General features: G+C 54.1%; 3 protein-coding genes across 6 annotated transcripts; 2 read left to right on the forward strand and 1 right to left on the reverse strand.

The window, feature by feature from the left end:
- Window positions 1–15,602: 15,602 nt before the first annotated feature.
- On the forward strand, window positions 15,603–21,807 carry LOC117653336 (splicing factor 1-like). Of its 2 annotated transcripts, XM_034398963.1 has the most exons (10): window positions 15,603–15,702; window positions 15,828–15,903; window positions 16,250–16,387; window positions 17,134–17,209; window positions 18,983–19,135; window positions 19,217–19,323; window positions 19,422–19,588; window positions 19,681–19,839; window positions 19,931–20,074; window positions 20,158–21,807. In XM_034398963.1, exons 2-10 carry the CDS (start codon window positions 15,885–15,887, stop codon window positions 20,989–20,991), a joined length of 1,797 nt encoding a protein of 598 aa, XP_034254854.1. In that variant the 5' UTR covers window positions 15,603–15,702; window positions 15,828–15,884; the 3' UTR covers window positions 20,992–21,807. The 2 variants fall into 2 exon arrangements, with proteins under 2 accessions (XP_034254854.1, XP_034254863.1); XM_034398972.1 differs by lacking the exons at window positions 15,603–15,702; window positions 15,828–15,903; window positions 17,134–17,209.
- Window positions 21,808–22,189: 382 nt separating this feature from the next.
- LOC117638969 (histone acetyltransferase KAT6A) lies at window positions 22,190–38,229 on the forward strand. The gene is made up of 19 exons (XM_034374224.1): window positions 22,190–22,402; window positions 23,498–24,304; window positions 24,420–24,650; window positions 24,764–24,981; window positions 25,061–25,359; window positions 29,268–29,362; window positions 29,456–29,613; window positions 29,715–29,856; window positions 29,938–31,110; window positions 31,200–31,290; window positions 31,422–31,602; window positions 31,681–33,568; window positions 33,682–34,234; window positions 34,319–35,694; window positions 35,777–36,016; window positions 36,102–36,206; window positions 36,289–36,529; window positions 36,648–36,994; window positions 37,076–38,229. Exons 2-19 carry the CDS (start codon window positions 23,723–23,725, stop codon window positions 37,241–37,243), a joined length of 8,088 nt encoding a protein of 2,695 aa, XP_034230115.1. The 5' UTR covers window positions 22,190–22,402; window positions 23,498–23,722; the 3' UTR covers window positions 37,244–38,229.
- Window positions 38,230–38,749: 520 nt separating this feature from the next.
- LOC117650538 (protein jim lovell) lies at window positions 38,750–48,316 on the reverse strand. Of its 3 annotated transcripts, none has more exons than XM_034394051.1 (8): window positions 48,130–48,316; window positions 47,033–47,552; window positions 46,574–46,912; window positions 46,361–46,495; window positions 46,200–46,275; window positions 45,845–45,868; window positions 45,404–45,568; window positions 38,750–45,304 (listed from the first exon to the last, which is right to left on the reverse strand). In XM_034394051.1, exons 1-8 carry the CDS (start codon window positions 48,291–48,293, stop codon window positions 44,232–44,234), a joined length of 2,496 nt encoding a protein of 831 aa, XP_034249942.1. In that variant the 5' UTR covers window positions 48,294–48,316; the 3' UTR covers window positions 38,750–44,231. The 3 variants fall into 3 exon arrangements, with proteins under 3 accessions (XP_034249942.1, XP_034249935.1, XP_034249950.1); XM_034394044.1 differs by having other exon boundaries at window positions 45,395–45,568; XM_034394059.1 differs by lacking the exon at window positions 45,845–45,868 and having other exon boundaries at window positions 45,395–45,568.
- Window positions 48,317–69,700: the final 21,384 nt, after the last annotated feature.

The raw sequence follows: 69,700 nt of genomic DNA on the forward strand, positions 1-69,700 counted from the left end.
ACTTTATCAGTCGCCTCCCCCCCCCCCCCTCTCTCTCTCTGCTTTGGGGCCCTTGGCCACGAATTTATTTCCGTGCGGAGCACCTTCCGCCCTATTTACATTTCCTCTCCTTTTTTCTACGTCTTTCTTCTCTCTCTCCTCTCTCTTTCCCACGGCGTGTTCCGGGATCGCCATGTCAATGGGTCGGCATCACGGAACTACCCCGCGATAGCCCGCCCGGCAGAGAGAGACAGAAAACAAGTTGGCGCGAGTTATTGCGGGCGAGAAAGAGAGGGAAAGAAAAAGAGCGGAAAGAAAATGATCGCATTTTAAGTTGTGGATGCGAAAGCGTTTTGTAGTTTGGTTGCAACTCGAAACAGGCGGGCGTCCATCCTCCCCCTCCCCCCCCCCTTCCCCCTCACCACCACCCCGTGGCCCGCATTTGATATTTCAAAACTTTGGCCATGTATAGTCCGTTCCCCTGCCCCTGGCGTGTCCGCGGCCTCCCCGCCGCGCATACTATACCGGAACGACGGGGATCTGTGGGGACGGCATGGCCGTGGCCATGCTGGAGGTGGCAACGCCATCAGGGAAGTTTTCCTCGGTGATAAGGCACAGCCAGAACTCCCGCATCTTCATGACTGCATGCGAAAGGGCCGATATGAACGAATTTGGGAACCGGTTCCTTCTGGTTCGCTCCAACAACTGCCGCCGCCGTTCGAGGTTCGAGGCCGAAGGGGAGGGGAGGGGAGGGGAGTCCCATTACCGTGACGGGTAGCCCGGGAAACACGTCGTGTCTTTCTATCTGTGTGTACTTTCCTCCCCCCGAGCCTCCCCCTCCCCCTCCCTCCCGCCCTCCGCGTCGTCTCTCTACAAAACATTCAATTTAGTCGTAGAGTTAAAGCGAAATGGATTTCCCTGTGAAGCGAAAGAGAAGGGTGCGCGGGGGTGGGCGGAAGGGGGAGGGGGAAGACCTTGGTCGGGGGCGGAGGGGTGGGTTGCGGATGGAACGCGGGAAGTGCGAGCAAATAAGGTTTGAAATAATTTTAGTTGGGAATCCTCTGTGTAGTTTTCGGGGCCGCGAACGCATGGCAATGTGAATGGCTTTTACGTGCGGGAAGCCGCAAGGCGGGGAGGGCGAGGGGAGAGCGAGGGGAGAGCGGACGCTGTGCCCAATCGGGAGAGCGATTTCAGATGAAAGAGCCCCTCTGTGTGGGTTTGCGCGCTCGTGTGTCTATGTGAGAGAGAGAGAGAGAGAGAGAGAGAGAGAGAGAGAGAGAGCGTGTGTATGCGTAAGAGGGGAGATACTGGTTCAGATGCTAATGACATGTAATTTTACCGGGAATGGGTAATGGGCTGGTCGATCCGTCCGTCGTGTTAATAGCCTAGAACTAGAACGAGCAGGCCACAACACTGTAACGACACGAAGCTGCTTTCGGTAAGGGCGAAGCGCGAAGCGAGCGCCATCTCTCGGAGGAAGAGGGCGGGAAGGGCGGCTGGAGAGCAAGAAAGACAGAAAGAAATGGTCGAAAGCAAGGCGGCGCTGGCGCCGTGCTCCGCGTGGCTCCGCGTGGCTCCGCGGCTCAGGCACCGCATGACAGTGAAAAATGGAGTATCAGAGCTTTAGTGCGGCATGCCCCGGAATGGCATAGATTTCCAGCTATAAATTCAGCCGGCGTCAGGCACACATGTTCGCCGGGCGCGTACCTGCTGGTATGGCTCGGCATGGCGCGGGCCAACGGCGCCAAGCTGAACTTTATTTATAATCCAGTTAGTCCCTGTGGCATGTGTCGTTCTGTAATTGAAAGTCACTGCTTTTCATAAAGCTACATTCCGGGTGGCTTTACCTGTCCTTCCTTGCGCGGAGAGCGCGAGCCGCGCCAGCAAGACCGACGCCCCCCCCCCCCCCTCCCCCTGGCCTGGAGAAGTGCAGGCCGTCCAGGCCGGTGCACACAGGACGCATTCAGGGCACCTCTTTCGTCAAATTACAGAGCGAAATTCCCCGCCTGCGAGTGCAGTCGCTGTGAAGGATTAAGCTCATCGCGTAAACACGGGCAAACAGACAGACAGGCGGACAGACAGCGAGGTGCACGGACGGACTTACAGACTGACACACTCTCGGACTCGTATTGACGTTTGGGTGCTTGATAAATTTATTTAAAAAAAGTAACATTAATTATTTTTGTTATTTCAAATGAAATACTATTTATGCCCCCAAATATCACTGTTTAACTACCAAAATGTATGCAGATGATGAGAGTACAGACAGGTAGACGGAACGACAAACAGACAGACAGACGGACGGACAGGCAGACGGACTGACATCCGGACGGACAGTGATGGAAGAGGGGCTTAAGTGGGAGTCGCTGCGACGCCAGGAAAGTTCAAAGTCTCTCCTCTGCTCGACCTGCCGCAGCCACGCTGCCACGCAGCCTCGCTCGTATTGACATGCGAATTCATACCCCGGCAATGGATCGGCCCGCGCGGACTGGGAGTGGGGCCCGTCGCACTACGCAGTTATCTGGCAAAGCCCTTCCCAGCGTTTTCTTGCAACTTTGCGCGCGGGGGTGGGGGAGGGGGTGTAATATCCAATGATGTTTCAGGGAAATTATGGCAAGTCAATAAAGCAAACTACTGTGCCAAGCCAAACTTTGATGGAGGTAGCCCCGAGCCCCCCTGGCCATCATGCTCACTGCCGCGAAGCCGCGCGGGGCACAGCTTCCCCCTCCCCGTACCACGCGCCGTCTTTTTCGACAGGGAATCGAGTTTCGAAGTAACTGTACTTGCCAAGTTCTCGAGTTTCGTGTCAATAGAGGCAAACTCGCGCGAGTCGTAAAAGTGTTTTAAACCTAAGGAAAATCAGATGCGTGCACAGGACGGCGTGGAATGGAGTAGAGCCGAGGATAAAGAGAGAGGGGGGGGGGGAGGGGAGGCGAGTAAACAAGAATGACTCCGAGACACGGCGACACGAGGAGGGGCACCCCGAAAAGGCTTTCCCGTCCCCAGATGATACTCTCCGTGTCACAAAGAAAATGCTCGAGTCTCAATCTAGACCCAATGTTCTAGACTGAGGAACACAATTTTGTGGATGGGCATGGGCAGATCCGCGGCTCTGGGCTTTCATGACAACCGGCACAACAAAGAAAAAAGATTGAAGGCCGAACCGCCTTTTGTCCGGTATCGAACCCGCGGCTGTACATGTCGACGGCGCGTGCTTCAAAATTACCGCGTCGTGCCTCGACGACGAAAAATGGCGCCCCGCGTGGACTCAGTTCACTGACAAAACACGAAAGCCTTTCCTCGCAGCCCGGCAACTCGATTGCTCGAAGCTCGAATTGCTCCGAGAATCGAATTGAAAGGCGCGCCATTCGACTCGTTGCCAGGACGACGGGCCGCCCGAGACAAAAAGATAGAGTGACCTCTCTCTGTATCCTGTTGCGGTTTGCTGAACACCCCCCGAGTCAAGGCACACCCCCCCCCCTTCTTCTTTCCCCCTCCCCCTTCCCCCCTTTCTTGCGGTCCCTTCCTTTTCAGTGAGAGGTGGGTTCCCATCTTTCGCCAGTCCCTCCCCATTTGCGGAAGAGCTATTTTCTTTCTGCTGAAGAGAAGGGAAATCGGATGAGCGAGAGAGGGAGAGGGACGGTGAATAGGGGTAGGGGAGGGGGTAGGGTGGAGGGGAGGGGTTACTGAGAGCGCCAAAAAGGACGGTGGGGTGGGGGGGAATCGCTTGTTCGAACACACTGTATTGCGGGAGCAAAGAACAATCATCAGAAGACTCGGAGGGATTGGGGTGATGGTGGCAGGTTGCTTCAACTGTACTCTCTACACTGAGAGTACAGTAATTGGCATCCTTGCCGTGCCCCACTGAACATTGTTAGTGCGGCGTCGCCGGCAGAGAGGCAACTTTGTGACAGAATCGGTCTGCATGTGGGCGAAAGGCATGACCTTTCCCTTCGTCCCTTTTTCGCAACTTCTCCGCGAAAGCTTGTCACTGCCACATTTGGCGTAGTAAATAAGAAAAGACGAAAACGCGTTGAGTGTGGCCGGGCGTGCCATGAGGGCAGGGGGCTCGCTCGCGTCGCCTGCGTCGCCTGCGTCGCTTGCTCGTCGGATGGATGGGTGAGGGTGCCGCCCGCCTGGTTATTTTCGAACGTATTGCCCTGATACGCCCTGACCTGCCACTGCTGTGCCATGCTGTGCCATGCTGTGCACTTGACAGGCGTATAATGACCAACTTTTTTGCGACGCACGAATAAACGATATGGAAATCCCAAAGTGGCGCAACGCAACGCCCTCCGCCGCTTGCCAACCCCAACCCGACGGGGAGCGGGCTGCGGCCATGTGTTTTAAAAGGCGTTCGGATATGCGGGTGCACGCAGTGGATGCGTGAGTCCTGCGTGGCCCTGCGTGCGGTCCTGCGTACACTGCTGAACCAGAAGTGGAGAACTCCACACTTCCTGGCTTCTCCCTCCACACTTCAGTGACTGAAAAGTCCACTTTTCTTCCGAATTTCAACTGTGGCACCACTTGTGGTACACTTTGGTTTCACACTGATCGTCCTCCATGGGACGCACAGCGACGAGCCGCATAGCCTGCACGCCCTTGTCGGTGAACGGCAGAGGATACCTAGGACGAGTTTGAGGAAACGAGTGTGTGTGTGTGCGCTCGCGTTGGTGTGTTTATGCGCGTGTGTGTGCTCATGTGTGCGCGTGTGCAGTGCCACACAGAGGGACTATGTGGGGGTGGTCGTGGGGAGGGGGGGGGGTGTAGGGAAGCAGACAGTGTGTTGAGATATGGATCCATAACGTAAGCACACAAACAAAGGCCCACGCGCAAACAATAACCCAACGATGGGCCGCGGGGGTGGAAAGAGGGTAGCGTCAGGAGTAGCAACACACACACACACACACACACACACACACACACACACACACGAAGGAATGGCCACACATTGAACTTGGAGGGGGCGGTGCCGGTCCGTGCTCAGAAAGGTGGAAAGCTTGTCAAAAGAGAAGGGGGAATCATGACAGCGACATCGAAAGATTCACGCGCCGATGCCCGTAGGAGGAGGACGGCCTTAGTGTATATTTTATAGAGGTAAAATTGCCGTAGAGGTATATTTACGCCCATTCGGATTTAGAAGGTTTCTTCTCGCCACTGGAACTGCCAAGCCACCCCCCACAGTCGTCCATAGGTCCAGCCAGAGGGAGACGGTGCTGGGCTCTCTTTTAAAAAAAAAAAAAAAAAAAAAAAAAAAAAAAGCAGTACTGTTTGAATGAGCCTGCATAGCGTTCAGTCTGACCGCGCATCGGTATGTATCGCCCGTGCCGCGACTTGGTCGGACTACACGTACATCTGGGCGAACAAAAAGGAAGAAAAAGGGGGCACCGCCGAAGGAAGAGAGAGAGAAGGGGAAGGAAGACATTCTTTCATGTGAACGTGCAGCCTCAATAATGTTCGGAACTGTTCTCTGAAAACTTAGCATGTCGGCTTTACTGCTGTTGCCAGCAGTTGCCCCGACCCGACCCGCGGACGCGCTGCTCGCACGGCAGAAGTTGCTGCGCTTCGCGCTTGCTGTGTGGCTGGAGCGAGGTCGAGTCGCATCGCGTGCAGGCCAACTAAATCAATCCTTATTGCCAATTCGCTAATGGAAAAACGGTGCCTCTGCTATTTGCGTGTCACACACACACACACACACACACACACACACACACACACACACACACACACACACACACGCACACACACGCGCGCGCGCGCGTGCGCTTCCCCACCCCTTCCTGCCACCCCCACTCCCTCCAAACCCTGTCTCTTTGTCGTGCTTTCAGATCATCTCTGTGGTCGAGGATTTGTCGAAGAGGTGAGAAGCTCAACCATACCAGAACACATGAAGTGGTCAGAATGTTTTTCAAAGGAGTGGTAGAATTTCCCTCTCTCAACTCTCATCATTCAGTTCTCAGTGACGGGGCAGTGACTCAATGGCACATGGTCGGTGCCGAGTGACCTCGCCACTGCGACGATGAAACGGGCCCGTTGCAACGCGTTGCGGATGAGGGGATTAGACTATAGCCTGCTATAGCTCGCGCGCGCTGCTAATGACTTTCTTACCAACTCGGAAGCAGGCCGTATAATCCGACTTTGTAGCCGGAAGCCCTTTGCCCAAATCCTTTTCCTTCTCCGTCTCCTTCTTCTTTCCCCCTTGTTCTTGGTTGCTGTTGTTGTTGTTGCTGTTGTTGCTGTTGTTGCTGTTGTTGTTCCCCTTCTCGCGGTGCTTCCGGTGGAAATGTGGCGCGGTCGTTCAAGTTTTAGAAACAGGCGCACGTTTTGGGAAAACGGCCACTCCACCCTGTCCTCCTGCCCTGTCCTCGGTGGATGGCACTTATAAAGTACAGAGGGACTTCTGGCCCCCTTGTTACAGTGCGACGTAGTGTATGGCCTGACATGCCATATGACACACACACAACACACACACACACACACACACACACACACACTGAGGCGCGGCCTTGCCCGGCCGTGCACACACAAGCTTCACCTGTGTGAGCCCCAGAATTGCCCTCACCTACCCATCCCTCACCTTCTCTTCCTTCCCCTTCCCTTCCCTCCCGACATGAAAAGATGGATCCATTATGCACACAGAGGGCGGGTGGCTGTGAAATATGTAAAGGACGGAATGGGTTTTCTTTATTTAAAAGACTGGCGGGATGGATAAGAAAGCGCGGGCCGTGGCGGTGGGGGGAGGGGGAGAGGGGGGGATAGTCACGAGGAGACAGTGTGGGCAACTTGACTCTCACATACTGAAAGTCTGTTCCATCCGTCAGAAACACGCAATGAATACAAGCTGAACTTCCGAGAAGTCTGCAGCCCCTTTGAGCTAAAGCTTTCCGCCCTTCTGCACGGGGATGGGAACGCAACGAGGGAAACGAAATCCGGCGGTACGAACGTCCGAAAGCACCGTCTTGCACACTCGTACCCGTTTCTGGGAATCTCCACGGCGGTGCCGCGTCTGCGTACAGTGGCGCCCTCTTCGGCGAGAGCCTCGAAACACGTTTCGATTCCCTTCCCTTTTCGACCCTTTTCACCCTCGCACGCGCGACTACACCCACTAACGCGGGCATAACGAAGAAAAGGCGCGGAGTTTGTTCGCGCGACTGTACGCAAAAGGCACCGCCCCCTTCGAGTGCGTTTCAAGTGGCGCCTGAAATGGATTCGGCACACTTGGCGCTGCCTTTGCCGGCCTTGCCTTGGCGCTCATTCGATCAGACGGCAGAACTTGGCCTCAAGCAGTCGAGTCGAAACTAAACCTTCAAGTGGTGGAACACGTTTCTGTGTCGAACGCAAGCGCTTTTCGCTCGGGGCATTTACTTAGTTTTAACCACCGACGGGCCGCTCTCCCGTGGAACGGTGTGCCTACCGGTCGTGTGTCCATCCGTACACGTTTTACTGCCGCAATGTTGGCATGCCTGCTTTAGCGGCCTCTCGGGGGACATAATGTTGGCAGTGCCGTACTGGAGGGAATGGCTTTCGTTTCGCCCCGCGCCTGTTATTTTTCTCCACTTCCATTTCTTTGAAGGGCCTCACTTACACCAAATGAGCTGAGTTTGGCGCGCAGTAAATCTTTACGAGCGAAAGAGTCCAGTCGAGTTGAGCGGCCCGAGTTTGAGTCGGCCGAATTGATGGCAGTGCTGCAAACTGTGCAAACTCAAAAGGCGATACTCATAACTCTCAAAGTCGCCGTGCAATCAAGTACCAGCGAGAGCTTTGAAATCGCGCACGGAAAACGCAGCCGGACGGCCCGCCACGGCCAACGGACGGCAGCGCGCCTGTGAACCTCGGGGTAGGCCAGCCCGCCGAACACGGCTGTGGAGAGGGCGGCCCACCGTCATTACCATTACCATTACGGGGCATTCTTGAATGTTGCGACGTCCCTCTATGGAGCAGTACTATACCTCGGCTTGACAAACTTCCTCTTTTCAAGTCACGTATTTAAAAACCTCTAAAATTCCACGCTTTGCAAGCAAATAGGAGTGCCTTTCTTTGACCCTTTTTGTTGCAAGACAGCAGCTAACGTGCGCCCAGTGTGCTGTCACTTTCCCGGTGTCGTTTTTCCTCAGTGCAATTTGCAGTCTTCGGCACTCCACTGTGGCGGGGAGAGGCGGAGGGGGAGGGGGCGGCCGCGCACGGCGCACGGGCGCACGGCCTCTGCGCGGGGCGCTCGGGGCAGGCGAGCAGTTTTCAGCAATATTTTTAGTTCGGTCGTAATGGCTTTGATCCAAGCGTCCCGTCGTTTCGATGCACACGCCTCTATCCCGGCGCAGCGGCCAAGGCGGCCAGGCGAGTCCGAAAGCGAGGCCGGCCATCCGTTGGATCCGTTGCCCATCACCGCCATGCACTGCTGCCCAAATCGCCCCCCCCCCCCCAGCCCGCCGCCTCGGAGGCCGCCACGGCGCGCAATTTTAAAATAGGATTTCCAAACCAAGTCCTCCTTTACTTTACTCCAACTCGTGTTCTTAAATTAACACATTAATTTACTGAAAAAACACATTAACTTACTAACTTAAATAGATATTAAATTATATACTTGAAGATATTTAAACTTCTTTTCTTACTTTCACGTATATAACTTTTAACTGGAATTACTTAACACACTTTAACTATGCAGGTCGTTCTCGCGCGACGTGGACGCAGAAAACATCAAATTGAATAAGTTCCGGAGCACTGGAAGCAGATGAGCCGAAAAAACTCTGTCTGCGACTGAGCAGGCTTCACGGCCGGCCCTCGCATGCAGGCCTTTGACAATTAGGTGTCTATTCTCTAAACTCTAAACCGTGAAAAAAGCGGAGGCGAGGTGGCGGGGCGTGCGGCCGAGGCCGGGCCGGGCCGTGCCGGGCACCACGTGTGCACGTGTAGCGCCCAACCGGCTGCACCACTAGGCACCGGCTAGGCCTCACTCGCCCCAACTGCAGAGGGAAAATAAAAACGGGATAGTCCGATGCGTCCACGATTCGGTGCGCCTGGAGCCGCCTGGGGCCGCCTGGGGCCGCCTGGGGCCGAGGCCGGAAATAGTCGACCTGTCGTGAGGGCCACCGGACTGGGAACAGACTGGAACGGCCCCCGAGCGCGACAGAGACAGAGGCGACTCTTGCAGGGTGAATGCAGGATTCATGCCCTGAAGAGTTTGGGCGGGAGGCACCACGCGGGGCAAAGGGGCGCGCGGGGCAAAGGGGCACCGAGAGGGCCTCGAGTTTTATCAACGCAGAGATGAATTTCTTTGACAGAAAGACGTTTTATTGAAAGGGAGAGGGGAAATGGACTGGAGGGGGAGGGAGGGGGGAATCCCGCGCGCAGTAGATTACACGCGCGGCACAAAGCTCAAAAGGAATTGGAAATTAAAATCGATTTTATGTTACAGATAGGATGAAAGGCAAGCAGAGCGGAGCAGCGGCCTTGTCGGGGATGTAGGACGACGTCAACGTCTGTCAATTTGTTGGCAAGGCCGGCAGACTGAGAGTCTTTTTCGTCGCTCTGTCTCTCTCGCCCCCATACGGGACGCCCCATGAGAGAGACAGAGCGACGAAAGCGACTCTCGGAGGAAGCCATAGGCGCCCCCTCCCCTTTCCCTTTTCCCTCGACCAGCCCCACGCACAATACCTGCCAATAATGGTGCGACTGCCAAGATGAATAAACGTTATTGGCACGCCGCGCTGCCTGTACTGTCGCACTGTCGTGTTCGCGCGCGTTTCCGATTGTTTCCCAACTTTTCCGCGCGGCGCGCTGCTGTAGTCGCGCGAGTTTGCCTTGTTTTGGTTGTTGTTGTTGTTTGTCCGTAATTTCGGCAGCACTACTCCCCCGCGGTCCATGGCGTGGCCTGGCCTGGCATGGCCCACATCCACATCCAAGGCGGGCAAGGCGGGCTTGCTTCCTTGCTTACAGGGAACTTGCGCCATTTCCATATACACGTGAAGCGACACTGCTGTTCCAGTTACGGGGCAGCCAACATGACGCGAAAAAAGTTGGGTCGAATGGGGACCGGAGCGCCCCGCGTGGCCCCGCGCACTACAGCTGGGCTGCTGCGTTTCATGGAGCCAACATAAAATTTGATGTATTGAGGGGGTCCCTGAGGCCGGACCACCCACCATGCCACCACGCAGTACGGGCCCGGGTTCGAAGACCCATTCTGCTGCCTTTTAACAGATTTCTTTACATCTGGTGGACTCCGAATCTGGTCCCTGTTTATAGAAAGTTGCCCTACCCCTGACAAACTGAGGGCCAGGTCAACTCGGGGGTAACTCGGGGGTAACTCAGGGGTAACTCGGGGGTAACTAGGAGGTAACTCAAGGGGAAGTCGGGGGGAAGTCGGGGGGAACTCAGGGGCAAGTCGGGGGGAACTCGGGGGGAACTCGGGGGGAACTCGGGGGCAAGTCGGGGGGAACTCAGGGGTAACTCGGGGGCAAGTCGGGGGGAACTTGATCGACTCGCCCGAACACTAGAAATACGCTCCAAACTAGCACCGTTGCCTTTGTCTCGTTGCCCCGATTCTAAAAGTGCCCCTACTTGCCCCTCTAGCTCAGCGGTTCCCAACCTTGGGGTCGCGAAAAAATTTTGAGGGGTCGCGGCGAGGTGGCTGGGGTCGCCTGGGGTCGCGGTGGTTTCCCGGCTGGCCCACACGCCGAGCACTGGCTGCTTAAATGCCGCAAAGTTGATCAAAACGGTCACAAATGTGTGTAAAAGATCGTGTTTTGGGTCGACTTTAAGCATCCACTGCTTCTGATCCGAGGCGGTAAATCGCCCTCCCTCAACGGGCAATTGGTCTTTGGACCTTCCTTTTGCATGCCTTTGTTACGGAGTGCGATTATCTGCCTTAGTTTGGGAGCAGTTTTGCCGCAAAGTTGATCAAAACGGTCACAAATGTCTGAAAAATCGTGTTTTGGGCCGACTTTAAGCATCCACTGCGTCTGATCCGAGGCGGTAAATCGTCCTCCGTCAACGGGCAATTGGTCTTTAGACCTTCCTTTAGCATGCCTTTGTTACGGAGTGCGATTATTTGCCTTAGTTTGGGAGCAGTTTTGCCACAAAGTTGATCAAAACACGATTTTTCAGACATTTGTGACCGTTTTGATCAACTTTGCGGCAAAACTGCTCCCAAACTAAGGCAGATAATCGCACTCCGTAACAAAGGCATGCTAAAGAAAGGTCTAAAGACCAATTGCCCGTTGACGGAGGACGATTTACCGCCTCGGATCAGACGCAGTGGATGCTTGAAGTCGGCCCACAACACGATTTTTCACAGACATTTGTGACTGTTTAGACCAACTTTGCGGCAGTACTGCTTCCAAACTGAGGCAGATAATTGCACTCCGTAACAAAGGCATGCAAAAGGAAGGTCCAAAGACCAATTGCCCGTTGAGGGAGGGCGATTTACCGCCTCGGATCAGAAGCAGTGGATGCTTAAAGTCGACCCAAAACACGATCTTTTACACACATTTGTGACCGTTTTGATCAACTTTGCGGCATTTAAGCAGCCAGTGCTCGGCGTGTGGGCCAGCCGGGAAACCACCGCGACCCCAGGCGACCCCAGCCACCTCGCCGCGACCCCTCAAAATTTTTTCGCGACCCCATTTGGGGTCGCGACGCCAAGGTTGGGAACCGCTGAGCTAGAGGGGCAAGTAGGGGCACTTTTAGAATCGGGGCAACGAGACAAAGGCAACGGTGCTAGTTTGGAGCGTATTTCTAGTGTTTGGGTGAGTCGATCAAGTTCCCCCCGACTTGCCCCCGAGTTACCCCTGAGTTCCCCCCGACTTGCCCCCGAGTTCCCCCCGAGTTCCCCCCGAGTTCCCCCCGAGTTCCCCCCGACTTGCCCCTGAGTTCCCCCCGAGTTCCCCCCGACTTCCCCCCGAGTTCCCCCCGACTTCCCCCCGAGTTCCCCCCGACTTCCCCCCGACTTCCCCTTGAGTTACCCCCGAGTTACCCCCGAGTTACCCCTGAGTTACCCCCGAGTTACCCCCGAGTTGACCTGGCCCTCAGTTTGTCAGGGGTATAGCGCTCGCTTCAGTGTCATTTCTAGACATGACGTGAGAACGTCCCACGTTTCACTGTGTACAAGCGAGTTAAAACCTGCACAGCTCTTTCTAAAGAAGCCTAGCATAGAATAGCTCGCTCATTCTCTCCCTCTCCCTACATTCCCTCCTGTTCCATCTTTCTCTTCTTCTCCCGCTTCGCTCCCTGCCAGAAACTCTCGTCAAATACGTTTAAAACTTTGAAACGCAGAGAGCCCTGCCTGCCACGGGCTGCCACGGGCTGCCATGCCGCGCCGCGGCCCAGCTAGGCAGCTTCAATATCAAACCCAACTCCCTTTCCAAGTTGGCCACCAAACTCGACTCTCCTATCCCACCAGTTCGCCTTTAGTAGCCCTCCCGTGCAGCCGAAGCAACCGATTTGAAAGCAGCCGAAGATGCTGCCGAAAGCAGCCGACAGCTGCCGAAGCATCGGAAGAAGCAGTCGAGGCAGCATCGATAGTTTCTTTTTTTGGGATATGCTTGGGTTTGTCATACCACGGGAGTCCAAGCCTCCACTGGCCGCCGCGCCAGGATGGCACTACACTTGTTGTGGGTGGCGTAGAAGACAGCGCGACCGCGTCAACGTGGAAAACCGTGGAAAACACAACGGCACTGTATAAAATTCCGTACTTTTGTACGGAAATGGTATAGAAAAATATAGTACGGAGGTACGGAGAAAAGTACGGAACGTTCCGTACTTGCTCCATGAACCCATGTAAATGGGTACGGAAAAAAGGTACGGAACGTTCCGTAGTTGGCAAGTACGGACGGTCCAGGCAAATTATTGACCAGACATGTTCCGTACTTTTTTCTCACAGTGGGTGGAAACACAAGACCAAGACGCCCCCACACTTCGGGGCACGAGGTACGGTGTAACGAGATATGTCGCAGATCGAGCGTGGCGCCGCCAACTAGACAGGTCAGCCCCGCTGTGTGTTGTCGTGTTGACACTCTCGGGGAACAAGACGGCCAAGTCGCTTGAGTGGTTAGTGAGCAGTGAATGTTGAATGCGCGGGGAGTGGGTTCGAGCCTAACCTATAGGTGTAACCACGCCACTCGGCACGATGCAGCAAATACTCCCAATATGGAATATCGGGAGTTCGAGGCACGACGTTCCACGTTGTTGCCGCTTTGCCTATGTTTTCGGTCAAAATGGAAGGCGCGATTGGTTGGAATGAGACAGGCGAGACACGGCCGCTGGCAGCCGCTGGCGTAATGGAGAGCCCGTCGCGGCTAGTTGCCCATGGTTGCCCACGCCGCCAACACGCCGCCAACACCCGCCAATGTGGCGTCGATATCGCATTACTTGGAAACGCCTTCGCCGCCATCCCCCCGCCATCGCCCCGTCCCCATCCCCCGTGGCGACCCAGATACCCTTCTGTCGTCGTGGGGCAGGAAAACGGGTCACCTATGCTACCTGCAAACGGGTAGTAAGTTTCTCCCGAACCGTTGGGCGCGCCTTTCAGGATTCTGTTGGGAAATGGAGTAGCTCGCGAGCAGCCAGGCGCTGCGGGGGTGGGGTGGGGGTAGTTGCTTCGCGGAACTCTCCCACCCCTGACCTGTCGCCTGCTATGACTTGGTCCGTGTATCTTCACTGACTGACCCCAATTTCGCCGTTCTTCCACCCTGCCTCCACACTGTGAGCCCTCGCTTTGCCGAATGGCTCCATCGTGCTGCCAGAGAAACCTCACACACGTCTTCCCACCTGCCCGTCCTCCCCTCCCACTCTAAGCCACCGACTGGCGACGCGGCAACGCACACATTCACCTCCCTCCAGCGCTAACGTGTGAAATATCACCTCATTTTCAGTAGAGGAAAACTTTGGTCATTCATTTTAAAGTTATACGACTCGGAGAGTGGAGATGTGTCTACTGTCTCTCTCCCTCCCACCTTCCTACTCTGCTTTCCTTCGGTTTTTGTCCCACTTCCACGACTTACGACCCCCTTTCCCCCGCCCCTCCCGCGCACAGTCCCAACTGAGCATTATCTAAATAAAGCAGCGCACAGAGTTTGTGCAGTGACTGAGCGGCCTGGCAAGCAGGCCAACCGGTCGACATTCTTTCTTCCCTGCGACTCGCCTGCGACCGAACTCCTTGATTCAGAGCTCGCGTCCCGCAGCGGCCTGTGTAGCCAAAATAGGCAAACATAATTCAACAACCGTATTGGAAAGGGTTGCCCACAGCCTGTCTGCCAGAAGAGCAGAGCCCCGATGTCGGCAACCCTTTCGTGCATCGTGGGAATGTTGCGAGGGGTTACCCACTCGGTACTTGGGCGTACACACGATTCCGGATTCCCGCGATTCCTGAACAAATCTTGCATAAAAGGAGAGGTTTTTGAAGATTTTTCTTAGCTATTGAGTGTTTTGTGTCTATTACATATCCCTCTCCATTGAAACTTTTAACATTTTCGATAAAATTTTGAGCAAATTACGAACGATTCCCAGACTGAGTGAACACACGATTCCCGGAGTGGGTAACCCCTCGGAATGTTGCCTACTCCCGTGGCCGAGCAGGGTAGGCAAAGCCTACGCATTGCTGTGCGCTGGTGGCCTACCCTGGCATGGTTAGGCTTAGACCCAAGCGCGCTGGCCCGGTTCCTTACCGGTGTAGCGTGGCGCCCGCTAAACTTTTTCGTTTCATCTCACCGACGTGTGATTTGTGGCAGTGGCCATAGCACCAGAAAGCGCAATAAAAACCACAATAGAAGTAACACAATTGCGAAGGCCTTTGTTCTCTCCATTTTATATTACATTTGCATTCTAACGTGGGCACCCCTTCCCGCCGCCTTGGAACGGATTCTCTATTCCTGTTTCCTCAACGATTGAAGCACTGTCGTTTTTTAATGAGTTCATCTTGTGAGTTTGCGGCGGTGCCCTGTTTATTCCTCGTTCTTGGGACGTCTTCTCTCTCGTCCCATCATTGATCCTCTCTTCCTGGCTCTCTCCTCCCGCCCGTCCCTTCCGTGGAGAGAGAGAGAGAGAGAGAGAGTTTTTAGTTTTTAACAGGATTTATAGAGAGAGAGAGAGAGAGAGAGAGAGAGAGAGAGAGAGAGAGAGAGAGAGAGAGAGAGAGAGAGAGAGAGAGAGAAGGAGGGCGGAGAGGTGGAGGGCAGAGGATGGAGAGAGACTGATGCTGATTTACGGTAATGCGCGCGTCGCTATCTCTCAGTAGAAAATAGCCAGTTGCGTTCAAACGATATTACAACGTGGAAATATTGTTTTCCGATACCATGACTGCTGCTTCTCCCGCTCTCTTTTTCTCTTCCTTCCTCTGACGGTTGTCCTTCCCTCCCACCTATCTGCGTCTTCTTTAGCGCCACCTTTTTTTTGCCCCCCTTTTCACGTTTCGCCGAATGTTTGCCATTTCCATTTTTTGGTCACTCTGAAAGATTTACGCCCTCCTTGTGGAATTTCGACGCTCTTTCCACATTTGAGACGAACAGATTGGTATAATGTGCTCTTTTTTCTTGCTGGAATGAAATTAACTATACCGAACTAAAATTCTCATATTGGTGCACTGTAGCTGTATTTGAATATGAATATAGTTCAGCAAATCCAACTGTTTCCGACGACAGATTGCGGTTGTGTGCATCGGGTCGGCCATTTTGAAACTTGCGTTTAAGAAGATGGTTGATGAGATGATAAGCTCCTAGATGCGAAATTATTTTGGTAAATTATTCACGGTTTCGCTTAACAAACGTTTGCATTATTTCTTTATTTGTTGCACACATGTTGTAGTCGCCATATCTTCTGTGGTTCAAGCCATTTAGTGCACTCTTCCGATTGTTCTAAAGCTCGCCGAACAACTCCGTAAGAACAGCGGCTTCGCAAGCGCATCCTGCTCAGTCGCCATGAAGCGAGAAAATGAGAGTAAGTAACGATGAAACTTGTCTTCGGAAGTCACGCTGCGTTTCAGAATGATCCCGACTCGTTCAGTTGCAACTTTTCGGTCTGTCGATTCCTGAAACTTCTTGACAGGGAGTTAGGTTATGTTCTTATGGGTTGTACTCTCCCTGTATGTCTTTGATGTCTACCTATCTGGGCCATAGTCCATTTCCATGTTCATAAAAGCTACTGTTAAAAGGTCATCAGCATGCCGACTTCGAAAATATTTCGTTAATGTTCTTATACAAACTGTAGTTCCGTCAAATTTTGTTAGTTCTCTTGATCATCAAATATTTTTCACACAGTAAACATCGTGTAATGTGTTTTGCAGGTGCTGAATCGCGGGAGGAGAGGAGAAAGAAGAGGAAGTCTCGTTGGGGTGGAGATGAAAAAGAAAAGATATTCATCCCCGGGATGCCAACCGTGCTCCCTACCAATTTGAGCAAAGAGCAGGAAGAAGCATATTTAGGTAGGTTGATCTCTTGTTTCTTGTCAGGTTTTAAGGAAACATACCTAATACTATTTCCCCCCACTGGCTGTGTCTCACTATAAACTATTTTTTTTATTTGTTTTTGTTTCTAAAACCTATTGATGCCCTTGTTTCAGCACCTAACAAAGTGCTTTTTTTCTCTGCAGCCATTTATCTTACAATTTATGATGTTTTAATCTGTTAAAAGAAAAGTGCATTAATTGTGAAAAGTATGATGTTGCGATTGTTTCAGACAGTGTTTAACCTTGCTAATTAAATTTGAAAATAATAATTACAGCCCTTATGTGGCACTCATTATTTCAACAGGTTCTTAGATGCTATTAATTTTTTTCTTATCTGGAAGTAATATTTCTAGCAGTTTTATTCTAGCTGTACATCTCAGGAGTGCTTCTCATCATGTAATAATGTTCATGATTTGATTAACTATTACTCCTTTCAAAATTAATATCGATTTTCCTAAATGTAGGAGTGTAGCATTTTTTCCTCTCTAAATTCTGATAACTTAAAGACGGCAACTGTGGGTCCCCTTTCTTTTTTTTCCCCTCTGGCTTGAGGGGTTCGTATGTTTCAAATTATGAATGGATATTGGCAAATACATTCATGCTTTTGCCACCATTATAATTTGATCTTACTTTAAGAACAATTGTAAATTTACAATTTATTTAATCTGTCCTCTGTTCTAATTGTTGGGCTCTGTGCCCTTTTCTAACCCGTTTTCATTTCAGTTCAACTGCAGATTGAAGAGGTTAGCCGGAAGCTGCGCACAGGAGATCTGGGGATCGCTTCCAATCCAGAGGAAAGGTGTGCTAAACTATCACTACCTAATCTACAGTATTGTGTTGAGCCAGGAAAAGCAGGCCCTGCATCTCTGCCTGCTGATTGGTTTGCCTTAGACTTTGCTCTTGATTTAATATTTTTTCCTCTTTTTCGCAAGGTTTAGGAGAATTAAGTAACAATTTTCAGGTTTCGTGTCAAGGCAGATTCATTAACTGTTTTAATATTTTTGGCACAAATATTGTTAAATAACTTCTAAGCCTTAGCTTTTTAGAGGTTTTAATTTGTAGTTATGTTAATGAGGGTGGGTGCTAAATATGAGGCTTATCATCAATCAAATAGAAAATAGACAAAAATTATGACAGATAGTGATGGGAAGATTAGGTTAGTCTGATTTTATTCCTTTAACTTTCGATACCGGTGGAGTTAAGATCATCTTACAGCCAGCATTCATTCTTTTTTGCACATAACGTCTCATTTGTAGAAGATAATGCACCTGAGCCATAAGTGAAGTTAAGAGTCAACCTCTTAAGGAAACATTTACACCAGGTCATCTTTCATAGATTCATTATCCAGAAACCTTATATCAGTATGACAAGAACATTCTACCAAGTCTAACAAATGTTACTCCTCCCTTCTCCCTCATATTGTAAAAAAATGTAATTTTATTGATTTTTTAAAAGATATTTACCTTTTGGTGGAGGCCATCAAAATGTGAGCTTGTTTGCATGTTGCCTGTACTGGCTCTCTTAAAAAAATGTACCTAATTTTTTTCCACGTCGCACTTTTTACCAAATTAGAAATATTTAAAAGAAGTTCGTCAGTCACCAGCTTTTAATAAGTAATTTTCTCTCCTCAATGTTGCTTTTCAAACTGTTTATTCAGAGCAAATCGCTTGCCGAACAACATCTAGCATGCAATTGATGTTGCAGCACTTCTATCCATACAGTACATGGCAGACGCCTATGCTGCTGTAAACAATACACTATTCCAGGTTGTTTTTTTATTTTTTTTATTCCTAGGATAATATTGACAGTCTCTTTCTTTATATCTATCTTCTGTTGGTCACATTCTGCCATGGTAAATAATTTATGAAGTGCACACAAAACACTTAACCTCATCTTCTCACTTCATTTTTTAAATAGCAAGACCCTCTTCCTACAGAGGTAGGTGATCAAAATTTGCTGTGGAAAGCTCCACCAGTATTTCCACAAGCGATCATGAAACAACTGGGAAAATGTAGGAATGCTGTACCTTCATTATGTTTATGTAACATGATTAAGATTGAAATCGGTTGCATTTTATATTTTCATTAACATGCTTTTAGCTCAAGGATTCATCAGAAAGGTGGCAGTTATGGCTGTGATATGAAATGAATCAGTTAATGATTTTATTGTTAACCTTGAAATAATGCAACATCATCTTTTATTAATATTTCTGTTTTTTTCCCCAGTAGGTTTTTATTAATTTTAATTGATGGTTAAGGAAATATTGACTCAGGTTATTGACTAAATCAAATCACAGAAGCCATTCTACTCTTTTTTTCAAAATTATTGAGAAATTCCTCTTGCTAATTCTACCAAGGTGCCCAAGCTCTGTTAGAACACTCAGTCTACTGAAACATTCCCATTTATCAATGAATTTTAGGGGAACAAAGTATATTTTTCTCTTGGTCTGAGCATATGGTCTTAGCTTTCACCCTGCTGATGTTGTATCCACATGACAAAGAGGATACCATCTGCTATGCAATATTAATATTGCATGGCCCCTACTTTCATGGAGAGTCTTCTGTTGTGCCAGATCCCCATCCCCTGAGCCGATCTACAGCAGTGATGGAAAACGATTGAACACCAGGGAATACCGCACTCGCAAAAAGCTGGAGGATGACAGACATCAACTCATTCAGAAGATGATGGATTTAAACCCAGATTTCAAACCGCCACCTGACTACAAGTAAGTTTTTGACTTGTCTAACATTGTGCAAATTATTTTAATTAACAGTTTGTTAATTATTGTTCTTGTGTTTGATTTAAGACCACCTGTTGTAAGAGTAAGTGATAAAGTTATGATACCACAAGATGAGCATCCAGACATTAATTTTGTTGGACTGTTAATTGGACCACGTGGTAACACTTTGAAGTGTAAGTAGCATTTTTATTAGTGAGTATAGAGGTCAGTACTTTAAGTTGAACTGTTCTAAATACTATTATTAATCTCTTACCTTTTTCACAAACAATAGCCATGGAGAGAGAGACTGGTGCTAAAATAATAATTCGTGGCAAAGGTTCTGTAAAGGAAGGAAAAGTAGGTCGGAAGGATGGTCAGCCACTGCCAGGTGAAGATGAACCTCTGCATGCCTATGTGACTGCCAGCCATCCCGAGTCTGTGAAGAAAGCTGTTGACAGAGTAAGTGCCTCTGCCTCTTATGATTTCTCTAGATCTGTTTTGTTTTCTATGCACACAGTGACATCAATCTTTTCTTTTTTAACTATGTTTAGATCAAAGAGATTATTCGTCAAGGTGTAGAGGTCCCTGAAGGCCAAAATGATTTAAGGCGTATGCAGTTGCGTGAATTAGCCTTGCTTAATGGTACCTTAAGAGAAAATGATGGGCCACGGTGTACCAACTGTGGTGCTACTGATCACAAATCGTGGATGGTGAGTTATCCCACTCTTCACCTGTCGTCCTCCTGAGCAAGTGCTGTACAGCAAACAGAGCTAAGGCTGATTTTTTAAAAATTGTTTTCAGTGTCCTGACAAGCCAAATGTCACCAACAATATTACCTGTTCTGCTTGTGGTGGAGTTGGACACATTGCACGTGATTGTAGACAAAAAGCTGGAGGTGAGGGTAGGCGTTCCACCAATCAAGAAAAGGCCAAGATTGATGAAGAGGTAAGTTGTAAAACATGTCATGTGATGTAAGGGTGTGGCGACCGGCAAGTTTGCAGAGTTGTTGATGGGTTTTTGTCTTTCAGTACATGTCTTTGATGGCGGAACTTGGAGAGGGGCCACCGCCAAGCCAAAACAAGGACAACGACCGCCAGCGCCGCGGTTTCAGCAACAGCTCCAACTCCGGACTGTTCGACCGGCAGATGCAGCCGAGGGCCATCATGGCTCCGCCGCCGCCGTCCGTGATGCAGACGCCCCCCCAGCTGATCCCCAACTCGCTGCCGCCGCCGCCCTGGAGCGCCCCCGTCGACAAGGTGCCCACGGCGGCGCAGGCGCTGCCGCAGCCTGCCCCTCCCGGAGTAGCGCCGGGCGCCATGCAGAGCATCCCCAACATGACGCGGCCACCGCCGCCTTCCAGCAACTCGATGGTGGTGCCGCCGCCGTGGCAGATGCCCAGCGTGCCGCCTCCGAACCTGCTCCAGGCGCCGCCCCCGCCGCCGCCAGCGCCGTCGTCGCAGGGGCCGCCCAACACCCCCAGCATTCCACCCCTGCTGCCCTGGCTGGCGTCCTCGCAGCCTCCGCCACCGGCCACCACACAGAGCATCCGCCCCCCTCCCACCAACGTGCCGCCCCCGGGCATTCCCCCGTGGCAGCAACAGCCCCCCGGACCGCCCGGACCGCCACCGGGCGTCCCCGGAGTCCCAGGCGTCCCGGGCCAGGGCGTGGGCCCCGTGCCACCCCCATCAGCACGCCCGCCCCCGCCCCCCGCCCAGGGTGGCATGGGCGGCATGGGAGGAATGTACCCCTGGCAGTCTGGTGGCTACATGGGGGTGCCACCCCCACAGCCCGTGCAGCCGCCCCCGGGCCTGAACAACCTTCCCAACCTACTGGCTGCACCTCCACCACCCCCGCCTAGTTAGACTTTTATTTTGTTATTTTCAAATTGTGGTAGTTGAGACCAAGAAGGAATGCTAAACGAAATTTACTCCAGTTACTCATTCATCGACGCTTTTGATTTTTTTTTGTAAGTTATTTTTTTCCCCTGTTTTACTTTTGGAGAAAGGTATATGCAAAGGAAATATTTGTAATCCTTGCTTGTGCTTGTTTGTGTTCGTGAGTATGTGTGCGTGTATGTGTCTGTCTGGAAGTTCTATGAAATGGTGATAGGATGTTGTGGATGCTCCACTTTAGCTTGTAGCAAATGACTTCTATTTTCGTCTTTCTCTATTTCATTTGTTTCTGTTTTGTGTTGAAATGGAATTGATGTTGGTATGGTAGACCAATGACATGTGCTATTGCATATTATAAATCTACTTTTTTTTTCTCTTTATACAAGGGGATTTTGACTAAGCAAATTCTAATGCAAACATCACATTATTTTATTAAATCACCTCTTTAAAATATTGATTGTGGTTTGTATTTCTTGAAAATCAACTATACAATTTAGACCGATTGACTGTAATCTTTACACCAACATTCTTATTCCTTCCTTGTTGTATTAGCCAATGTGTTTTCACATTTCTGTAGCCTTATTAACTCTCTTTAGTAATGAGTGACTGAATTGCATTGAAAAAAAGAAAGATTCATGCATTGTTATTAAAGTTTGCTTTAGTCTGTTGTTGAAACCTACATACAGTAGTAAAATTATGTGTGTTGAATATGAGATGTGTCATAAAGAAGTATACGTGTGCACTCTTTGCATACAGTTCCTGCGCTAATAAAAATTTAAAAAGAAACTTTTAAATTTCTGTTACTTTTTTCCCCCTTGTAATTTTCCTTTGTGTTCACCACAACACGTTTCGGTCCTATGATATCCAGTTGGCATTATCCTGATCTGGCCTTCTCGGAGACATTCGCGCCTCTATCGAACGTGGCGCGCTTCGCGCTTTCTCCCCGCCACTGGACAACACGCACGCCCCTCCATTCAGTCCAACCGTCACACATCTCTTCATCTTGTGCTGCTCGTCTTTTCCCGTGCTCTCGAGCAGGGCCAGTTCGTTCCGAGTAACCTTCGTCTAACTCGAGAGAAACGCGATTTGATTAAATAGCGCCGCATTTCCTCCTCAGAAAGACGAGGTTCGTCGACCGCCATTTCGCGTTTGGCTGATCCGACTACAGATTCTCCCTTTGTTTACGTTATGTTGGGATGGATGCGTGAGCAGTCAACTGAGCTGAAAGGCAGCCATCTTGCGAACTGCAAAGTAGTATTTTCAAAACTAGGATTGATGACAGTATTGTGATGATTACAATATTTTCTAGGGTACGGATTTCGTGTTGGAATACTGGATAATATTTGCGCTCGGCGTATCAACGTGGTGCACGAGTGCGGAGGTAAGTAATTCGATAAACGACGCCTAACGAGACTTATTAGTTCCTGAATGCCAGGCCTACGGGCGATGATGTAGGCCTTCGACCGCTGGAGCATCTCAAATGGTGATTGAATGTGATCGTATTTTTCCTATTTCTGGCTATAGATGGAAGCGGGCTACTCGGAGCACCTCGTCGGTGTGTGGGAGTATGTCTTGTATTCAGTGTGCGAGGTTTTGCGGGTAAATTTCCGGCGCCGCGGCCATTGTTTTAGTGTCGTTAGCGGAAAACGAAGCCCCGAAGTCCGCCGTTCGGCTTTTTACTTCACGATGGGTATCGTACTTTTTCTGTCCCGCGAGCATTATTGGTCGGGATGGTGTGGGAGGCGGCTGTATTGTAGCTTTTACATGCGTCGTATGGTCGCGCTTGTTGGGCTCGGTGTAGAGCCAAGACTCTAGATGTGTGGGTTTCATTTCATCGATCAGTGTGCCGAGTCCGCATTGACTGTATGTAAACATGAAACATTTATTAGAAGCCAAGCGTTCGACCCGACCAAAAACTTGTCGCTTTCTACGGTTGTTTGAGAGGCATGAACACTGGCCAAAGACGGGCATCGCTACCGGCTCGGAAGGGCTCGGCGATACATGTGGCGGTATGAATGGGCAATGATGGTCAACTCGCGCATTCCGTTAGTCGGGTTAGTTGACGGGACGGGTCGACCCTGGTTAGGCTCTATGCCAGTTTTACACAGTATATTCATTGACAACCCTCTTGATTAATTTACAACACCTTTTGAATAAATTGTGCATATTTATTCCCCTAACACGTGCTTTGAAGTGTGTATTCTGTAGTATTTTTGGTTTCTGTCATGTGTCTGCTAGTTTTTGCAGTTAACAACAACCCTTGTTTTCACATAGTGGGAAATAACTTCAGCAGTAACCAACTTTATTGGAGTTTAAGTTTTTAAATTTCTTTTATTTTAATTTTGTTAAATAACATTTTATGCCAATTTTTATTTTATCTTGGATTTGGAATCAAGACACAGCATGTCTCCTGATTTACCACTGTTCTCTATTATGTACAGGCAATTAACATTAAATTTTCTTTTTTCTCTACCAGGTTTATTTGTGAAGATCAGGGGCGCGGCTGAAGCAGGAATCTGTTCCTGACTTCTTTCAAGCCAGCGCCTAAGCCTTGGAGCTTAGAAGACAGCGATGTAATACTATGCAGCAAACAACCCATTTTAATTCTCCCACTGGCTAAGCTGAGGCTGTGAGCCTTAAGCTACAGGGAGTGGCTATATGTATACCCAAGTTAATCTGGAATCCACGTGCATTATACACTATGAAAGAAGATCATCAAAACATTTTAAAATGGATTCTCTTTGCCATTGGCAAGATCCGCGACCAGAAGCAGAGGCCAAACTTGGAGAGAATCAGCCATACTGTGCGACAGAACTGCAAAGTATCAGACGATGTTGTGGAAGAACACTTGGAGCAGGCTGTCAAGGAGGGCACTGTTGTAAAACTCTTGAACAAGGGCCAGGAGACCTATCGGGATCCTGGCCATATGAAAGCAAAGAGGGTTCTTCCAGTTGGGAAAGGGACAGATTTATCCAAAGCTGTGGTCCGTGCTGTTCGGGAGCAGGATCCGGAAGGCTGTTCACTAAAGGATGTTGAAGATAGACTTAGGACAACTTTCTCTCTTGAGACTGATTTAAGTGATGTAGATTTCAAATCTGTTCTGAGAGTTTCTGTGAAGAGGGCTTTGGCCCTCGGACTCTTGGTTCAGGAAGGAAGACTCATCAAACTATCTCTGAAAAGTTTGGAAGTTTCTAAGCTTAAAGGTGATAGGAGATCAGACTCCGGAACTCCTAGAAAGAAACGATTGTCTGCTGAAGATTTACTCAATGAAGATTTGCCAAAGGTTTGTATAACAAAGGAGTTTATTTTGAAACTGACTTCAGATTATTAAATTGTAATTATTTTACTTGTTGAAGATTGAACAAATTTTTTAATAATTGACTTTTTATTGTTTTTAGACTCATCTCCCAATATGCAGTGAATGTCTAGGAACTGACAGAAATGCTGAGGGGTTGGAGGAAGCCCTTAGTGAATGTGCCGGATGTGGTGCATGTGTGCATCTTTCATGTGTATCATTGCCAGGAAGCACAACTACTAATCAGTTCATAGCCCTGTTGTCTCAACCAGGGGCTGCCTGGTTTTGTGAAGAATGTTGTACTTGCGGCAAATGTGGAAAAACTAAAGACCAGGTAAGTGTTGCCTCAATGTTTTATCACCAGAGTTTCTCTCTGTGGCTTTTTTTCTTTTATTGGAATTTATTGATGTATTTTGTCTGGCTGATAAAAAATTTGTTTGGTTTCAGGTTTGTTTGCTTGGGTGCTCAAACTGTGATCGAGCTTTCCATGTTGGATGCTTAGATCCTCCTGCTGAGCGCAAGCCTAAAAGTCCATGGCAATGTAAGCACTGCTTTGAGGTCCATAGGAAGAAAGCAAACATCAACAAACCTTTAAATCATGCAAGTAGGGTTCGGAAGAAGTATTTAAAAGTTCGTGATAAAAGAGCTGGAAGAGAACCTGAAAGGTAATTTTGCAGCTTAAGTTTCTTCCTCAATTTTCCTATTATGTATTTATACTTCAAAATTTTGTGTTCTATCTTGTAGGGCTCTACGGGTTCCTGGGGATGAAGTAGACTGCTCAAGGCTCTCTGGGTCAGATACTGATTCACCCATGAGATCGACCCCAGGTAGGCCAAGTTTAAAAACTCCTGCTCGAGGTTTCAGCAAACTTCACGGACGAATGCCTATCCGGCCCACTGTACTCAAAAACCAGTGTAAAACCCCTCTGAATTCTGCGAGGAGCCCTCTTAAGACACCTCTCCGAGGTTCAGGAAAGAAGATTCTAAAGAGTATCACAGTGGAGACGCATCAGGAGAGCACATGTGGCTCAACATCAGAGGAGGGTAATGATCCCTATTCTCATTTTCCTCTGGTTGCCCCTCGCTCACTCGGTGGTGGCTCTATTAGTGCGTCTAAGCAGTTTAAAGAAAAGCGAGGTGATCGCCTTTCTAAGGAGAAACAAAAGTTTTTCCGACTGAGTGCCTTTTATAAAACTAAAAAGAGTAATGGTAGCAGGTCGAGCGAGGGTGTAGCTGATAATTTAGGTTCCTTGAGTAGGAGTTCATCAGGTGGCAGTGACAGCCGAAGTAGTAGTAGTAGCAGCAGCAGTGGCAGACGGTCAAGCAGCAGCAGTAGTTCATCAGATTCGAGTGACGCAGAAATGAACACAAGCACGGTAGTGGTCCATAGTAATAATCATAGATTTATGGGAGGAATTTCTAAATTTGTGTCTGAGCCGAATGCACATGTCTTTGGGGAGGCTACTTGTGGTTCCACTGGCTCTCTCCTGGCCAGTCTTAATCAGTCAAGCCCTGACTCTCAGGAGCCCTGGGGTTTTGCGGCGGCGGCAGCGGCGGCCAGGTTATCATCAGAGTCTTTTCCCAATGCTTTGAAGGATTTTGGTAAAAGTAAGATCTGTGATACCTTTGTAAATACTGTTGATTCTGTGATGAATACCTTTCCAAGTAAATCTAATCAGGTTGGGGAAGCTCATGTAACATCTTCAAAATCTGTGGGAAGTAAAGGAAAAAAAGATCCTTTATCCTTTCGCTCTTCAAAATTTAGAAGAAGTTTTGTGAATGGTTCAGGCAACTGTAAAGGAGGTAGCATAAACAGCAGCGATTCTGAAACAAGTTTTGATGAAAGAAGTTGGAATGGTTACTCAAAAGCGTCACAGAAAAAATCACAGTCTGTTCGGACATCAAGGGCTGATTTCAAGGAAGAACTGAAAAGCTTAGCACCAAGAAAGCACTTGAAGAATTCTGATGCAGCTGAGAAACCAAGTAGTAGCTGTGATGGGAAGGGTGACTCCATAGTCAGTAGTAGCACAGTGTCATCTAATATAAGTTCCTCCAGAAACTTTGAAAGAATGGTTGGCTTTGGCCAGTTACGCAGTCTATATGATGGCTTGAGTCACTTTTTTACTGCTCCTGCTCACAGCAGGCGGGTGTCAGCTCAGACCTCACCTCAGAGTAATTCTCCAGTAAAAGTTGCTAAGAAGAAAGCTGAAAATGTAACAACTTTCAAATTGTCATCTGATAGTAAGAAGCACACTTCACTGAACCCATCATGGAGAAAAAACTCACTAATGTCAAAGCTTTCAAAACTTAACAAAAACAAAAAAAGGAGAGAACTTGAGAAACCAGTGTGCTACCCTACTTGGAGGCAAATAACCAAAGCAGCCAACAATGGTGGTTTTATAAAAGGCCTGTTGGAAGGTGGCTCTGAGAACTCAAGCCTGAATGAGGAGCCTGGATACATCTCAAGTGACTCTAAAGTGAGAAAAAGAATCAATGACGCCAAAGAGGTCCCCATTCTTCACACAGTGTCTAACACCAACTTGCTTTCGAAGAAGCAGAAGGTGGAATCAAGAGGGAAGGTGGCACGAGATTTACATGATGAGAGCAGACTGAAATCTGTCTCAAAGACCAAGCAATCTAATTTTGGTGTTTCTCGTTTATGGAATCATATGTCACCCTCTCTTCTAGTTAAAACAGCTGTGGATAGCAAAACACATGAGCAGGAGCAGCGAAGGAGGGTGATGAAAGATGACTTTGGCTATGTATCGCCTGTTGATGAGATAAAAGAGAAAAAGAAGCGCTTGATTGCTGAGGCCACTCAGACTCACCACCGATATCAACATAGTTCATTTCTAGTGCCTCAACCACCCACCAACACTGCGTCAGCATGCATGGTGCTGCCTGCAAGTCAACCGGGTAAGAAAACTACCCACCTCTTTCCTCTTGCTTTTCATTGCAAAGCATCAGAACCAATTTTATTTCTTCCTGCTTGCTACATTCCTAACATCTGGGTGGATATTTCCATCTGTTGTCTCTGTCTTCGAGTTTTCATTGTCTTCAACTCAATAGCACTCGTTTTGGTCCTCAACAGATTCCATTTTTAGAGTCTAGCAGATATGCTTGGTCACACTGAAAGGCAAAATCTGCACTTGTAGGCTACAAAAGCCTTATCATTAGTTGCACCTTAGATCTAACATTGCTTTGGAGGTGGCACAAGAGGTCTGGTGCCGTATGTTTCCAGTTTGTACGGTCCGACCCACCTGTGTTATATTTTCATATTCCTTTGTCTCTTTTTGAGGTCAGTTGTTTTTCAGAAAATGTTGGGTGCACCTTTGTCTGGTGCTGGTGGCTGACTGCCCCTAACTGATCCTCTTGTCAATTGAGCTCTTCCTTTTCTTAACTTTACACATCTGCTATCTGCAGAAAATAACCCTCAAATTTATCCCTGTACCCGTGACCCATTCCAAGCATGCGGTGGTGTGTGGTGGAAGTGTTTATAGCAGTCAAAGGAGTTGGCGACTTCAGGAATTTTCACACACTTCAGGAAGTCTCTGGTACAACCTGTGTGACTTCAGTGGGTGTTTTCATAAAGCCACCCTCAGCTTGTGGATTATGGCGACGTAAATGGCACCTTATATTTGACCACTTCCGTGCTTGTTCGTGTGCTCTATACTCTCACTCAAAACTACTTAACTGAAATTGGCTACTGCTAAACTGTCCTGCCCCTGTGTTTTTACTTTGATTTGACGTACATAATTTTATTTTTGTTTCCAATTTGAGTAAGCTTTTGTCATTCCCAAATGTCAAGATTGTACTGTGCGAAGTGGTTAACTGTGTTTTGATTGCTAAATTCAGCAGCAATTTAATGTCAGCTAATTTAGTTTTTGTAAACCCTGAAGCCATCAACTAAGTCCTCTAAAATATTGGATTGGACTGAAACTGTTCACTAAAATATTTGAATGAATGGGAACTGTAGATATAGTGTGTATCCAAGTTGCCATTCATTTGATTTATGAGCATGCAAACCCCTAGTTTATATTTCTAGATTACCTTTTATGAAAAGTCAGTGCTGGTCTTGAAATGTGATTTGGGCTCTGCTCTTTGCTGCTCAAAATGCTGATGGCTGGCTGCTTGTCTCTTATTTTGTGTGCTGAGCTTGACTCAATTTTGATAAATGATTTAATAATATGTATATTGTTCATAGTTTTGAGCAGATGAACTGATTCTTTCTGGACCAGATACTGTCTTTTGTGCTTTGTTTTTAGCTCACATTGCTATTTTTCAGAGTGTGTTTTTTCTTTCTTTTAAAAAAATCTTTTTTTTATTGTGGATAATTTAGTGTTCAGATGCATTATTGTTTTCATTTACTTGCATTATAATTTACATACCTTTATTTTTATTTTTGCTTCATTTTAGTACTTTCAGTGTAGTGGTTCCTTTTGTGAATCCCACTCATTTGAAAATTTCTCCAGATCAAGCAAAACAATATCACTTCTTTGTTATTAACTTAAATTATGAAACTGGGAGGGTTAGTCTGTTTTGACTCTATTTTTACATTCAGTCAACATGTGTTGTGTCCTGTTTAGATGTAGCATAACTTAATTGCCTCCAATGCACTTTCTAGAATGCTGTTTTGTCTACTGTTGAAATTGAAATTTGAGTTTGCTTCATAATTTCCAGAAACTTTAAATTGCTTTTTCTCCCCCCAAAAAGAAATGTCTTCATGTTAACAGGGGGTGTTATGTGGTACATAGCCAGTTAAAGTTTGTAACCAATGAATTTTAAAATGTTATTTTTCATTCAGTATAATTATGAAATTTTATGTATGTGCCACACATCATCCAACTTGATTTTGCTTTGTTATGGCGTGCCTTGCAAAATCAAAATGTGCTTGACGCTTGGTTCCTTTCTTCAAACTGGTTTCTCATCGTTCCGTATTTTTGCTGTTACAGTTGGCCTCACGTTGAATCTCACAGCTAATTTACCCCCAGGGGTAACTCAAAAGGACATAGAGTTGTTCAAAGCCATGCGAGCTAGAGCCAATTCTGTAAGTCAAAGATCGTTTGCTGGCAGTGTTGCTAAAATTAAAAATAAAATTGTACTTATACCTCCCTCCCTCCTTTCTTTTCTTATTGTTTAGATGACTCCAGCTGTATCATCAAATGAATCAATTTTACCACCCGGGTCACTCCCTAGTCCTTCAGGCCTTACTGGTCAAAGATGTCCTGGAGCAATTGAATTTGGACAATATGAGATTGAAACATGGTACTCATCGCCATTCCCTCAAGAGTATGCAAGGTAAGGATAAGGTCAATTAATGAAATGTTACCCTTAATTTCAACAAAAGTACTGTAATTGACAATGTAATTGTAAATGACTTCCTCTTGGCCATCTAACAGGTTACCAAAACTCTACTTATGTGAATTTTGCCTGAAGTACACAAAGAGCAAGGCAGTATTGGACAGACATCTTGATAAATGTAGTTGGAGGCACCCTCCTGCCACCGAAATTTATAGGCATCAAAATATATCAGTATTTGAAGTAAGTGCATATCAAGTGACTTGTCATTACACAAGTGAGTCAACTTCAGGCTGCATTCATAACACTTATTTTATGTTTCAGGTCGATGGCAATGTCAATAAGATATATTGCCAGAATCTGTGCTTGTTGGCCAAACTTTTTCTAGACCATAAGACATTGTACTATGATGTTGAGCCCTTCTTGTTCTATGTTTTAACCAAAAATGATGGCAAAGGATGCCATTTGGTAGGATATTTTTCTAAAGAAAAGCATTGTGCCCAGAAGTATAATGTTTCCTGTATTATGACAATGCCACAGTATCAGAAACAAGGATTTGGCAGGTTTCTCATCCACTTCAGTTACCTTTTATCGAAACAAGAGGGTCAACCTGGTACTCCTGAAAAGCCTCTTTCAGACTTGGGTCGTATATCATATCATGCCTATTGGAAATCTGTAATATTAGAATATTTACATGATCACAAGAATACCATGTCAGGCGTTACAAGTCGGACATTAGAAGCTATCAGCAAAGGAACTGGCATGTACAGTCATGATATAGTTGTTGCTTTCCAGCTGTTGGGCTTTGTTCACTGGGATGACACAACCTCCCGCCCTGTTATTATAATTGATTGGAATCTAGTTGACCAGCATGCCATTCGTGTTGCAAATAGTAAGACTAGAATTGCATTGGAGCCTGAATGTCTGAGATGGACTCCCCTTGTCAGTAATGTTGCCACTCCACTGGGTCTTGTGAAGGAAGAGGATGATGAATCTGCTGATGAAGAAATGCCCACATTAGACTCATCAGTGAAAGACGAAAAGACTGAACATGTTCCTGTAGATGAAAATAGTTCTCAAGCAAAGAGCGTAGTTAAGAAAAAATTGAAGGAAGACATTGGAGATCAAGCAGATATAGAAGATAATATTGTGCAGACCCCTGGTGTTACTCGTAGAAAGAATATAAGAGCTTCTAAAAACTTGCACCAGAGACATTCCTCTCGGTTAGAAGCTGAGTCAGAGCGTGATGCAGACGGTGATGCCGAATCAGATGGCGAGGGATCCCCAATGCCCAGTTCAAAGCGAAAACGTGATATTGAATCTCCTGTGGAAGAGGAACCCCTTTCTGAAGAGCTGCTGTCTGTTCAACCCAATAAAGTACGCAAGTTAGTGGGGAGGAAGAGGGTGACAAGTCACGTCTATACCCCAGGCTGTATTCCAAAGAGTACATCAAAGTCTTCAAAGTCCACGTTGCGAAGCCCTGCTGCTTTATTAAAGGTATTAATGTTTTCTACAAATACTGTCAATTGGTTTTCTGAACCAGCTAAATCTTCATGCTGTTAACTCCTGCTTCTTGATGCATTCAGGATGAAGAGAAGTCAAAACTATCGGCATCGGAGCCTAGGGTCATGCCATCAAGAAGAAAAGCCTCACCCCTCAGAGACACTAGAGGAGCTTGTAAGTATTGGGTACAATATTTCCTCCTCTATACTTTCAATTTGACTTACTCTTCAACAAATATTTTGTTATGCAAAGAAAGGGGTTGGGTGATTGATTGTTTGATTGATTGAATTTTGTTAAAACAACAGTTACCAAGACCCGTGCCTCATTGAGCAACCAAGAGGACCTATCGGAGCTCAGTGATGATACAAAGACTGGACGGCGAGGGTCTCTGAGTCTCTCTCCATCAAAACAAGCTGCTGTAGCTTCTGCAGTATCAGTAAAGAGAGGCAGATGGTCTCAAAGGCACTCCAAAACACCAGCTGCAAAGTATGTGCTCACTATTTCATGGGTTCATGAAAGTTCTAGTTTGTTTGCTTTACACACTAATCTTCGTCCCACTTCTAGGAGCTTGGATGAAACTGATGACGGCTGTGACGCCCAAATGCCTGAACTTGAACCAGAAGTGGACCAGACTCAAGAAGGTCAAGAGGAGCCTCCTCCACTGTCTCCACCTTCATTACTGGAGCAAAGTGAAAAGTCAGCAGAGGCTGAAATAGCAAAGCCGCCTCCAAAAAGACGTGGTTGGCAGAAAGGCCGACCACGTAAAGGTCACATCACAAAACGCCAATTGTTATATAAATCTAGAACTGAGGCCAGGAAGGCCAGCGGGCGAGCAAGGAAGAACACATCTACTGCCGAAGATGAACCTGATACTAGTCAAGCCGAAGATGAAACAGCAAGCTCTCAAACAGAATCTGAAACTAGACCTGAGGCTGATAATGTGTCTTTGGATCTGCAAGATACCTCTCAGGAGGTGGAAGATGCAATTCCTGATGAGGTATCTATCATGCCGCCACCAAAGGATGCTGCCACAGAGGATTCAGACGATGGTGAAGAATCTCAGCCAAAGGAGACGGAAGAAAAATCACCAAAAGTACCACTGGAAGATTCAGAAGATATTCCTAAGGATGAATGTGGTTCTAATGAAAAGTCTGATGACAAACAGGAGGAAAGTAAGGATTCCGAAGATGTGTCAAATGAGCTGAGTACTGTTTCTCTGACTGAGGTTGTCAACACAACAGGGGGTGAAATACAAGAGCCACACTCTGTGTTGATTTGTGATGATAGTTTCTCAGACAAGAATAGTGAGGAAACTCCAAAAGAGCTTGTTGACCCACTTCTTAAAACACCTGAAAAGGTGTGCAGCCCCATGTCTTCCGAGGGCCCTGAACCGGCAGATTCAGTCTCTTCATTGTCAGCTACTCCCACTTCACCAGCCTCATCTAGATCCAAAGACACGGCGGATCAATCCATCACACCAACTAAAGATGATTTTGATGATAAGTTGGTTCAGATGGAAACAGAATTTGAATCTGCCAAGGTCAGAAAGGCACAGAAAAGTCTTGATGGTAAGGACAAGAGCAACCTATCAGACGATTCTGAAGAACAGCTCAGTGGTTTCCAGCCAATTGAAAGTAACAGTAACCCTCCCACTCCAGTTAATACTGGGACTGATGAGGCAACACAGCTTGGTTCATCCCAGCCCAATGAAAACCATAGTTCAAACGATTTGTCAGAAGCACCACAAGACATCCTACCCAAGTCTTCTGATTTAGATAATCTAGACAACAACAAGGAAACATCAAGTGTGGCAAGCAATGATGATGAATCTCAAGAGACTTCACCCCTAGTTCAACCAGATTCGTGTGATAAATCTCCGCAGCTCCCTCCTCAGTCCCCTCAGCCTCCATCCTCTCCCTCATTAAACCAGCAACCGCCACAAGGCAGCAGTACCTCTTCGCATCAATGTGAAGCACCTCAAGGTCAACAGCAGGACCAGCAGTCGCAAGGGCAACAGCAGCAACAATCCCAGGATCAGAACCAGCAAAGTAACAATTCTGAACATCAAAATCAGCAAAGTAAGGAGTCAGACCAGCATAACCAGCAAAAAGAAGAGTCTCAACAAAATCAACAACTTAGCATTGAAAGAGAGTCATCGCATCTGTCTATGGAAAGTCAACGACCGTTTGAAGTTGACCTCCAATCTCAAAGAGATCATCAAAGATACGACTGCAATTCTGTGCCACCCATAATTCAGGAACCCAACCAAGGTAACGAGTTTGTGCCTGTGACCAAAGTCCAATCGCCTCCGACTCTTTTGGGTGTTGACAATACCATCAAATCACCAAGCAATGACGCACTAGCCTCAAGGACTACTGGGTTACCAACTGAAATGCCATATTCTGCTTTGCCAATGGAGTCTGAAAAGCAGCTTCATTCCATCAATTCTGAGGTATTAAACCCTTTTATTTTATTGTAATTTTAGTTGTTTAAGCATAACATATCACCATTTTTCTTAAGGCTGTCACCTCCTACGAGTCCTAATTGTTGTTTGTTTGTCTTCAGGTGCCAGACAGCGCCAGCTCAACACCCCAAGGTGACCATTGCAGTGACTCTGTTCAGCCCGCCACTCCTCAGAACCCTGGGTCCGTCAAGGCGCCCTCGGCACCGGAGCTGCACAGCCTGGGGGTGTACACGCCGGACTCGACGACCAACTCGGTGCACTCGATGCACGGCTACAACAACCAGTGCGAGATGGGCCTCGAGTCCCCCACCTCCATCTCCTCCACGGACATGGCTCCGGGCGGCCCCGCCTCCGGCGACGGCTCTCACCACTCGCACCCGGAGGGGCCGCAGGGGCCGCAGGGGCCGCGCACCCCGGCCAGGGATAGGGACCTGTCTCAAGGGATGCCGGCCGCCACTGTGCTACCCGGGCCGCCCCCGACGCGCCAGCCCGCCCCAGGTCCGCCGACCCAACCGCTGGTGACGGTGCCGAACGGTCCGTCCAGCAGGCCGCCCAGCAGCGGGCCGTCCGTGGCGGTGGGGCCCCTCAGCGGACCCGCGCCGCCCATGCAGGGACCCTGCCCCCCGCCGATGTCGCCGCACCCCTACGGCGGCGGTCACGGCGCGCACCCTTCGCACGGCGCGCCCGGGCACATGCCTCCACACGGGCCGCCAGGGCCGCCAGGGCCGCCCCACGCGGCTGCGGGGGCTGCGGGGACGCGGCACATGCCGCAGCATCCGCCGGCACTCGGCAGTCAAGCCGGGCAGGCCATCGGGCAGCCCATCACTGCGCCGCCACCCGCCATGCCCCACGCCGGCCACCCCCACGTGCCGCAGACGTCGCCGCACCCGCCACACGGCCTGCCGCAGCCACAGGCGTCGCCACACCCCGCCGGGCCGCACGCCCCTCAACACAGCGGCCCTCACGGTGGTCCTCCTGCCGCCCCGCATGGAGCGGCGCACGGAGCCTCTCACGGAGCGCCGCATGGACACGCCGTGTCGCATGGCGTCCCCCACGGCGCGCCCACGCACGCCATGCCGCAAGTGAACCACCCCGCGGTCGGCCAGCACGGCCTGCACGCGCACGGGCCGTCCATGCACGACAGGCACGCGTCCATGCAGCACTACTCGGACTGCGCGCAGCAGCTGTCCCTGCACCACCAGTTCGTGCCCCACCACATGATGGCGCACCAGATGATGGCCCAACAGATGAACGCCAAGGCCATGAGTGAGGCGCAGCACCACATGGACCCGTACAAGAACGCCTACCTCCATCAGAGCGCTCTCGCCAACTCCAAGAGCGGCTATCCCATGCACATGTTCCCGCAACACCACGACCAGCACCGGCAGCAACATCAACACCAGCCGCCCCTGCAGCAGCACCACTCTCAGCAGCAGCACCACCCCGCCCCCGCCAAGTCGCCGTACCAGTCCAAGGCGCAGGCCGCCTATCCGGGCATGCCGCTGCAAATGCAGCAGCCCCCTCAGGCCCCGCAGCCCCCGCAGCCGCAACAGCAGCACCGCGTGGAGCCGCCCTCGTCCAAGTCGCCGTACCTGCCCCCACAGCCGCAGCCGCAGCAGTCCCCCGCCCCCGCCAAGTCGCCGTTCCTGCCCTCGCACCACCCCCAGAAGAGCTACCCGTCGGCCCAGCCCGCACCGATGAGCGGACCGCCGCCCGCGCCGTCCAAGTCGCCGTACTCCGGCCACCACGTCCCTCAGCACAGCCCCCAGGCGCAGCCTCAGCCCGCGCCCGCCAAGAGTCCTTACGTGCCGCTGCCACACCCATCCCACCCCATGCAGCAGACTCAGCCTTCGATCACCCCCCTGCAGTCGCCCTCCGGCCAGCCACCACCGCAAACTCAACCCCAGCCACCCCCTCCCCCACAGCCACTGCCCCAGCCAGCGGCGCCCAAAGCAACAAAGTCGAGAAGCAATGCCCGTAGCAGAAATCAACAGCAAAAGCAGCAACAGCAACAACAGCAGCAGCAGCAACAACAGGCAGCTCAGCAGAGGGCCACTCCTCCTTCTCTGCTTCCACAGCATTCCAGTGCCTCTGCCTTGGCACACCATCAGCAGGTAACTCTCGTCTAATGGTTCCTTTCTCTTTCATTTTTGAATTACTTTCTAATTTTTGATTCTATGCATTTGTCCTCTCCAGAGCACGCATCAGCACCACATGTCCCAAGGGAACTACATCGGAGTCCCCCAGATGTCGCCGGCGTTCTCTCAGGCTGCTGGGCCCTACATGGTCCTGCAGCAGCACATGGCTGCCGCGTCCGCCGCTGGAGCCGCTGGAGCACAGCATGGAATGCCCCCTCATCCGCAGTCTCAGCCACACCACCGACTGGGGCCCTCGCCTAACTGTTCCGTGTCGGCGGCCAACTTTTACAGCTTGCCGGTAAGCAATAAGTGCTTCTTCCTGGACGGTCCGGACCGGATGCTGACTTGCTATGCTAGCGTCCTAACGCGTGCTCTGTCCGCAGCCCTCGTCGCACGCAGTGTCCAGCCCCATGACGGCGCCGAGTCCCGGTGCGGGCCCGGGCCCTGCGCCTGCACCCGGGCCCCAGCTGCAGGCCTGCGCCGCCCCCGCCAGCCAAGGCAGCGCCGCCGCCACCGCGACTGCTGCCGCGAGCACCCCGCCGACGCCCGTGACGCCCGGCCCGCCAGGCAGGCCCGCGCGGCGGCCACGCCGGCCCCGCGTCCAGCAACCCCTCGTGCAGCCTGGCCAAGCTCCAGCAGCTGACGAACGGGCTGGAGACTCCAGTGGGCCACGGCCACTGTCCGACGCCGCCCTCGGGGGCCATGATAACCACCCCGCCCCCCGGACTGCCCTCGCACCACATGACACCCCCACCCTCGAGTCAGATGTTCCACCAACAAAGCTCGAGAGGCCTGGCCACGCCGCCTTCAGGTAATTTGAATCGATCACTTGATTAAGAAAGTCTTTTTAATTCAACAACAAGTTTATTGCACGGTGGTTGAACCCGATCACAATGAATAATTTGATTTTCTTTTTCTGTTATTTTTAGGAATTCATCCCAACTACCCACAAAGTCAAGATTTCTTCGCCAGTTATCACAAGTATTATCAGTCTCCGGGCTCTATGAGTGGCTTACCAACACCTATCCATGTGGCCAGCAGCGGTTCTCGCTCCAACCGTGGCAGCAGCAATAGCAGCAGCAACAGCAGTGGCAATGGTTCTTCAGGTGTAACCGGAGGAAGTGGCAGTTCAAACAGTGCAAACAGCAGTAATCCTAACAATGTTAGTCCAGCTGTGCAACACTCCTCTCTGCATGCGTCAAGGATGGGGGTCAGTGTGGCACCCAACATCATGGCCCAATATGGCTCTTTCAATGGCTACCGTATGCAACAACAGGTATGCTTGTACTATTTTTAAGGGCTTACTTTTTAATTTTATTGTTTCTGGTGTTCTGATGTTTTTATCTTTTTGTTCCAGAGTCCCTATCTGACCAACACTCCAAGCTTCATCAATCAGTCTGGGCAGATTCCCGTTCAGATGATGGCACAGCCTCAGTATCAAGACACCCAGAACAATCACATGTACCCCCATTACCCCTATATTAACGGATCATTGATGCAACCACTAAATGGTGCTAGACGGTGAAATATTTTAAATTATTAGTCATCTGAAAATATCTCATTTTTCAAACCTTGTCAGTGTTCCAAGCACCTGAACTGTTTCAATATTTGACTCTTCTTTAACAAATTGTGTCCCTTAATGTAGAATTTTAATATGCATCGTACACTATTTATTTTTATCTTATAGAAATGTGTTTCCAATTGCTTCTGTTTAGTAAAGAACTCTAATTTAGCTATTATAGAATTTTCAACTGCAAGTGTTTCTGAAAAGAGTTATACTAGGAAATGATAGTGTGTTCCTCAAATTGTGTTGCAACTTTCATTTCTTGTTCACTGGAGAGTCAGCGAGTGACTTTCAGAAGATACCTTCATTCTCAAGATTGAGTGATTGTAAGCTTTGTACGTATGTAAATATATGTATTTATGTATGTATAGTTGAATGTTTGTGCTTGTATATATTTGTATTTATGTATGTTTCTGTAAACAGACAAGAGGCAAAATGAATTGAAAACCTCGTTATTGTTGAACATAATTTTGTGATTGTGTTAATTTCAGTATTGTAATTTTCTTGTTCTCCTTTTAAGTTGTTTCTCTTCTGTACAGCAGTTGTAAATGTTGGATCTAGAAAAGGGCTGACTCACCAAAAGGCTGCCATTTCCGCTAATAAAATTTCTACTTAGTGTGAATTAATATTATTAAACTTACTTTTAGTGACCTTAAGTGTAGTTATACTTACTTACTTTCATGTCAAACCAGTGCTAAAGAAATTTTATAAAATGAAGCTCCTAGCAATCATTTCTGGAGTGTGTGTCCAAAGATTTGTATGTATTATGTATTATGTGCCTTGTACCTGTTAAGTCACGTTTATTGTCAGCCTCTTGAGGAGTTAGCCCACAGGAATATGAGTTGTTTCCTATACTCAATACTCCATAATCAGTGCCTTTTCTGTGAACCTGTGAGGAAGTGGAGATAATAAAATTCACTAGAGGATGCATTTGCATCAGTTACTAAGTGTTGTTGGGCTCATTTCCCCTTTACCTGTTAACTAACACTATTTTGAGGACTGTCTAGGCCCTAAACAGTCTTTTTCTGGCGAAAAACTGGAATTACTAGAGCATGCGTCGGACAGGCAGTCAACCCCTCGTCCACAGCCTCTTCGCCGCATCAAAACCGAAGCATCGCTTCAAGGAAAAAGGCGCTATTGTTACACCGCGCCGGGAAGGTAGACCACTCTATCGGCACGTCCCGGGAGGTTGTGTGCGATGGCTTGCCTACCTGACCGGCGCTCCTTTGCCGACCAACCTAGATTTGCGAGAATGTTATTGTGTGGGGGACACATGCCAGGTTGCCAATGTTTGCTGAGAATTTAATTTGGTGTGAAAATGGCCTTTGCCCTCGAGCACGATGGGTTGCCTGCCCTTCTGGCGCCAGATGAACGGTGTTGAGTTATGTGGCATTCTTGTGTGGCCTGAACATTTAGGGGCGTCATAATTGTCCTGCCTGGGGAAATTCCCAATTAATTTTTTCCAGCTTTTGTTGCTCATAAATTTATTTACATATATTAAAAACCTATTTCTACAAAACATAGTTTACAGAATCCTTTTGCGATATGTTTTTTTCACATAGCGCGGAAACAAATGTTTATCAGCCAAATACATTTGTCTTGGTCGTTTCCAGACCATTTATGTTTAGAGGTCAATGATGTAGCTAGTATATTCACAAAATTTTAACAAACACCAACTTTCTATGTACATCTATCGTAGTGAAAACACACAACATTACACATTTATGATACAATAGCAGACACCTGCACTTAAGATTCTTTTTCAAAACACACCAAGACTAGTCATAATGACATGGAAGCCTTGTGAGTAAAATCATAAACAACAGACTGAACAATATTTACTGCTTTGCGAGAAACTTTCAATGATCTCTATGCAAACATAAAATGGGATTCTGTTTGGCAAGGAATTTAAGAGCCCCTAAATTTTGCAATCTTATACCAAAACTATTAAATTTTTAAATTAATAGTATACAAGATAGCACCAATAATTAAGAAATGAGAAAGTCCTGAACCCAGAGTCCCTTTCTTAGTCAAAGACAGTTATGCAACTCAAGTGTTGTAAAGAAATAGTAATCAAACATGTGGCCAAAGTACAACAGATGTTGACTAAATAATACAAATTGCAGCATATCGTCACTGAGAGAAAAGCAGATAAAAAATAAAAGCTATTTTTAAGAAGAACGTTTAGGATAGCTTTTCGATATTTACGTTTTTTTTCCTTCTTGGTTATTGAAGTCTACAAATGAGAGACTTTAATGCCTGTATCAGTTGAGAGGATTGAGGTAGATGTGTTTCACATTGGTAATGAACTCATCGTGAAAATGTTACTTATGTAGCCCAGAAACAAGAGAGCTGCATTGATAAATTAATGAGATGCCACTATATGGGGTGTACCTTTTCCTTTCAGAGTGGATTTAGGGAAAATTTTATAAAATAAAATGATCAGTTTAAGGAGTGTATATATTCACAGGCCACATTAGGGCAATGGTGCCAAAAGAGGCTAAGGAACTTAAACCTTCAGGAAAATCTCACTCAGCCACCACAGAGCAGCTGGGCAAATAAAATTTGCCAACGTCTAATGCACAACTACATAGTGGATGTTTTCTTTATAGGAGGGGGATTCTGGAAAAATAAAAAATAAACTAAAAATGGGTTGAACTTTGTTTTATAAGAATTGGTATTCTTATTTCAATAAATACTATCATCACACATTACAACATAAAATGTTCTGAAGTAACATTTGTAAATTATGATGGTTTGTGCCAACATATAAGAAACAAATAAGAAAAACTAAACAGAACAAAATTCAAACTAGTCAGTGTTGCTTTGCAATATTATCACTTAACGCTTTCAAGGCGTTACTTTTGTAAAGGACATCTTTGTCCCAGATACAGTCAAATGATCTAAAGGGAAAATCCCCAGAGGACTGAGAGCCCTCTTACAAAACAGCCTCACATTGAATATCATTTACATCATAAATGTAAACAAATAAACAAAATATACAAAAAAAATGAGTATGCACAACATAGAGGAACTAAAACAAAGAAAGCCTTGAGAAATGATTCAAAATCAGGGTATCAGTAGGGTCAGGCAAACTCCAAACTGAGTGGTTCATGAAGGACTGGAAAGTGAATAAAAGCGGTGCAATGCTATAATTAACATCACAGTTCAAGAGCACCGTTATCATCAATACAGCTTTCCCCTACACAAGTCTCTATCAATGAATAGGAACCATACAAGATCAGAACAGACTTACGACATAGCACCAGTAGTATATAATCCAGCTATTGCAGTAAACAGACAATAATTGAAGTCCTAGAATAGTACCCACCCACCATCTTACTACGATAGCACCTTGACATCTACTTAAAAACTGTAGAACCACTCAATTGGAAGCCTTTCCCAGCAAATTATATTTGGAGACCCAGTTACTCTTGATCATTTGCATACTTAACCGTGACATACAATTATATTACATGATTAATAACGAGACTACCATTTTCCGCATTCACTTTGTTTTCGGTATGAAAGGAGGTATACTATTTCAATTTCCACTTTCTGTAGTAGTCATAATGATGTTGCATATTATTAAGCTATCCATATTACATTTTTTTTTGCAATTACCATCACCAAATCATAAAACATAAAGATGAGGAACGACTTCAAAAACTAACAAATTTACAATGAAACAATGACAATCATAAACATTTACGAGTTCAAAACAAGAAAAGTGTTTAACATAAAAAGGAACTTTAAACTATACCCTTTTTCAAAAAAAGTGCAAATTGTAAACAAGGAATAAAATTGTGTTTCTTCTTGAATTGAGAAAATGATAATAACCACTTTCAAACCTAAAGCAATTATTAATACTTCAACTGCACAACCTTTTATTCGCAAAATCTTTGACTTTAACCCGTTGGCACTGGACGCATGAGTCTCTCAAACCTATTTATTGAACAGTACCGTACTGTTCATAAAATTGTGCCATTGTGTTTAAAACACGCAAAATAAATGATGCTGAGAGGAGTTACTAATACATTCTGGCAAACCATTTTGCACCGTAGACAGAGAGATAATATTAACAGTTTTGTTTGATAGTGTGATTTGCTTTCATTAAATAGTGAAGATACATGTTTAACTATGGAAGATGTGTAGGAACAGTTGTGGTAAGGCAGATAAAATAGACATTCTTTTCTTAATCTATGAACTGTAGCATAAAAATGTTATGGGAGGGATATATTGTAATCAAATAGGACTTAACTGGTGATATGAGCACAGCACAAGGATAGGAGTGGTTCATGAGCGCAATAACATCTTGGTCCAAAACACTCGGACTTAAATTGTAAGCAATTGGGACACCAATATACAAAAAGCATGATATATGACAAACTTCTTGAGAGATCAATCACAGATTCATAACATGTAGGACTTGTGTGCTGCACTCTGGGAGCAGCAAGTGAGCCTGAATTATTGAATTATTAAGTTGTATCTGATAACAGAGTTTACCTTTGCTTAAATGGGGGAATCAGTATATAAAGTAACAATAATCTGTTAACTATGAATAAATTGATGAATATTTTACCCTGTAAATTAAGTAAGTATAGAGATCTGCAGTGGTATGAAGTTTGTATCAGAAACATTAACTGTTAGCTGGAATGTATTTTCTGCAGTGCATAGAATTAAAAATATTCCTTCAAATATTGCGCTACTCTATTCATGGAGCTCTATCGACCACTACATACACTCGCGCGAAAAGAAGAATTTGTTCATGAACATGATGCTCTCAATGAAATACATTATTAAATTAGACATGACATGAGTGCTAGTAGTAACAATAATTATATAATAGCAAGGATGATAAGGGATTAATTATCTTAAAATGGAGCTTTGTGCTCCACATAATTGTAAGAATTTTTACATAACAAGAGCCGAAAGCACATTTGCTTTCCCAAATTAACTTTATGATGATATTATCCATTATCGGGGATTTTGAATGTCCAATACATCACAACAATATCAATTAAAATCATTTTTTCATGTCTCTAATGTAATTACATCAAAAGGATAGAGCGAGCACTACATATGATGAACAATAGATCAATAGTAGTGAATACATCAAAAGAAACTGAGAACCAGACACTGCCTATAATTTAAGATAATTTCACTACTTTCGTTCCACATGGCAAGGTTACTATATAAACAATATTTACAAAATATATTAGTTAAAGAGATGTCCTTGGGCCCTATCGCTACAATCCAACAACACAGAAATATTTCTGCACGTAACCAATTAAAATATTAATAAAGATCACATTTTCACCCACAATAGATCTGTCAGGTGATTCTGAGGGGGAAAAACTTTTTCTGCAACATTCATTCAACTATTGAAAGTTCTGAAAATTGATGTACAAAGTGTATACTGTCCCATAGATGGATGAATAACAAAACAAATGTCATCTGTATAATATGGATAAAAATATGGTTAAATTCTTACAACTATTGTAACACAAACCTTATGCATGAAAATGCAATATTTGGTATAAAATCTCTGCAGGAACTGTAGTAGTTAATTGTTATAAATATAAGTGGTGATGAAGAAATATATTTCTTCAATTGAAACAAGAATGAAGTCAGTCTTCTCTATAGATCATTGGCAAATGTAAAACTGCTCAAGCATCCGATGAGCAGCACAGTGACGGCTAGCAGCAAGCACTAAAACATAACAAGCCCCAACTCATCATTCGGTATGTACTGCAATATTCTCAAGGGAAGCACAGGTACTATATCGACTCTTACAGAATGTAACTCTTAAGATATAGTAAATAGGCAATGTAACTAATACAAACTTTCACAGGGATTGCTTTGCTTGCAGGGATTTCAACAATCTATTTTCTTTAGAAGTATATTGAATCTGTACTACTCAGTTTGAAACCAGTGCTTCCAAAAAATCATGAACTATAACTAAAACAGATAATTTGCAGAAGAATGCAAAATGCAGATCACCACTTCGTTAACTGACAATATTTTAAAGGAAATAAATATAAGAAAAACAATGATGTATCACATATAATAATTTAATTTAAGATGCATTGATAGAAAATGTAAGTGAGTATATCGAGCTGTGTAAAAAGACCAATGATGGGTCTGCACTTAAAATATAATGTGACGTTTAACAGTAACACAAACAAATTATACAATAACGCAGAATTACATCCATCATGGTTTACACTCAGCATTCGAGTTCTCACTTAACACCATATACTAGCATGATGTCCATGCATGCATTTATTTTTGGTTTCTACCCACACATCACCGAAAACAGGAATGTAGTCACACCACATCCACACAGCTGTCCTATCACTGGCATAGTTCGTGAATAATCCTAGCACAAAATGGACTACAAGTTCATCACTTGCACACTTTGATAGTCATGGTAAATTAAAAAGAAAGAATGAAAGTAACAGTGTCACAGTAATGTCCTGGTGCACCATGGTTATGAAGAGGTCAGCACTGACTTAGAATCACAAGAGAACAAGCCATGGGCACAAGTGGCAGCGTTTCTCTTTAGTTTTAGTATACACATTGTAACGCGTGGCGCGCCACGTCCTCCTCTTCTTTTGCGTTCGCGTTTGCACCCTGCATAAGACCCGGCCCAAAAACCGAAAGTGGTTAAATCGTGTGCAGGATAAGTAAGTACGAAGCAAGCAGTTTTCGTGTTTCTATCCCAGTCACAAGGATAGGCGGCCGGCTCAGGTGGGACACGGGACAACACAAGCTGTAGCTGCAGTGGAAACGTCTACGCTACATAACTGGGGGAGAGTTAAGAAAAACTACTGATATGCTAGTAGATCAAGACGGGGACGAACTTGCTGAGTCTGTCTAGGTCTTCCCCTGACACTGGCGGTGGCTGCTGCTGCTTCTTGGCATACTTCTTATCCTGCCCACAATTCTATTCCTGGCCGTTGAACTCGACCAGCTCCGGCTGGGCGGGCAGCATCGCCAGGGGCGGCGTGGGCACGGGGGTCATGGCGGACACGGGGATGGGGTCGTCCTTGGGGAAGTCCTTGGGGCTGGCCACCCCGCAGGCGCGGAAGGCCATCAGGTCCTGGGTCTTCATCAGCTTGTCGGTGTTGGTGTTGTTGTTCTCCTGCGTGGGCGAGGGCGGCGTGGCGGGGGCCACGGGCGGCTGCGGCGTGGACTGCGAGGACCGCGGCGAGGACGGCGGGTCCCGCTCTCGTTCCCGCTGGTCGCGTTGGTCGCGTTGGTCCCGCTGGTCCCGCTCTCGTTCCCGCTCCCGCATCATCTCGCGGTCCTGCTGCTCCCGCCGCTGCTGCAGCATCTCCCGCTGCTGCTGCTGCAGCTCGCGCTCGCGCTCCCGCAGGATGACCTGGTGCGCCTGCGCCGCCTTGCGCTCCCGCTTGCGGTCCCGCTCGCTCTCCCGGTCCCGCTCCCTCTCGTCGTGCTCCAGGTCGTCCTTCCCCCGGAAGCTGGCGAAGTCCAGCGCCAGGGGCAGCTGGCCCGCGCCGGCCTGGTTCAGGCGGTTCTTGTCGGACTGCGGCAGCAAGTGCACCATGCTGACGGGCATGGGGAACGAGCTGAAGTCCGGGTAGAAGTTGCCGGCCGAGTAGGGGCTGAAGTTGGGCCCCATGATGAGATCGGACTCGGGCATGGCGGGCACGTCGCGGTCCATGTCGCGGTCCAGCCTGTCGATGCGCTCCATGTGCTGCTCCTTGGTGGTGATCTGGTTGTTGTTGTGGCCAAGCGGCGGCAGTCCCAGCAGCTCGAGCGGCCCCATCGGCCCGCCCTGGCAGTCCTTGCGCAGCTGCTCCAGCTTGAGCGACTTGCCGTACTTGCCGCGCACGTACATGAGCAGTGAGTTGTAGGGGATGCCGAAGATGCGCGACGCCTGCGACGTCGTCATCTTCTTGTTCCACACGTGCTGCAGGGCCTCAGTGAGCTCCGCGTTGGTCCACGAACGGGGCGGGCCTCCGCGCGGCGCAGAGTGCTGGCCCTTGGGTCGACCTGCGCAGTGTACACATCCACCGTCAGTCACCACGCAAACCGAGAGCAAAGCCAGCAACGCAGAGAGGAAAAATGGTTTCGGATGCAGACCTGACTTACCGTCCTGCCACTTGCTCTTGCTCCGCTTGCCGCTAGTGGTCGGGCCCGAGCCGGAGACGGGGCCGGCGTTGGGGTTGGGGTTGGGGAGGTGGTGGTTTTCGTTGCGGGACTCGGGCAGGTCGTTCAGCAGCGGGTTTCGGCACGCCTCCATGCCGGGGAACAAGCCTGCAACAGGAGAAGCACCTCGTCAGCAAGCCACCTGGGCGTCGTCGCGTCGTCCGGGACGACACGCGCTGTAGGCGTGGATCCAGGGAGGGCAATAAAAGCGTCCCCCCCCAAAAAACGACAAAAAATAGCACCCCTGTAGGTAGGCACACTTTGCGACACCCCCTCCCTCCCTGCACCCGTCTCTGGATCCGCCCCTACGCTCTGTGCACGCGCCGAGCCTCTACAGGCCGTCGAGAAGCTACGACGCAACCCTGGCCTAGAAGATAGACTCACCGAGCTGAGAGTCCAGAGGGAAGACTGCAACACACAAGACGCAAAACGGAGCGCTTAGTACCGCAACCTCGTCGGCCGCCACCCGAAATTAACTTCACTTCGACCACTGATAGCAATCATTGCCACAGGTGACTACCGCCCCGCCGGAGACAGGTGTACGAGAGGTTGCCTGGTTGGCATTGCCTGGTTGGCATTGCCTGCTTGGCATTGCCTGCTTGGCATTGCCTGCTTGGCAGGCGACCACCCCGGCGGGGTGAGGCTGCGCGGGGCTGCCTGCTCCGCAGGCAAACGCCCAGACGGCACCACTGTTCCAAGCCAGACTAGCGCTACGCGAAGTACAGGGCCAATAACTTACCGTGCTGAGGAGTTGTCAGTGCCAAGGCCGAGAGTGAAGGCATAGTAGGGAAGCCGGGGTTGTCTAGCGATGAATCCTGGACGAGCAAAACATTGCGTTAGCACCACGTCATATAGAGTTTCAACGGTTCGGCGGTTCTTTACAAGACGCTCCCCACTCACTGGTCGGAGTCCAAGGAGGCCGGGGTGCGGGTGGTCTGGTACGTGGTTGGGGAAGTCTCGCCTCTCCGGGTTCGACATGTCGAGGCAGTCGGCGGACTGAGATTCTTCGCTCTCGTGCTTTAGACTCGGAGGCATCTGCGAATCGGAAGACCACGCGGTTAGAGATCGGAAGCAGCCATACCAGGCCACTGCACTGCAAGGGTCACTACTCACTGCGTTGGGCGTGGTGGGCGGTGCGGGGGTGGTCTGTCTGGACGAGTGGCCGCTACGCTCGCCCCGCTCGCCGGGGAGGCCCACACTGGAAGGCCGGCTCCTCTTGGTCGATAGGTTCTCGGCCATGTCCAGGCGCTCCAGGCGCTCCATCCGGTCGGGGCGCTCGGGGCGCTCCGCGGTGGGCGAGGAGGTGGCTTTGCTCAGGTCCTGGGGCAGGCTGCCGGCCAGACTGCCGGCCAGGCTGCCAGGCAGCATGCCGCCCATGGCGCCCATGCCGAGCGCGCCGCGGCCCTCGCGACCTTCGCCGCTCTGTTCCCCTGACCTCCTGCGCGGCCTCGCCTGCGAGAACAACCACGGCGTGAAGGAGCAGGGCGTCAAGGACCACGGCGACGTGGCCAGGCTGCGCGCGCGGCGCAGCTCGTCGGCCAGCTCGTCGGCCAGCGCGGGCCGCCGCCTTACCTGCTTTCTCCTGGGCAGCGGCGACGAGCAGAAGTGGTCGCCCGACGGCGTGGGAGGGTTGTCGGAGAAGGAGATGTGGGGGATGGTGGGCAGCCGGAGCGGCGACGACAGCCGCAGGTCCCTGTCCGACGGCGAGGGGGAGTACGGCGACGACGCGCCGGGCCCGTTGTGCGGGCTCATGGCGTCGTCCTTGTGGTAGGCACCGGGGTAGTGCGGGAACTTCTCCAGGCACACCTGGGGCGGCGACTGCCGGCCGGACATGCCGGAGTGGCGGTCGCCGTGCCGGTCGCCGTGGCCGTGGCCGCGCGCCTGCGCCGGCATCTGGTCGTGGTGGCTCAGCCCGCGCACCTGCAGCGACTCGGCCGCCTTGATGAGCGACGAGAGCTGCTCCTCCACCACCGAGATCTCGCCCTTGTACATGAAGTCCACGATGCCCTGCAGCTCCCACGACCGGATGTCCTTGAGGACGATGACGGGGTGCTTGCACGGCGTCTCGGCGAAGATCTTCTCGAAGAAGGGGCTGCAACACGCACACAACGAGCATTAGAGACGAGAAACGCGCCCTTCACTCGCCCGTCCACGACGGCCACGACGGCCACGTCCACCAGGCCGGTGTGGGGGTACCTCCGGGTACCTCCGGGTACGTCCGGATGGCCGATTATCTTTTACATGTTCAGTAATGGCGGTAGTAAAAGTGGCGGCCGGCCTAGGCGGCCTATGCCTTATGCATGCGTCATGCTCCAGACCAGTGTACATTCTCGTTGCCTCCGTCGTCGCAACGCTCAGCGCTCCGCGCCGCGCACTCAAGCGAACGCCTTCCCGTTGTTAATACACACACATTTTACAGGTAAACTCATGATTTATGGCGTGGTGATTACAGAGGTATCTGTTGACGGAACAAGAGTGCCCTCGACGCCTCGAGACGAGACTGCGAGACTGCCGGGCCGGGGAGGCATCGGCCAGTGGAGTGGGTCTACACGTGCACGCGCGGAGCGCCCGGAGCGCACAGCGCGAAGCCTGCGAGGCCGAAAGGGAAAAAAGCGGCGCGCCGTAAAACTCGCGCGGCCTGGCCAAGCCGCCAAGCCTGGCCGACTCACCTGCATGCCGACAGCACCACCTTGTGCGCCCGGACGCGCCGAGTGTCCTCGCACACGAGGGTCACGTCCACCAGCGCCTCGCTCTGCAGCAGCGTGTCGAACGCGTGCAGGATGTGGGTCTGGTGGTTGTTCCAGCGGAGGCTGTAGTGCGGCGAGCCGGCCATGTCGCCGTCGGGGCCCGCGCCCACGCCCGCGCCCACGCCGCAGGGCCCGCGCTCGTTCACGCTAGCTGCAACAGACAAGCAAAGGGGGTGGTCAGTGAACAGTCCGTCGGACAGCCGAAGGCCGAAACACACTTCCAGAGGACGCACGCGTCGCAAGACCGTCGCCAATGCCGCCGCAAGCTGCCATGACGCTGGCGCGCTTGTCGATGGACTAACAGACCAACACTAACAATGCCCGGCCGGCGTGAGCGGCAGCAGCGGGAGGGAGCCCGTGTGTGATCAGCCGTCTCACCGCCTTGCCGAAGCCAGCAGCGGCCAGCAGCCGGGCACCGCGTCGTCACTTGTTTCTGCCAACAAAGGGCGCCGTGGAGGACTTCCCTCCCGTCCCATACCGTTTCGCACCGTTTCGCCACCACGGCTGCAACAACGCGGTGCCCGGCAGGCTCGGCCAGGCTCGGCCCGCGTCGCCGAGGCCAGACAAATAAAGCACGTCTTACGTTACATTTCACAGCCATCATCGCAAGGTGCGCAAGGCACGCCACGCGGCGGATCGCAGCGAAACGCAACCATTATCCCGTTTTAGTGCCGCGCAGGCCGCACGCTCGGACGGCCGCGGTCCATTCCTAGTATTTGCCGATGACATTGACAGCGGCGAAGGCGAAGGCTTGAGGCTTGGCCTGTTCCAGACAAGGTCTCGCCTCCACTTCGACTCGACTCAGCCGCGCCGCTGTTCCAGAAGACCCTGGCCCGGCCCCCGGCACGGCGGGCAGGTGAGGGCTCGCAGACAATACGCGCGAACACACACACACACACACACACACACACACACACACACACACACACACACACACACACGCACGCACACACGGGACCCACACATGCGTGGACGAAGCGGCGGACAGGCTGCCGGACTCGTTGGCCACAAATGAGTAAAGTAAGGTGCAGGTTAAGGCTTCCGCCCCCTCCCCCTTTCCCGTGCGGCAACACAATGTAAGCCGCGGCCGAACCCAGCCGCCTTAACCGCCCCTGCCGCTTTTACGAGCGATAATTTCCATTCTATACTCCTTGGGCGATCAGCGACACACGCCGCGCCAGCGCGCCACTCCTCAAACTGCACCACCATCATCACGGCCACATCGACAGCGCAAGGACAAACAGAGGAGAAACCGGCCGGAAAGGAAGGCGAACCGCCGCCACCGCGTCGCACTGCACGCCCCGCGGCGGGGCCCGCGATACTTTTGCAGCCGACGGCTACGACATTTTCTTCGGGCGTGTCGTGGAGGGGGGAGGGGGACGGGGGGCTCGACTTCTAGACACGGCGAGAGCGCGCGCACGACAACGGCACGGCAAGCGGTTCGTAAGAAATCCAATCGAGTTTGTCATAAGGCAGCGGCGGGCGGTGGCGGCAGATCAGGTAATGCAACATGACTTGACAACTGGGTCAGCGCCGCCGCGCCCCGCCACGCCCCGCCCCGCTCCGCTGCAGCAGCCCGACACCGCGTTGCGCGCCGCGCTCCGCCATCCACCCCCTCACGCATTACATGTCGCGGGGCGGGGCGGGGTGAACGCGTTGGCGGTGGCGGTGGCGCAAGGCGGACGCGTGGAGCACAAATGGATTCTTCTGCGCCGTGGCGCCGCCGCCGTGTTTTCCAGCCGAGGTGGCACGCAAATCTACGCACCGTTTAATGACGGTTTGATCGGCGCGTCGCGAGGGCGGGGCGGGGCGGGGCGGGGCGGGCACGCGCCTCGCCGCGCAACCCTTTGGCGATTTCAGCCGCCACTCGCTAACGACATCGCGCACGCATTATTTCCACGCGTTTCCACGCACGCTGAGTGACCACGCAGCAGACTGATTCCGAGAGTGGCTCTGTCTCTCTCGCACCTACAGGGGGCGCCCACGAGTGCGATAGAGACAGTCTGCTGGTTGGCGCATTGCGCTGCCTACGCACAACGTTACATCGACTCGCGCCCTCCACACTCCCGCACCCCCACACCCGAAGCGGCAGCGACACTCAAATTAATTATTTTTCCTCGTACATTTCCCAACCGAGTGAGTGAGTGCACGTTCTTGTGTCTCTCTCCATGTTTCCTCTTTTCCTTTATACGGCGTTCTTTCTGCCTGCCTCCCCACACCGTCCCCTCCTCCCCGCTCCCCCGGTAAAAAACGGCAAACCCGACCCTGACAACACGCCACCGCCTCCCCCCTCCCCGTTCCCCGCACCTTGCCGGTCCATCCGTCATACATCAAAGCGATCCCTGTTTGGCTCCCCAATTACATTTGAGCGATAGGGCGCGGCGCGGCGTGGCGGGGTGAGGCGGGGTGAGGCGGGGTGCGGCGGGGTGCTCGGCGCGGTAATACACCTCGGCGGCATCGGCCAGGTAGGCGAGGCACTGTAACTAGCGAGGTGGCGGGAGCGGTCGGGTCCGGGTCAATAGATTATAGGGCTCGTGCAGCGCCCGTGCATGCGGGTGGTCGAAATTGTTGCAAAAGGGTGAGAGTTTGAGCCCGTCGCGGCGAAGTGCTTCAGAGAGCTTAATACTCAATGCTACGGGCGCGGCAGTTAAGGGGGGCAGAAAACACTGAACCTTGAGCGAGCGTGGCGGGAACTTGCGGAAAAACCGGGGCTGGGCGTCAGACTTCGCGGTCAGGGGGTTTCATCTTCGTCGTTTCGCGTATGACGAGTATCCCGAAGAATAAACCATGAGCGAGAAGAAACTGCCTTGGCGCGTCACTGCACCCTGCAGATTCGCCACGCTCGCCGCGTCGTGGCCGCGGTGCCGCGGTCCGGTCGGAGCAGCGAGCAGCGAGCAACGAGCAGACGACGCGGCCAGGCGGCGTCCGCCGCGCGACTCCGAGACTCCGGGCCGGGACTGGCTGCCTGGCGGAGGGAAGGAGCCTTTGCCTTCGCTTCGCCAGCTCCGACAGCTTCGGCCGGCTCGGCTCGCCGGGCTCGCCCCTCGCGAAAAGAACCGCGGAAAGTAAAACAGCGGGGGAAGGACACGGACACGCGGACGGGCGTGGGGCGGGGCCGAGCCGCGGGCCGAGGCAGTGCCGGCGCTCGCTCACAGAGGGCGCTGGCGTGCTGGCATGCTGGCAGGCCCGCCGCCAGCACGGCCCGGCCAGCCGGCAGCAGCGACGGCGCCGCCGCGCCACGCCGCGCGCCCCGCGCCCGCGCCCGCACGCGGTTCTCTAATCACGACGCAAAAATGCCAAAATCGAGGCCCTTTCCTCCGGGACGAGCGCAGTGCGGCAGCGCGGCCACTTTGGGGGGCGTATGTAGACGAACGACCTGTTCGTCGCGCTGTCTCCGTCGCACTCATGGGGCTCTCCGCCAGGGTGCGAGAGAGACAGACAGCTGACTGACGGCGAGTTATCGACAGCGGCGATCGACGGGCCGCCTCACAGTTAGGCCCCGGCCTGCAGACTCCCGGCGGGGGGGGGGGGGGGCATGCATTTCGCTGGCATGGCCGGGCACGGCGCTTGGTTTGGTTCTCACACCGGTAGGGACAGAAGTGGAAGGCGGGGGAGGGGGTAACAGGCACAGGACTCGGAGCGGGCAAGCACTTTGCAACGCAATTGCGAAAATCGTGACTACGGCCGGCTGGCCGGCCAGGGCCAGGGCGGCATGGCAGCGGCCCGGCCCGGCCAGCGCGCCAGCCTCTCCGTATGACGGCAAAGATGCTGTGTCACACAGGGGCGTAATGCGAAAGTAATGCCTGCGCGGTCGACACACAGACAAGGCGGCCGGGCCGCGGCGTCCAGTCACAGCGCGGCGTCGGCCCCGTCGGCCCACCGTCGGGAAGGGCGGGCACTGCGGACCGCGGCCAGTGCCCGCCGCGCACACCGAAAAAAAAGAGAGAAATAGGCGAGGACCGGCGAGCACGCGGGAGCGAGAGAGACAGGTAGAGACCGGGGGATAAAAAGCGAGCCGCCTCGCGGCGAGGCGATTCGAACCCGCGCCGCGTGCATCAATAATCGCCGGCAAACGGGGACGCGCAACCAGGACGTGGCGCTCGAACGGGCCGGCCGGGCCGCGTCTCCAGGACCGGGTGAAGCAACAGGAGTGCAGCGTGCACATCCAGGCATCCAGGCCGCCGGCCCGGCGGACTCATTCCGTCGCCCTGTCTCTCTCGCACCCACACGGGACGCCCCGCGAGTGCGAGAGAGACAGGGCGACTGCTCCCTGATTGACAGTGGGGCTGATAAGGGCCGCGGCGCGGTGCGGCGCGGTGCTCCGCGGGCACGACGAGCACGTAAATCACCCCGCCTCCCTGCCTCGCCTCGCCTAGGCCTCGCCTTGCCTCGCCTTGCCTCGCCTTGCCTCGCCTTGCCTCACATCGATACAATGTACGATCGACCTAATAAACAGCATGACAAGCGATCGGGGAACGCCGTAAAGTACCAATTTGCATGCTGTGCGGCATGCACCCAGTGCACCCCAGTGCACCCCAGTGCACCGCCGAGAGTCCGGGCAAGTGCATGGGGCACTGCACTGCCGGCACTGCCACGCGGCGCCGACGGGTCTGCGTGGGTGGGCCCGACGCCCGGGCCGACCACGCCGACGCGCGCGCGGACGAGCTGGACGAGCACGCCACTCCACGTTGCGAGAGCCAGCCGTCTGTCGCTCTGTCTCTCTCGCATCCTTACGGGCAGCCCCACGAGTGCGACAGAGAAAGAGAGATGACTCTTGAATCGCTCGACAGGGCGAGGCCGGCGAGGCCTAGCTGTAAATCACGGATCGACGCGGCGGAGCGCCTCCTCGACGTGGCGCCTCCAGGAAAAAAAGAGGCGCCGCCGCCGGGACGCGAACCCACGCCCGCCGGCCGCCGCTCTCATTCGCATCCCTTTCTCACACCAAACGCCTCGAGGCCTCATCACGTTGCGGCCCGCGGCGCAACGCCGATAAACAATATTTATGCAATGTCATAAAAATATCGGCGCGCGCGGCGCTGTGGCGTGTGGCGTTTGGGCCGCGGCGCGCCGTGGTGCTGCGGTGCCGTGTCGGACCCCGCCGTGTCCAGGCAGCATAATCGCCGGTAATAACGACCCGCGACTGCATGAGTGAGTTAGAGTGGCCCGCAACATTTTCACGATTCGACGCGACGACGCTGACGTGACGACGCGGCGCGGCCAAGTAGTATACGTAGTACGCGCGCGTCTTTGGCCAGGCAGCATGCTCGGATCGAGGAGGGGGGGGGAGAGGGGAATTGACCCCTTTGGCCGTAGATAGCCGCCTGAAAGGTAGGCAAAAAGTGCTACTACTTAGCCCCTCCTTCAGACCACGTCTGGTTCCGTCCGACACTGTCGGGAAGCCAGGCTTTTGGCCTCGCCTCCAGGAGCGCGGTGGAGCCGAAGCAGGGCGTCAGCCAGTTCGATCCGCGAGCCTCCATGGAGCCGCGGCCTGGAATAGCCCCGCCGCCGCAGAGACGGCGAAGCCGAAATTAGCGCTCCCCGAAGACCGAAGACGCGGGCCAGAAACCAGAAGCACCGCAGAGTTAGAGTTGCCGCGTTACCTCAGCCAGCGCAGCCAGCAGGCCGCCGTCTCCCTCGCACCCCAGCGGGACGCCCAGCGAGTGCGAGAGAGACAGAGCACGGAATCGGCCGGTTCGGGACGAGCGGTGCGGTGCGCCACTGTATCGGTATCGACCAAGCGCGGGGCCCGCGGTACCCGCTACCCGCGGAGTGGAGTGGAGCCGGGCGCCCGGCACAGCCACACACATTGGCCGAGGCGAAATCGCCCTCCAGAGCGAAACGAACCGAAACGCCACACGCGGGAGTGGAGGGTAATCGACCAAGTTCGTGACAAAGCCTCCGCGCCGGACTGTGCCGCACTGCCCGCTCGTTGCTCGCCCTTTGGCGTGGCGGTACGGCGTTCGTTCTAAGAAGGCAGGGCAGCTTTTTCAAACACGCGTCCCTTCCTGCATCGTGCCGCCGCGCCGCCTTGCCGCCGCGTGGGGCCACGGCTAGGGCCATTGTGGGCTGGGCGTTGCGGCGGGGCGCGGCGGGGCGGGGCGGGGCGGGGCGGCCTTAGGTGCACGCCTTTCACCCGCCGCACCACTTCGCGCCACGCCACGCCACCGGCGCACGGACACAGGGCCAACCTTCCTCGAAGTGGCGGCTGTAATAGTGACAAATCGGGCGCCGCGATACAGCGCCACTTGGACACACCCCCGCCGCGCTGCCGCGCTCCGCCGGCCACTTTCGGAGGCGGCGGGCCGCGCCCGGCCGCGCCGGCACACCGATTCCGAGAGTCCTTTTCGTCGCTCTGTCTCTCTCGCACTCATGGGGCGTCCCGCACTGGTGCGAGAGAGACCGAGAGACGAAAACGACCCTCGGAATCGGCCTGCAGGGAAGACAAGCCCTGCGCGTAGGCCACCCGCGGGCCGCGGACCACTCGGCCGGCCTCTCTGGCAGGGCTCGCAGAAAGAAAGTGTGCCTCTGGCATAAAGACGGCGGCCCCGCCCCGCCCCGCCCGCCCCGCACGACGAGCGTGTGGAGGGCCGGAGGGCCGGAGGGCAGGGGCAACTTATGAATTGGACCAAAAGCAGAGGGAAGGAGAGGCGGCAGCGGCAGCCTTGCGGGAGTGCGATCAAACTTGACGGCACAAACTTTCTAAGGGCGCGCCACGCACACACGCGGACCTCTGTGTGTGTGTATGTGAGTGTACGTATTTGTATGTGTGTTTTCTTCTGTTTGTGCGGCCGCCCCGCATAGGGAAAACCTGCAGTGCTCGGGCCGGGGAAGTCGCGGCGGTGGCGGCGCGGCCCTCCAGAGGCTGGCTGCGCGGCTGCGCGGTGCCGTTTCATCATCGCTGGAGGGATAATCAGGCAGACTGGTGTAAGAGGAAGGAGGATGGAGGATATGAGGGGCTGCCTGGTGGCGCTGCCGCGCTGCTGCGGGCCCAGCAATACGCTCGGCGAACGCGTCGCGTCGCGCGTCAGGGAGCGCAGCGCGGCGCGCCGGGACACGGCCAGGACACGGCCAGGACACGGCCGGGACACGGCGGGGACGCGCGCGGAACGCCCGGCAATCTCATTACATGCCGCCTGCACACCTGGGCCCTGGGCCTGCTAGCCTGTCGGCAGCGCGCCCATTCCGGACAGCCTTCGTCGCTCTGTCCCTCTCGCACTCGCGGCGCACCCCGTGTGCGAGAGAGACAGAGCGGCGTCGTCGTATGGGCAACGGCGTCGGGTGTGACCCAAAAACAGCGCGGCGGCGGCGGCATGGCGGCATCCTGCACCGGATCAGCCCCTCGTCGAGCACTGCCACGACGGCGTCCTCGTCAGCACGGCGGCGCAACAACGCGGCGGGGCGCTGAGGCGCTACGCACTGTAATTGCCTCGGACAATTGGAAAATTAATAATGGGAGCGAACCGCCACTCCGCCACCACGACGGCGACCCCGGCCCGGTTACCACGCGGTGCCCAGGCCTGCCCAGCCTCATCGGCCGCCGGCGCGTGCTGACATTTTCTGGAGCGAGGCGGGGCAGCAGAGAGGCATCGGCGGCGCCCTGCCGGGCCCTGGCAGGGCCTCGCGAAGCCCCGCGCCGCGCGCCCCGCGCACCCCCGGATACGCAGCGCGGTACGTAAGGGGGTCACTGGCAGACAATGGGCGCGGCGGAGGGGCGGGGGAGGGGTCCAAAGCGAAACGCGGCCGGACCGCGACACCTATCGCGGATCATCCACCGCGCCGTCCACCGCGATGAAAGTGAAACACGAGGGCGGCTGGAACATTTCGACATCATCACACAAACGCACGCGCGCGCACACACACACACACACACACACACACACACACACACACGCACACTCACAGGCGCCAGCCGCACCCCGTCCAGGCGAGCGTCCGCCGGTGTGCGAAATTTTATTAACGTCGCCGAAATAGGCTATTGTCTGGGCGGGCGACGCGCCCAGCGCCACGCCACTGCGGGATGGACGCAGAGCGCACCGCGGCTGGAGTCAGTTACGACGACAGGCGAAGCAGCAGCAACAGCCGAAGCAGGTTCTCAGCGAGGAGACCGAAGGAGACGCCCCACGCAGTCGCCTTTCGCCGTGTATGCATACTGTAAAGCTGTAAAGCGTCGCCCCATGGACCACCGTCGGACTGTCGGCGGCCATTCCCGCGGAGGGAAAGGTTGTCGCGGTCGTCCAATTTGGACAACGTCAGCGATAGGCACACGGACACGAAAGGGGTCGGGGTGGGGGCCACGACCAGACGCCAGGGACGCCACCGCCGCCCCGCACCCCCTGGGTACACATGTTTGTTGCCCCGAGCGCGCGCGACGGGGTGGACGGGGGGCGGACGGGGGGCGTCGCGGCGCGGGGGGCGGGGGAGGGGGAGGGCCAGATCGAAACGACACAGATATCCTTTCAGCGCGATTCAAACCAACACTCGAGAAGCTCCACGACAGGGGGGCTGAGGGGTGGGGCGCGGGTCTCCGGTGGGCTTTGCTTTGCGATTCGATCGCGACGAGCGAACCGCTTCGACCCGCCAGCCCCGTCACTCGCCGTCATGCATAGTGTCCCCGTGTGTCACACGCGTCACGTGTAGTCACTCGCAGACACGACATGCTCATTCCCCGATTATTTATTTTTTTGTTTCCTTTCCGTTGGTTATCGTCAAAATCGCGACAACATAGTACGACGTCCACGTCGCGTCCCCCCTCCCACCACACAAAGGTCACGTGTGTTGCCTTCCAATGAGTCAAACGGACTGAAATCCTGCCGCCCCACCCACTTGACATAAAAAGCGAAGGGAAACAAAAAAAAAGGAGAAAAATTGCTCGTCAGCCGCGCAGACGGCGCGCCACGCCACCACCCCCTCAACGATCTTATTGCGCAAGCAAAATGAGACAGAAATAAAAAGTTGGAACGAAGAGGAAGAAGAGGCCAAGAATCGTCGCCGAGACTCGCCAGTCGGCCTCTGGTCGCTTCACCTTCACCGGCCGGCACCGAAAATAATTCATCACCTCAGTGCCGCCTTGGTACCTTGGTGCCGCCACCGCGTCAAAGCCAAGTCCTGCGTGACGGGGCGCTGGCCAGAGCCAGGACTCGCCAGTCATTAGCGGCAATCACGCGTCTCGCAGGACGAGCAGGACGAGCTGGAGGAGGCGGCTCGCCACGGCCCGGCCGGCACTACCAGCCAATACCCTTGGCGCTTTGGTCGCGGTAGCGGAGCGGCATCGCAGCGCGGCATCGCCGCATCGGCCCCAAAAGGAGAAAGAAAGAGAAACCAGACCGCGAGCCTTCACCTGCCGCGCCTGCTGCGCCTCGCCGCGGCCAAGTTCGTCGCCGTGGACGGCTGGACGGCGTTGTCGGGCAGTGCACCTGTTGGCGGACTGCAGCCGGACGCCGAGGCTAGCAGAGGCTGACGCCGTGAGTGTGATGGTGTGATGCGAGGAGGGGGCGTGGCGGGCGTGGCGCGGCATCGCGCGGCATGCAGGTACCACCACACCACTCCACATGGTGGGGCGGAGCGGCCGCGTCCAGCGCCGCCCAGGACGCCCGGCCCGGCTCCGCCCACTGCCCGCGCCGCCCCCCGCCCCGCCCCCTCGCCGGGCCCGCCCCCACCCGCACCGCCTCGCCGCGCCACCCGCGTTCCCGCGTTGTGTTCGCCTCTACATCCGCGCCAGCGCGCCGCCGGGATGCTCTATGCTCTCCTCGCTCGCGGCGCGCGGACAAGGCCACGACGGCGAGGACCAGCGCGTCTCCTAAACGCCGCCGCCGTCGTCGTCGTGGAGGTAACGGAGCGCGCCCTGCCGGCAGTCGGCGGTCCCGCGGCCCCGCGGCCTCCCCCACCTGCACGGTGGCCTGCAGAGGCTGGCCGGCCGCGCGGGGAACGACATCGTAAACCCAGCTCGCGCTGCCCCCGCCCCCGAGGCCCCGCGACGCCCCGTATCACGGCGAGGCACGCAAATGAGTCTCGTGGACACGGCCTGCCGGCCCGTCCGGCCGCACGGCGGCGCCGCGCCAGCACAACGAGGCCCTAAACCCCTTCGGGCCGCCACCGCCACGCACTTGCACACGTCCACGTCACGTGTACGGCGGGCCTGGCTTCGCACAGCGTCTCGCTGCTCTGTCTCTCTCGCACACACGCGGCACGCCCCATGAGTGCGAGAGAGGCGGACAGAGCGACGGCCGGCCGGCCCTACATGTAATTGCACCCCATTACCGTTCCGTACTATTATTCGTACGCGCTGCGGTAGGACCTATCGCACCGGGGAAACATATGCAGATAATGGGCGGGTCTGCCACCACCAGGACGCCGCCGGGACGCCGCCAGGATGCCGCCAGGACACCGCAGAAGGGATCCCGCGCGCCCGGCCGCGCGCGCGGACAGCCCGGCGCCGTGCCGTGCCGCGCCGTGCCGTTTCGACCGCAATAAAAGCTGCGGGCCGGCCCGCTCGCCCCCACAGCGGCACTACAGCAGCAGCCGGGGAGCACAGAGCAGAAGCCAAACTATTTGCAAGCGAGCACCACACGAGATGACCCGCACATAAGCACCGTATGGCGGCACGCACACACACAGACACACACAGAAGGGAAAGCACAACACAGCACTACAACACGCGCGGGGCGGCCTGTGGCGGAAAACAGCGCGCCGAGCCCGCAGGGCCGCAGGGATGCCGAAGGAAGGGCTGCTGGAAAGGGACGGCCAGACTTGTTGAAAGGAATGCGCTCGTTTCGGGGAAATGGAGGGGGAGAGGGGTTTGATATGGGGACAGAGAATGGGTGTGGAAAACGATGCCCCCTCGGCCCCCCTCCCCCCTCTGCGGTGGGCAGTAACGCGGCGTTACGTGAATTGGTCGGATAGGCCTTGGGGGAAAAGTTGTCCGTGAGTTTGCACAAGGCGTTGGTGGCACGGTGGCGGCAACGCCCCGCCCCGCCCCGCCCCGCCCCGCCGGGCCCGTCCAAGCGGCTCGACGACGTGAAAGGTGAAAGGTGTCGCGCCCCGCCAGCCAGCGAGCCAGCGAGCCAGGACAGGCACGAGCGAACACTGCGGACGTAAAACACGTAAGTAGGGCACTTTTCGCGCCGCCCGCGCCGCCCCGCCAGCAGCCCTCCCTTTGACAAATCCCTGCCTAAAGGGCCGCAGGAGGGGGAAGGGCCGTGCGGGCTGGCGGCCCTGGCGGCCCTGGCGGCGCTACATATGCAAAAGGGCGTACGGGCGTACACAATCCCAAAACACATGAAAGGGACAGGACGGCGGCGGGGACACGCAGAGTTAGGCAACCCGCCGGTGTGGTCCACGCGGTCCCCCCGCCCAGCCCCGCCCCCGCACGCGCCGCGAGACGCCCGCGCCGCCCGCGCCACTGTGAAAGGACCGGACCTGTATTTAACACGTTGGGGACGTCCGCCCGCGCGCCGCGCCTTCGCCAGACAGGGGGAGGGGGAGTGGGGGTGAAAGGAAGGCACGCCAGCGCGCCCAAGGGCTGCCAAGCGCTGCCAAGCGCTGCCGAGGGCTTCAGCGAGATTCCCGCACCGTTGAATAATGAATGACTCGACAAGTGGCGTCTTTCAAAAAAATGAATTCCCCTTTCCTTTCCTCTCCCCGCTGTTCCGCGGCCCCGTCGGCCCCGTCGGCGTGGCGGTGCGCGCGGCGCACGGCTCCGAGCACGGCGCGGCCTCTCCACATTTCGGCGTGCATCTCGTCCGGACTACGTAGTACGTGGGAGTACGCACCGCGCCAAGTTCTACTTTCCAAATAAGTTTAAAATAAAATGCATTTAAAAACGCGCGCGCGACGCGATGCCGGGGCCAAGCCGGGGCCAAGCCGGGGCCGGGGGGAGCAGCCTCCGCAGCCTGGCCTCTCTCTTTAAAAGTCGCCCGGCGAAATGGAATGGCAGCAGCAGCGCCGCGTCCTCGCCGTCCGCGCCGTCCCCGGCGTCCTCGCCCTCCCCGTCGTCGTCTCGCTGGAGTGTGGGCGCGCACACGAGTCCTGGCTGGCCTGGCCGCTCAAAAGGACGAAGGACACGAAGGACGCGCTGCAGCACCCGGTCCAGGCCGTGGCCGCCCCAGACTGCCGAGTCCCTCTCGCAACCGCTTTGGCTGGCTGCCTGGCTGGCGGCGGCTGACTTCCGGGTGCGGGTCGAGCGACATTTCGCCGTGCTCTAGAAGTGCCTGCGCACGTACACCGCCACGACCGCCACCGCGGCGGTGCTTTTCCACCGGCAGGTCCGCGCCTTTGTCGTCCCGGCACATCGCAGTGTGAGAGAGACCGCGGTGTTTTGTTTGGTTATCTCCGCCTGCGGTTTGGACTGCACGGGTTGCCGCGGCGGGGCGCGGAGGCAGGCGGAGGCAGGCGGCCGATAGTTCGTTGCTCCTTGAAACGCGACGCGGCACGCTCTGCCTCTCTCGCACCCTGACAGGACGCACCGTGAGTGCGAGGGAGACGCAGCGATGCTGCTGGCGGGGCCGTCCCGAAATCACGGCGCCCCGTTGGGCGTTACGTGATTCTTGGACGACGCGGAGTGCACCCTGACGACTAACGAGGCGCCCGCTCCGAGTCCTGCAGACTGCCATCGCTGTCTCTCTCGCACTCATGAGACGTGCCGTACAGGTGCGAGAGAGACACGAAAGACCCTCGGAATGAGTCTGCTGCATGTCGGGCCGTGTGGGCGGCCGGCGCCGACGCAAACAACTACACGACAAACATGGGCGTGTACATTATTAAATGCAGTCATTACACGGAGGGGCCACCTGGCGTCGGACTGCCGGACTGGTGGACGTCCTCCCGTCGGACTCGAGTGGACACGCCCCCGGGACGCGAGGCGCGAGGCCCCCGACGACAAGTCGCGGCAATGTCTCCGCGAGGACACATCGACCGCCACACCCTTCGGCTCAGAAGGTGCTGAAGCACATCAACCATGACCATTCGCACATACTACTGCACGTACTGCAACCAACCAACCCGTCCAATTCGAACTTTAACACGCGCGTGGCACCGCTCCCATAAAGTCCGCTGTGGCTCGTCGAAACTAAAAAAAAATCGAAGCCAAACTTATTATGAGGCAGGCCCAGCCCACACACGCACACTCACACAAACACGGGCAGACAAACGTACGGGTCCGTATCATTAGGCACCGTGGGCCGCGCGCGCACTATTGATTCAAACACATATGCATTCTTTATACGCGGCGGCGCAAGTCGGACGACTGGACGACCAGCGCCATTCACCATTCCGAAACATGACTCGGGTCGGGCCGGTTGGGCGCATGACTCGAACATGAGCAGCCAAACACCACGACACACACACTCGCAGCCACACACACGCACGAGAGGCGCGCACACACACACACACACACAAGGTGCCAACGTGCTCTAAAGTGGGTCACACAGCCCTTGCTCGCTGGCTCCTCGACGGCCAGCACGGCCAGCACGGCCAGCCACCCCGCCGCGCCGCGCTCCGCCATGCAGGCCGGAGCCGGACGGCGGGGAGCAATCGTAGAAAAATCTCGTTAGCCAATTGATTCAAGTGGTTGGCCCCCCGCTGTGCAATGACCCCGGCGCGCCCCGCGCCGCGTCTTGCCACCCCCTTCACCCTCCCCCTCCCCAGGGTCGGGCCGCGGCAGTAAAGCAATGCAGACCAATGCACGGGGCGTGCGGGGGCAGCGCCAGGGCAGCGCGCCGCGTTGCGTTCGGCCCTCGCCTCGCGCCCCGCTCGCGCCCCGCACCCGATATGATAAACAGCCGCCGCCGTATCGGCGTGCATGCTTCGCGACGTGGCGCCGTTGGCGCGCGGCTAGCTTACAATTTCTCGGCCGCTGTCCTCCATCGGGCCGCCAAGGGGTGCGCGGCGTTGGCTTGCGTGCGTGTGTGTGCGGTTCGGAAATCCAGGACCGATACGGCTCGGCCCCCAATTAGCGTGTGTCGCGACTCGCGAGGCACGTGGAGGCGAAGGGGTGCACCCTTGTGTGGCTCGGGGTCTTGGTGGGCCGCGGCCGCGCCGCCCCCGCGCCGCCCACGCGCCGCCCACGCACTGCCCCCGCGCCGCCCCCACCGCGCGAGCCGCCGACGCCTCACGTGGCCACCCAAATAAGGGAGGGGGGGGGATAACAAATGTGAAGGCGGGTGCGAGGGCGGCCAGGACGGCTCGGTCGACGTACGGCTGTGACGCCCGTGACGCAACGCGTTGGGTGCGTAACGCCGTCAAACACACACACGTTCATAAACAACCCCCGCGACGCCCACGCATCCAACGAACGTCCCACGAGGCGGGCGAGAGTGGTCCCGGGTTCGAATCCCGCCCGCGATCTCAACACGCCCCGGTCATTTTTTTGTCGCCCCTCATTTGCCTCTTGGCCTCGCACCCTCTCTCTCCCTCTCTCTTGCACGCACACGCACACGCACACACACACACACACATGCGCGCGTCCTGCTCCGACTTATCGGACCATTCCGAGACGCGCGATGAATAATTACGCGTCTTGCCGACTGTCACCCCAGACCGGGCGCGGCGGGGCGAGGCGGGGCGAGGCGGGGCGAGGCGGGGCGGCGAGATAACAATAAGGGGCCGAGCGAGGGTCTGAGGAGGCAGAGGGTCGCGGTCGGGCCGTACAGACACACACACGTACACACAGTGGCACACACGCACCCACACATACGCACACCGACACAGGAGAAGGTGTAACAAGGCGGTTCAGACCCGTGGCCAGGCCCCTTCACTTTGGGTCCAGGTCCCCCGAGGTGCCTGGCAGGGCGTGGCGGGGCGGGGCGGGGCGGGGCGGGTCCACCACCGTCGTCGAGGCCGGGGGATGGGGGACCAAGCAATGGTTCCGCCTGGTTCCACCCCCGCCGCTCGGCCCCCGCTCCCCTCCCGGCCCCCAGGCCCGAAACAGGAGCACGGCGGGCCGCACGTCCGTATGGGCACGCGGTACGCTCCCTACGCTCATTGCCCAAACGGGCCCGCCAGCAGCGCTTCCGTCACTGGCTGTCTCTCTCGTGCTCATGGGGCGTCCCGCAGAGGCCGCGAGAGCGACGAGGACGGAATCGGCCTGCAGTGTGCAGGGCCAGGCCCTCTGGCTGGGCTGCCAAGCGACGCGGGGTCGCGCGGTGCAGAGGTCGGACTTTTGCGCTACGTCGGCTGGCTGCAAAGGCTGGGCCTCAGCCGACTCCGGCTGCCAACGTGTGCGACAGAGAGCGCGTCGCAGTGCGTCGCCGGCGTCGCCTCAGCGACGGTGCCGGCTCTGGCTCGTTTCGTCTGCTAGGCCGGCGACGCTCGACCCTCCCTTCCCCTCTCACCTCCCAGTGCTGCCTCCGGCCGCGACAGCCGCCCCGTGGCTGCCCAGCCGAACTCGGCTGGGTCCCAGCCAGCCGACTTTGGCTGGCTGGGCCGGCCCGGGCCAGCCGAATCCCAAGGCAACGGCTGTCGCCCAGCCGTTGCAGCCAGCCGAAATCGCTCAAAAGTCCGACCTCTGGCGCGGTGTGGACCGGCGGCACAGGCCTCATGGTCGCCCAGCGGCGCCGTGCCACGCTGAGCGCGCTGCACGGAACTAATCAAAGTTAGGCAGCGCACACACTCACACACTCACGCGCAAACAGTCGGACGAATGCCGCGGCGAAGGAGTGCGCAGTGCGGTGTGCGGTGGCGAGGTAAGGAGGACTGCTGGAAACAAGGGTCCGGCCGCCACGCCACTGGACAGCCTGGACAGCCGGCCAGCCACGCCAGCAGGGGACAGCGCGCTGGCCAGCCGGCCAGGGTCGAATCCAAACTTGAAACCCACTTATCCCGTGCCCACACCCCCGCACCGCGCCGCGCAACTCAGCCGCCTGTGTGTGTGTGTTTGTGTGCGTGCGTGCGTGTGTGTGCTTTCCTTGGGCGGCGTCCAGTTCTCTTACCCTTCCCTTTCGGCAGGTCCGCCGGGCCTCCACCGGGCCACCCCACCCTCTTGGCCGTGCCCAACACAGGCGCCCGTCTTAGCACGCGCACACCCACATGTACACACACAGACACACGCACAGACCTCACGTCGTATAATGATTAGCGATTGTTCTGGACGTTACGACTCCCATGGCCATGGCGTGGCCACCCCTTCGGGCCTCCCTCCCCCTCCTCCCCCTCCCCTCGCACTACATATTCCCTTCGGCGTCCACTCCAGCCGGGCCAAGAAAGCCCCGCGCCGCACCCCCTCCCCGCACCCCTCCCCGCACCCCACCCTCGAAACCGACCATAATTCCAATGAAGCATTTACACATACATGCATACGCGCGCACGCACCAACACACGCACAGACGGAACGCACGCAAACAGGCAGGCTGGCAGGCGAGGTGCGGGAAGGGTTGGTCGCTCGGGGTAAGTGCACCCCTCCCCCCCCCCCCCCCCTCGGGCAGCCCATTCGAATCGATTCATTTCATCCCTCATCATGTGTGTGACCGTCTTGTCTTGGCCACTGCGTGCACTGCGTGCGTCGCGCTGCGTTTCTCTGTCTCTCTCTCCCGCTCACCCCCGAAACCCCTCTGGTGATGTATGGAGGGGAGGCATTATCAGTGGCGAACACGGCGCGCGGGATTTACCGAATGAGGAGGGAGAGAGACAGAGAGAGAGACAGGCCGGCAGACGGCAGCGCCGCGCCACGGTTTTTTAAGGCGCCCGCCGCGCGCGGAATGAGTGCGGGGGGAAGAGGGAGGGGGTGGCGGAGGAACAAGGAGGGGTGAAGAAGAAGGAGAAGAAGGAGGAGAAAGGGAGGAAAGAAGCCGAGAGGGGAAGGGTACGGCACACACGCCGTACGTGGCTTGCGTCACCGCCGCGGGGCGGGGCGGGGCGGGGCAGGCCTCGGGGCGGGCGGATCGAAAAACGACAATTTGGGAATTAGTCATCGCTCTGCTGGCGGGGGCGAGGCGGGGGCGGCCGACTTCCTCCTTTCCCTTAAAAGGTGCACGGGGTGCCTCCGTGTGTGCGTGCGCGTGCGTTATGTGTGTGTGTGTGATTTCCACATCGCTCATACGGCGGCACGGCGACGCGTTCAGGTGCGTGACAAGTCGCCAGGGGGTGCGCGGGGCGCGGCGGGTAATTGCTGTTGCCTTGGGCCTCCCGCCCCGCCCCGCCCTTTCCCTTGTTTCAAGAAAGATAGCAAAAGGGTCTTTTTTATTCCCCCGCCGTGTTTTGATCGATGGGCCCCACACGTGTGAGTGTACGTGAGTGTGTGTGTGTGTGTGTGGGAGTGGGGCGTCCCGTCAAATGTTAATGCCGGCCGCAATCCCGACCGCCAGCAGGTTGACTCCGAAATCAGTGCGCTCTCGCCGTCTCTCTCGCACCCGCGGGGCGTGCCGGCGCGCCACGCGCGCCACGCGGCAGTGCGAGAGAGACAGAGCGCTGCAGCCTGCATGGCGCGCCGCGGCGAAGCGGCCGAAGCGCACCTTATCGCTTTCCCAAATCTTGGCGATGATGAATAATGGCCGTGCTAATAATTCAAGAAGTCGTGCGCGGACTGCACGCGGCGGTGCGCCGAGTGGCTGCCTGTCCGTCTGCCTGTCTGTCCGTCTGTCTGTCCGGCTGGCTGGGGGTTGAGAGAGGCTCGCACGCCAAGGAGCCGCACGCCCACACCACCACACCCTGCGCAGCCCCGCAGCCCCGCAGCCTCTCGCCCTTCGCTCTCGCAGCGCACTCATGTCAGCGAGATTCGAGAGGCAGGGGCGGTGCAGGGCGGCAGCGCGGCAGGCAGGGGTGGTGCGTCCTGCGTCCGTGGCCTTCCCTCTGAGGCTTCGCTCGGCTCGGCTCGGCTCCACTCGGCTCGGCGGCACGTGGTCCCCGGCTCGGCTCGGCCCGGCCATGTGGAGTCCGGCGTATTGAGCGCGCCACCACGGGCACTATGGACGACATGAGTCGCATGTGCGTGTCAGCAAATACGTGCGTGGGCCTGCGAGCCGAGCCGAGCCGAGCCGGACCGGACCGAGCCGAGCCGGACCGAGCCGAGCCGGACCGAGCCGAGCCGGGAACACGGCCGCGTGTGGAGCGGCAGCGCAAATACTGCACACGCCGGCCTCCAAATTACACACACGCACACACACACTCACACAGTCGGCGTGCATGTTGACGAACGCGGAGGGAAAAACAACGAGCGTGTGCGTGAGCAGCCCGGCCGCACGTGTCGGTGCGTGCGTGCGTGTGCGTGCGATATGTGTAAAGTAGTGGGTGGCGGGCTGGCGGGCGGAGGAAAGGAAAAAGTGTGCGGGGGGAGAGCGGGATAGGTAAACGGTGTCATGGCTGCGCGGCCCGTGTTCCAACGGCACAAAACCGACCCAAAGTGAATTCTCGGCGCCAATTAAAATACGAAACAGAGGTCGATCGGGTGCCGATAGGCGGCTAAAGGTTGCGGGCCGCCGCGGGGCTAGCCAGGCCAGCGGCGCGGTGTCGTTGGTGTCGCCGGGACACACGCCAAAACCACGCGGGGCACGTCGATACCGTGTTATTTGGCCGACACAAACACACTGGCGGGCGGCCCGGGCGGCCCCACTGGGGGCAGCCTATCTCTGCCATCACATATGCATGCATACGCCGACGAGTCAGCGAGCCGCGGCGCGCGGCACACGATTCGGCCGCGCGTGCGTGCGGCGTGCGTGCGTGCGGAGGCCCGCCGGCCCGTCGCCCTGCCGGCCCGCTGGTGCCGATGGCCTCGATTTATCAGTGAGGCGGTCACGTCAACAGAGACACGCGGCAGAGCGGCGCAGCGCAGCCACCTCTCTTTGTCTCTCCAACCGTGCGCTTTGCGCACTTTCCTGTGTGTCACCTCGTGGAGTGCGTGAGTGCGTGAGAGGGAGAGAGAGAGACAGACCGAGAGTGCACCGTCATCCCGCAAGGTCAATCAGAGGATCACTGCCGCGCCGCTATCGATGAGTCACCAACATATCCACATGACACGATTACCGCCGATAAAGACGCCTCGAGGAGCCCGCCACGCCGCGCCACGCCGCGCCGCCACCCCTGCCTCACACGCCGGGCCGCCCGCCCTGCCTCCCTGCCTCCCCCGACACTGACCTAGCGAAACGGTGACCGCATTGCGAAATATTTCGCGAAGAGGCGCGCGCGGCGTGCCGCCGAGTGGTGGCGCCTCTCTCTCTCTCTCTCTCTCTCGCTCTCTCTGAACCACACACAGACCCTCACCCCTCCTAGGCGAGACCGCGCGGCGCGCACCCCTCTTGTCTGCACTGCTTCCGATTTGCAACTGGTATACGCGTTACACGGGGCGCGCGACACACACACACGCACGCACTCACACACGCACTCACACACACACACTCACACACACACACACACACACACACACTCTGTGCGGACTCAGCAACCAGTGCCTGACTGATGCAGTGTGGCGTTCCCTTTAATTCTCTCTTCCCCCTCTCTCTCTCGCACACACACACACGTGTAGGTGCAGGTGCGACACTCCATATGCTGGGTGTAATTCCCTATCTGCGTGGTGCCGGCGAAGCAATTCGCGTTTCCAATGTTGTCCCGTCACGGTGGCCGGGCCGGCGGGGCGGGGCGGGGCGTCAAACAGCCTCTCATACTCTCTGCCACACAGGCCGCGGTTTTGGACTTTGTGACAGTGGCGCGGTAGGTACGTTACGGTATGACGTAAGGACACAGGGAGGACGGCGCCTCTCAGAAGTGCACACGGCACATCAGCACACGGCGCGCGAGGCGTTTACATGCATGTGACGGGCGAGACGGCCAGGGCTGAGGCGCGGGGTGGGGGAAAAGGGTGGGGGAAGTCCATTTCAAACTTTCTCACGCGGCGTCGTCGCGGTGCCTCGGGACCGCAACGCGTCGCAACGCCCCGGAGTCCCTCGGAGTCCCTCGGAGTCCCTCGGAGTCCCTGCAGGGCTGCCGCACACCTCGCGCGCCTCGTGACAGCGCGTTGTCCAGGACACTGACGCCGAGAGTCGTTTTCGTCGCGCTGTCTCTGTCGCACCCAGACGGGACGCGCCACGAGTGCGAGAGAGACAGCGCGACTCTCGGAATCAGTCTGCTGGACGAGCAGGGCCCGCTGCAGGACGAGGAGTGTCGCTCCGCGGCGCGCACACGCACGGCAGCACTCGCGGAAGGCAAAACTTTTGGCGAACCAAAAGCACGGCGGCGTCACGTCAACATCAACGCGGTGGCCGCCAGCACAAAGGGCCTCCAGCAGACTGATTCCGAGTCATCTGTCTCTCTCGCACTCACGGCCGCCCCGCATTGGTGCGAGAGAGACAGAGCGACGAGAACGACTCTCGGAATCAGCCTGCCGCACAAAGGGCCTCCAGCCTCCAGCAGGCCGTGCTTCCCCTCCAGCGGCCCCTCCAGCGCCGCTGCTGCAAGTGCCACCAGTGTGCCAGCATGGTGCCGCGAGAGGTGGCCGCGGGGAGGACATCGAGAGCCTGCTGGCGCTGCTGGGGCGGGCAGGCGAGTCCGGTGGCAGGCAGCGGGGTTCGCCCCGCTCGCCCCAGGCAGGACGTAAAGGTCGTCCCCAAGGCCTCCAAGGTGTTTGCCCCGCTATCGTCGATTAACGAGACGGGCCTCATGCCGGCCAGTCGGCCACACCCCCGCCCCGCCCCGCCCCGCCCCGCCCTGCCCCGACGGACCGACCGCCCTCACACCTCCGCGGAGAGGATCGCCACAAAAACCGGTTCGAGGTCCACTCCGCGTCCACCCCGCTCGCCTCTTTCGCCCGAGCCTCGGCGGACAGTCTGGGAAGGGTAAACAAGATCTCTCGGATCATCGGCCGAGGCGTGGCGGGGCGTGGCGGGGCGTGGCGGGGCGGGCAGGGCGAGGCAAGTGTGCCGGTGTGTGGGAAAAGGAGATCCCATCCCGGAAGGAACGCTTGCGTGTGTGCGGACTGTGACCTGCGAAGCCGACTCCGCGAAAACCGAGATCCACACAGCGCTGTCTATCACATTCGCGCGCGCACGTGTGAGTGTGTGTGTGTGTGTGTGTGTGTGTGTGTGTGTGTGTGTGTGTGTGTGTGTGGTCGCGCGCGCGCGCGTGGCGAACGTGGACGCCCGCGCCGATAAGTGCCGGTATCGCCTCCAAGAGCGGCTTTATCTTGTAGGCGGCGGCGTGCACCTGGCGACGCGGATGGCGAAGGTGGGCACGCCGATGGGGGACACGCCGATGGTGGACACGGTGGCGATTGAGCCAGTTATCGTCGCAAACACGGGGCCCCACCTCGACGGGCTGCTGCATGGAGCAAAGCACAACAGTCGCCCGATAACGTGATAAAGAACAACCCTTCCGCGTGCTCCGAGTCAGGCGGCACCGCGTGCATCGCGTGCACCGCGCGCACCTCGCGAGGGACTGACAACGCGGTGGTGGCGGCAGCAGCGCGCCGTCGCCGCCCGCCTCGCCGCCCGGCCCCGGCCCGCGGTGTCGAAACACCTGTCCGCCCTGTCCGGCATACCCAACTTGACTGCATGACTCTACGATCCTTATCACCGCC

The sequence above is a fragment of the Thrips palmi genome, unplaced genomic scaffold, assembly GCF_012932325.1.
Source record: "Thrips palmi isolate BJ-2018 unplaced genomic scaffold, TpBJ-2018v1 HiC_scaffold_10, whole genome shotgun sequence".
In the NCBI taxonomy this organism is placed as follows: domain Eukaryota; kingdom Metazoa; phylum Arthropoda; class Insecta; order Thysanoptera; family Thripidae; genus Thrips; species Thrips palmi.

Excerpts from the sequence above, each read along its gene's own strand:
- LOC117653336 (XM_034398963.1), top strand. Across the intron at positions 19,589-19,680 it reads TGAAGAAAGCTGTTGACAGA|ATCAAAGAGATTATTCGTCA; the intron begins GTAAGTGCCTCT and ends AACTATGTTTAG. Across the intron at positions 20,075-20,157 it reads AGGCCAAGATTGATGAAGAG|TACATGTCTTTGATGGCGGA; the intron begins GTAAGTTGTAAA and ends TTTGTCTTTCAG.
- LOC117638969 (XM_034374224.1), top strand. The coding sequence starts at position 23,723 with ATGAAAGAAGATCATCAAAACATTTTAAAATGGATTCTCTTTGCCATT. Across the intron at positions 29,614-29,714 it reads TTCCCTCAAGAGTATGCAAG|GTTACCAAAACTCTACTTAT; the intron begins GTAAGGATAAGG and ends GCCATCTAACAG. Across the intron at positions 31,111-31,199 it reads GCCCTGCTGCTTTATTAAAG|GATGAAGAGAAGTCAAAACT; the intron begins GTATTAATGTTT and ends TGATGCATTCAG.
- LOC117650538 (XM_034394044.1), bottom strand. The coding sequence starts at position 48,293 with ATGGCCGGCTCGCCGCACTACAGCCTCCGCTGGAACAACCACCAGACC. Across the intron at positions 46,276-46,360 it reads GCCTCCTTGGACTCCGACCA|GATTCATCGCTAGACAACCC; the intron begins GTGAGTGGGGAG and ends TTGCTCGTCCAG. Across the intron at positions 45,305-45,394 it reads GTGGCAGGACGGTAAGTCAG|GTCGACCCAAGGGCCAGCAC; the intron begins GTCTGCATCCGA and ends TACACTGCGCAG.